At 42.9% G+C, this 72,089-nt stretch overlaps 1 long non-coding RNA gene and 1 other non-coding gene across 2 annotated transcripts; one reads left to right on the top strand and one right to left on the bottom strand.

The window, feature by feature from the left end:
* Window positions 1-29,405: 29,405 nt before the first annotated feature.
* On the top strand, window positions 29,406-66,079 carry LOC121818537 (uncharacterized). Its single transcript, XR_006058505.2, has 4 exons — window positions 29,406-29,600; window positions 30,220-30,399; window positions 60,321-60,511; window positions 60,999-66,079. It is a non-coding gene; the product is annotated as an uncharacterized LOC121818537 (long non-coding RNA).
* On the bottom strand, window positions 61,568-61,640 carry TRNAN-GUU (transfer RNA asparagine (anticodon GUU)). The gene has a single exon. It is a non-coding gene; the product is annotated as a tRNA-Asn (tRNA).
* Window positions 66,080-72,089: the final 6,010 nt, after the last annotated feature.

Genomic DNA, 72,089 nt, shown 5'->3' with positions numbered 1-72,089 from the left:
CAAAAACAAAGCCAGTGAAGGTGATGGAATTCCAGTTGAGCTATTTCAAACTTTAAAAGATGATGCTGTGAAAGTGCTGCACTCAATATGACAGCAAATTTGGAAAACTCAGCAGTGGCCACAAGACTGGAAAAGGTCAGTTTTCATTCCAAAGAAAGGCAATGCCAAAGAATGCTCAAACTACCGCACAATTGCACTCTTCTCATGTGGTAGCAAAGTAATGCTCTAAATTCTCCAAACCAGGCTTCAAAAGTATGTGAACTGTGAGCTTCCAGATGTTCAAGCTGGATTTAGAAAAGGCAGATGAACCAGAGATCAAATTGCCAACATGTGTTGGATCAATGAAAAAGCAAGAGAGTTCTAGAAAAACACCTACTTCTGCTTTATTGACTACATCAAAGCATTCGACTGTGTGAATCACAACAAGCTGTGGAAGATTCTTCAAGAGATGGGAATACCATACTTGACCTGCCTCCTGAGAAATCTGTATGCAGGTCAAGAAGCAACAGTTAGAACTGGACATGGGACAACAGGCTGGTTCCAAACTGGGAAAGGAGTATGTCAAGGCTGTATATTGTCACCTTGCTTATTTAACTTATATGCAGAGTACATCATGTGAAATGCTGGGCGGGAGGAAGCACAAGCTGGAATCAAGATTTCCTGGAGAAATATCAATAACCTCAGATACTCAGAGGGCACCACCCTTATGGCAGAAAGCCAAGAAGAACTAAAGAGCTTCTTGATGAAAGTGAAAGAGAAAAGTGAAAAAGTTGGCTTAAAACTCAACATTCAGAAAACTAAGATCATGGCATCTGGTCCCATCACTTCTTGGGAATTAGATGGGGAAACAGTGGAAATAGTGTCAGACTTTCTTTCTGGGGGCTCCAAAATCACTGCAGATGGCGATTGCAGCCATGAAATTAAAAGATGCTTGCTGCTTGGAAGAAAAGCTATGACCAACATAGATAGCATATTAAAAAGCAGAGACATTACTTTGCCAACAAAGGTCCGTCTAGTCAAGGCTATGAGTTTTCCGTTAGTCATGTATGGATATGAGAGTTGGACTGTGAAGAAAGCTGAGTGCTGAATAATTGATGCTTTTGAACTGTGGTGTTGGAGAAGACTCTTGAGAGTCCCTTGGACTGCAAGGAGATCTAACCAGTCAATCCTAAATGAAATTAGTCCTGAACATTCATTGGAAAGACTGATGCTAAAGCAGAAACACCATCACTTTGGCCACCTGTTGGGAAGAACTGACTCATTAGAAAAAACCTTGATACTGGGAAAGATTGAAGGCAGGAGGAGAAGGGGACAACAGAGGATGAGATGGTTGGATGGCATCACTGACGCAATGGACCTGAGTTTGCGTGGGCTCCGGGCATTGGTGATGGACAGGGAAGCCTGGCATGCAGCCGTCCACGGGGTCACAAACAATCAGACACAACTGAATGACTGAACTGAACTGATCTGATGAGCCACATGATGAAGGGTAGAGTCTTGAAGATTAAGCTGTAGTTTAGCTAACCTCATCTTCTGCAAGTCTCCCCAGGTAGCTCAGTGGTAAAGAATCTGCCTCCCAATGCAAGAGCTGCAGGAGATGTGGGCTTGATCCCTGGGTTGGTAAGACTGCCTGCAGGAGCAAATGGCAAAGAGCCTGGTGGGCTATAGTCCATGGCATCGTGAAGAGTCAGACACAGTTGAGCACAAGCACAATAACAATCTATTGCAAGAATTTGGCTGAGCCACACAATTTGAATTTCTGTTTCCTCACCTGAAAAATGGGCCTAGTAACCTGTATCATTGGGTTGAGAATCGTTGAGGGAAAAACCTCCACATGAATGTACTTTTTAAAAGAGGTAAGACACTGACCGCATATAAAGAATTGATATCTCATTCTTCAGAATGCCAGTGGCAAGCGTGCTCAGTTGTGCCTTTCTCTTTGTGACCCCATAGATTGTACCTGGCCTGGCTCCTCTGTCCATGGGATTTTCCAGGCAAGAATACTGGAGTGGGTAGCCATTTCCTTCTCCAGGGAATCTTCCCCACTCAGGGAATGAACCCGTATCTTCTTTGGATCCTGCACTGGCAGGCAAATTCTTTACCGCTGATGCCACCTGGGAAGCCTCTTTATTCTCACAGATTTGCACTAATTTCTCAAACAAGGTAGATTGATGTGGTTAAACACACAAATAAAATGGATATTAAGTAGATGTGCATGCATGCAACCATTTTATTCTAAAGCAAAAGCTATATACTCTTCTCTCTGAAAAGATTAAAGAATCATGGTTCATTTTTATAAATTACCAAGATTCTTAAGAAATAGCATAGAAAGAAAAAAAAACAGTTTGGAAGGGCAATGCTAGCTGTATCTCTAACAGCAACCTTCTGAAAGTGAAAGTTGCTCAGTTGTGTCTGACTCTTTGCAACCCCATTGACTATACAGTTCATGGAATTCTTCAGGCCAGAATACAGGAGTGGGTAGTCTTTCTCTTCTCCAGGGGATCTTCCCAACCCAGAGATTGAACCCAGTTTTCTCACATTGCAGGCAGAAGGGAAGCCCCACAGCAACCTTAGGGGAACATGTACACTGGGGATGCCCTCTCTGGATCCGGGCTTGGGGAGTCATTCTCAGTCAGACTGATTGTACTTTGTACTGGTGCTTTCTGAGCAACTCTACTGGCTCGTTTTTGGAAGTGATGGCCCTTCTCTTATTCAGTGGGTTTTCTCCTGTAGTAACATATAGCGCAGAACGAAAGACAAGCTTTATTTGAGCATTAGGTTGCAATGTTGTATACCAAGGTAGTTGGCAAGAACTTGGAAACTAATACTTAGTATTTTGTAATAACGTATGACAAAAAAGAATCTGAAAAAAGAAGTGTTAATGAATCACTGTGTTGTACAACTGAAACTAACACAACATTGTAAATCAACTATCCTTCAATTAGAAAAAGAACGAAGGTTTATCAGTTAAAAAAACGGAATTGGAAGGGGAGGCCTGGATTCTAGTCTTAATTTAGCTATTAGCTGTAGGTGTTAATTGGTGCTTATTACAGATGTCTTTTCCTGAAAATGGACATGTTGGTTTATTAACGGTTTTTTTTTTTTCATTTCTCTTAAGCAAGGGTTACCAAATACTGATCCTTTGGAGGTGATGTGTTTGACCTATATTTCTTCAAAAAAACCCCTAATTAATTAATTAATTTTTGGCTACGCTGGGTCTTCATTGCTACACATGGGCTTTCTCCAGTTGTGGCAAGCGGGACTACTCTTTAGTTGCGGTGCACAGGCTTCTCATTGCAGTAGCTTCTCTTATTGTGGACCATGGGCTCCAGGGTGCTCACGCTTCAGCAGTTATGACATGCAGACCCTAGAGTAAGACCCTAGAGGAAGACCCTAGAGTAAGGGCAGTAGTTGTGGGACATGGGTTTAGTTGCCCTGTGGCATGTGGAATCTTCCTGGACCAAGGATCATATTCCCTGCATTGCCAGGTGAATTCTTAACCACTGGACCACCCAGGAAGTCCTGATCCACACCTTTTGTTTGATAACTTTAGATCTATTAAAAACAGAACTTTTACATTCAGAAAAAAATTGAACAGAAAACATAGAGTTCCTGTATGAACTCCCCCAGTTCCCAACAGTATACTCTATTATTAACATCTTGCATCAGTGTGATACATTTCTTATAATTTATAAACCAGTATTGATACATTATTTTAAACTAAACTCTGTAGCTTAGGTTAGGTTTCACTCTTTGTGTTGAATATGCTATAGGTTTTGACAAATATATAATAACATGTACCCTTACAGTGTCATACAGAATAGTCTCACTGCCCTTAAACTGCCCCGTGCATTTGCCTATTCATGCTTCCTTTTCCCTGAGTCCCTGGGAACCACTCATCTGTTTACTGTCTCTGTAGCTGTTGCCTTCCATGGAATGTCATATAGCTGGAATCACACAGGATGTAGCCTTTTCATATTAGCTTCTTTCACAGTGATATGCATTTAAGTTTCTTTCATGTCTTTTTGTGACTTGATGGCTCATTTCTTTTTATTGCTGAATATTATTTTATTGTATGGATGCACGATGGTGTACTTATCCATTCAACTGTTGAAGTTCATTTTGGTTGCTTCTAGTTTTTGGCAATTCAGCAGTTCCACTTTGGGTATTTATCTGAAGAAAACAAAAACATTAACTTGGAAAGCTATGTACATCTCCAGGTTCACTGTAGCATTATTTAAAATTGCCAAGATGTGGGAGCAACCTAAGTGTTCATTGATGGATGAATGGATAAAGATATATATATATATAATATATATAAATAAAATTCATCAATATATTATATATATAATTCATCCACACACACAAAAAAAGAAGTCTTGCCATTTTCAATAACATAGATGGAACTTGAAGGCTTTTTACTAAGTAAAGTAAGTCAGGTAGAGAAAGATAAATACAGTATACTCTCTCTTATATGTGGAATCTTAAAAAAAAAAAAAATGAAAAATCCTCCAAATCCCAAAGCTCATATATACGGAGAATGGATCAATGGTTGATACACAGGGGGTGAGAGTTGGGAGAAGTGAGTGAACTTTTCCTTTTTCTTTTTTTACTTTATTTATATTGTTTCAATTAAAAAAAAAAAAACAGAAAAAAGAAAAATAAAAAGTCATTTCCTGGTCCACACTGTATTTTAAAATGTTTGAATTTGAACCAATATTTTAAAAAATGGAAACATTAAAAAACAACTCTGACACTGGACAAATATAAATTAAGTTGAAAGATATTTTATAAAATAACAGGTTTGTTCTGGTTACCTTGGTTGTATAACAAATAACCCCAACACTTATTGGTGTAAAATAGTCATTTATTATACTCTTGGCTTCTGTGGGCCAGGAATTCACAAAGAGCACACAAGGGATGGTTTGTCTCTACTCTGTGATGTCTGGGTCTCAGCTAGAAGACTCTGAAGGCTCATTCATTTTCCTGTTTGGCGGTTGATGCTGGCTGTCGGCTGGGACTTTGGCTGGAGCAGTTGGCAGAAACACCTGTATGTGGTCTTTCCACATGGCTTGCTTGGCTTCCTCATAGAGTGGTGGCTGGGTTCCTAGGGAAAGGAGAGAGAGAGAGGAAAAAGAGAGAATCAGACAAATGCCGTATTTTCTTCTTCTGATCTAGTCTCAAAATAGTATTATTTCAATCACACTCTACTGGTCAGAACAGAAACAATCCCACTCAGGCTCAAGTGGAGGGGAAACAGACTCCATTTCTTCTTCTCATCTTTTTTTTTTTTTCCTTTCTGACTGGGCTGGATCTTTGTTGCAGCCTGTGGCTGCTCTAGCTGCGGCAGGCAGACTTTAGTTGCCCCACAGCATGTGGGATCTTAATTCCCCAACCAGGGATCAAACCTGCGTTCCCTGCATTAGAAGGTAGATTCTTAACCACTGGACCACCAGGGAAGTTCCAAGACTCCACTCCTTAATGGAGAGTAGTAAGAAGGTTCTGGAAGAGCATGTGGGACTAGAAATATTGTGATCATTTTTGGAAAATGCATTGCACTGCAGACCCAGAATCTTTAAAATTGTTAAGGTCACAAGAGTCAAAAAAAGACTGAATACCTGTTCTAGAGTAAAGGAGGTTAAAGAGACGTGAAAATTGAATACAAAACATAAACTAGGATTTTCTTTTGTTATGAAGAAAGAGCATTATTGGAGAGTTAATAAAATCCAAGTAAGATACCAATGCTAATTTTCTGGTTTTGGTGATTTCACCATAGTTGTACCAAAGAAATGTATGTAGGAAATATACAGTCAAGATATTTAGGTAGAGAGGGGTATCATGTCTTCAGCTTCTCAGTTTAGAAAGAACATTTCTCATCTATCTATCTATTTATCTGTCTGTTTACACACACACACACACACACACACACACACACACACACACACACAAAAGAATCTTTGGGGAATATTGGTGAAGATTGGTGAAGGGTACATGGGAATTTTTGTGCTCTTTCTTGCAACTTTCTGTAACTTTAAATTATGTCACATTAAAACTTTCGAAAGATGAGACAAGAAACCCCAAATCTCAATTTTTTCACATTTTTTAAAAATTGGAAGAACTGCCAACATTCGAATTGCATTTCTCCATGATAAAAATGGAGTTGAAGAATGGCAAATTGACTTTACATGTCTACTAAAATTATTTTTTATTAAATTGAAAGTTTGAGCAATACATTCATGTGGCTCAAAAACTGAAAAAAAAATATATGAAGGTATACAGTGAAAAAGTTTGCTCCCATTCTCCACCTCTCATCTACCTGCTCCCATCACTTTGCTCAATATGTGGCTACTTTGTTGTTTTCTTGGGGGAACTCTTCCTAAGTTCTTGTATGTGAGCATAAGCAACTTTGACGATATGGTCTGATCCAGCCCCCTTTACCTAAAAAGAAGTATTTCTTATGTAAATCTATACCCTTTAGCAGGGCACTCATTCCCAAGTTTGCCCCACCCATCTCCTGCCTTTAGTTCATGCTCTACTTGCTTCACTCCTTACATCAGGAATCCCCAGCCCCTGGACCACAGACTGGTGCCAGGCTGCACAGCAGAAAGTGAGTGGCAGGTGAGCAAAAGAGTAAAGCTTCCTCTGAATTTACAGCCACTCCCCACTGCTTGCATTACTTCTTGAGCCCCACCTCCTGTTTGATCAACGGTGGCATTCTCATAGGAGCATGAATTCTACTGTGAACTGAGTATGCAAGAGATCTAGGTTGTGCTGTCCTTATGAGAATCATCCAGAAACCATCCCCAGCCCTTGTCCATGGAAAAATGGTCTCCCATGAAACTGATCCCTGGTGCCAAAAAGGTTGGGTACCGTTGCCTTATACAATCTCAGACTTCATATGAGCTGACTTCAGCTTTTACAAGCTATATCTTGAAAAAGCTTGTTGTAAAGGTTATTTGGGAAAATGTATGTGAAAATAAATCTCTACCAGTGTACACAAGATAGATCACATCCATATGTACTTGTTCTTTGAATGGATCATTGAGATAACATATTTGAAAAGCAAAATCTGATAAATGCTAGCAGCAGGGCATTGGTGACCCTTGATAGAAGGTAATGAGAAGCATTTTTCTCAAACTACAGTGATGTTACTTTTCCTTGATGCCTCTCCATGGGTCCCTATTGTCTTTTAGAACCAGCTTACCTCTGATCTGAGCTTCCCTGGTGGTTCAGTGGTAAAGAATCTGCCTGCAGTGCAGGAGACGCCGGTGTGATCCCTGGGTTGGGAAGATCCTCTGGAGAAGCAAATGGCAAGCCACTCCAGAATTTTTGCCTGGAAAATCCCAGGGACAGAGGAGCCTGGCAAGCTACAGTCCATGGAATTGAAGAGTTGGACAAGATAACGACTGAGCATGCAAGCAGCAAGATTTCTGTGAGTCAAGTCAGTGTACAGAAAACTCCCAATTACATTTCTATTTACCAGCAACAAAGATAAATTAAGTTAAAATAAACAGTGGATAATGGGATCAAGGAATGAAGAAGCCAGGAATAAATCTTTTAAAATGGGAAGGACGACCTCTACTGGTAAAAACTATAAATGGCAAAAAGTGTTAGAAAAGGCCAGAGCTTTTGGAGCACACAGCGTAAACTCTGCCTCTGTCTATGCAGGGCCTGGATTTCCTCCCACTTTTGAACTTGCTCAAGCTGCTGGTTCTTCTCTCTTTCCATGGGAAAGGGGTACCCACCGGCTGCCTCAGACCCGATTATCATGGACCCACCTAGGGCAGGAAGTTCTGTACTGGCTGTCCGGAGTGTCAACCCAGGGTCATACCCCAAAGTTTTCTTTGGGGTGTTCATGTAAGTCAATGAAGATCTTGCTTAATAAGAATGCCTTGGTCTAGACGGCTAACAGGTGTCAGGCCGAGCTGGCTGAGAGCTCTGTGGGAAGTCCATCAAATCGACTTTAAGGGTCAGAATGTCTGCTTTTTCCAGGACAAGAGAACCCAAGTCTAAGTAAGGACTATGGGAACTGTCCCCTGTATTGTTTCAAAATTCCAGAATCCTTAAATTTCCGTAAAGAGTCATTGTTTGCAACTCCACACCTTTTCAATATCCAGTATTTCATCTGAAAGGGCCTCAAGACTTTACATTTTAAAAATGAAGGGGTGTCACGGAGTTCCAGTGCTTCTGGAGACTGTGAGCTGGCTTGTAGGTGAGGTGCTTCAAGTCCGCAGAGTCCACAGACGGTCCCCTGAGAACAAACTGCATGAATACAAACTTCATGGTTAGGCTTGCCTAGAAAGAAGCTGAACATCTGGTCACAACTTCCACTATCTCAGAAAAACACCCATTTTACCAAGCACCAGGGCTTCCCTGGTGGCTCAGGTGGTAAAGAATCCGCTGCCAATGCTGGAGACCCTGGTTCGATCCCTGGATCAGGATGATCCCCTGGAGAAGGAAACAGCAATCTCTTCCAGTATTTTTGCCTGGAGAATCCCATGACAGAGGAGCCTGATAGGCTGCAGTCCATGGGGTCAGAAGAGTCAGACATGACTGAAAGACATCACTTTCACTTCACTTACCAAGCACCAAGATGGACTCTAAAATACATGCATTTTTAAAAAAGATTTTTTAATGTGGGCCATTTTAACATCTTTGATGAATTTGCTATAATATTGATTCTGTTGTTTTTATGTTCTGTTTTTTTTTGCCATGAGGCATGTGGAATCTTAGCAACCTGACCAGGGAATGAACCTGCATCGTTGGCTTTGGAAGGCAAAGTCTTAACCACTGAACTGCCAGGAAAGTCCAAAGACTTGAAATTTTTTCATAATTATTTTAAAGGAAAAATCAGTGGACTTGCTAAAAAAAATCTAACTCACATAGTGAAGCTTATCAGTTCAGTTCAATTGTTCAGTCGTGTCTGACTCTTTGCAACTCCATGAACTGCAGCACTCCAGGCCTCCCTGTCCATCACCAACTCCTGGAGTTCACTCAGACTCATGTCCATAGAGTCGGTGATGGCATCCAACCATGTCATCCTCTGTCGTCCCCTTCTCCTCCTGCCCTCAATCTTTCCCAGCATCCGGGTCTTTTCCAATGAGTCAGTTCTTCACATCAGGTGGCCAAAGTATTGGGAGTTTCAGCTTCAGCATCAGTCATTCCAATGAATATTCAGGACTGATTTCCTTTAGGATGGACTGGTTGGATCTCCTTGCAGTCCAAGGGACTCTCAAGAGTCTTCTCCAACACCACAGTTCAAAAGCATCAATTCTTTGTCACTCAGCTTTCTTTACAGTCCATCTTTCACATCCATACATGAGTATTCGAAAAATCATAGACTTGACTAGATGGACCTTTGTTGGCAAAGTAACGTCTCTGCTTTTTAATATGCTGTCTAGGTTGGTCATAGCGTTTCTTCCAAGCAGCAAGCCTCTTTTAATTTCATGGCTGCAATCACCATCTGCAGTGATTTTGGAGCCCCCAAAAAGAAAATCTGTCACTGTTTCCCCATCTATTTGCCTTGAAGTGATGGGACCAGATGCCATGATCTTAGTTTTATGAATGTTGAGTTTTAAGCCAACTTCTTCATTCTCCTCTTTCCCTTTCATCAAGAGGCTTTCTAGTTCCTCTTCACTTTCTGCCATAAGGATGGTGTCATCTGCATATGTGAGGTTATTGATATTTCTCTCGGCAATCTTGATTCCAGCTTGTGCTTCATCCAGTCCAGCATTTCACATAATGTACTCTGCATATAAGTTAAACAAGCAGGGTGACAATATACAGCCTTGACATACTCCTTTCCCAATTTGGAACCAGTCTGTTGTTCCATGTCCAGTTCTAACTGTTGCTTCTTGAACTGCATACGGATTTCTCAGGAGGCAGGTTAGATATGGTATTCCCCTCTCTTGAAAAAGTTTCCACAGCTTGTTGTGATTCACACAGTCAAATGCTTTGGTGTAGTCAATAAAGCAGAAGTAGATATTTTTCTGGAACTCTCTTGCTTTTCCGGTGATCCAGCAGACGTTGGCAGTTTGATTTCTGGTTCCCCTGCCTTTTCTAAGTGCAGCTTGAACATCTGGAAGTTCATGGTTCACATACTGCTGAAGCCTGGCCTGGAGAGTTTTGAGCATTACTTTGCTACCACGTGAGAAGAGTGCAATTGTGCGGTAGTGTGAGCATTCTTTGGCATTGCCTCCTTTGCGATTGGAATGAAAACTGATCTTTTCCAGTCCTGTGGCCACTGCTGAGTTTTCCAGATTTGCTGGCATATTGAGTGCAGCACTTTCACAGCATCATCTTTTAAGGTTTGAAATAGTTCAACTGGAATTCCATCACCTCCACTAGCTTTGTCTGTGACGATGCTTCCTAAGGCCTACTTGACTTCGCATTCCAGGATGTCTGGTGCTAGGTGAGTGATCACACCATTATGGTTATCTGGGTCATGAAGATCTTTTTTGTATAGTTCTGTGTATTCTTGCCACCTCTTCTTAATATTTTCTGCTTCTGTTAGGTCCATACCATTTCTGTCCTTTATTGTGCCCATCTTTGCATGAAATGTTCCCTTGATATCTCCAGTTTTCCTGAAGAGATTCTATTCCCATTCTATTGCATTCCTCTATTTCTTTGCATTGATCATGGAGGAAAACTTTCTTATCTCTCCTTGCTATTTTTCGGAACTCTGTATTAAAGTGGGTGTATCTTTCCTTTTCTCCTTTAGCTTCCCTTCTTTTCTCAGTTATTTGTAAGTCCTCCTCAGACCACCATTTGCCTTTCTGCATTTCTTTTTCTTGGGGATGGTCTTGATCACTGCCTCCTGTACAATGTCATGAACCTCTGTCCATAGTTCTTCAGGCGCTCCATCTATCCTTATTGCCAAATTCAGACTTAAATTGAAGAAAGTAGGGAAAACCACTAGACCATTCAGGTACAACCTAAATCAAATCCCTTACAGTGGAAGTGACAAATAGATTCAAAGGATTAGATCTGATAGAGTGCCTGAAGAATTATGGACGGAGGTTCATGAAACTTATGGTGGTGGGTAACAGTCATAGTGGGCTTCCCAGGTGGCTCAGTGGTAAAGCATTTGCCTGCAATGTAGGGGACACAGGTTTGACCCCTGGGTTGGGAAGATCCCCTGGAGGAGGAAATGGCAACTCACTCCAGTATTCTTGCCAGGGAAATCCCAGGGACAGAGGAGCTGGCGGGCTTTCGTCCTTGGGGTTGCCAAGAGCTGGACACTACTGAGCGGCTAAACAATAGTACTATATGTTTACTGTATGTAGTGGGTGAGTCACAAGCGCCCATATGCTCTGGGAAGGAGTTTTCTCCTGTCCCCCTCCTTCTCTCCCCTTCTCTCCAGACCTCTCCCTTCCCCTCCCTGCCCCCAACAACCATACAAATGGATCAGTTTTCACACTGATGTGTCTTCCCTTGTCCCTTTCAGGCCTCAACAGACCCCCAGCTGCTGTGTGGTGTGTCCTGGGGCTGTTGACATCTTGCGAGGGTATAGGAGCAGGATCCCTAGCCCCTCCAAGGGTGAAATTTACTAAGAATGGGCTTAAATCACCATTTCACCATCTGATACCTTAAAAATGTCTTTTTTTAATGAGGAGAGCCATGTGGAGTTCAGCAAGCATGTAGGTGTCTTGAAAAACTGAGTGGGAATTGGTCATTATACCCTCAGTTGAGTTCACTCTCAGTTCAGTTCGGTTCAGTCGCTCAGTTGTGTCTGATTCTTTGAGACCCCATGGACTGCAGCACACCAGGCTTCTCTGTCCATCACCAACTCCTGAATCATGAAAATTCAAGCATGGTGGCTTAATGCTCATAAAATACCTTCTATCAGCAGCATATCATCTATTCTGACACTTTTCCATCCAGTCAGGCCCCTTTCTTTGGAGCAGGAGTCTGTGGGGTCACTTAAAAATATCGTCAGTCCTGGTGGCCCAGTGGTTGAGACTTCGGCTTCCAATGTGGGGAGAGCATGTTGAGTGCTTGGTTGAGGAGCTAAGATCCCACAGGCTTTGAGGCCAAAACGTTAAAAAAAAAAAAAAAAAAAAAAACTGAAGCAATGTTATAACACATTCAATAAAGACTTACAGAAAAATGGTCCACATTAGAAAAAAAAAATGCTTAAAATATTGTCAGTCTAGTCAGTAGGGACCCTGGCTACCCCTGTAAGGTCTTCGGTTGTCTGGGAAAGATTGTGCTTCCTTGAGATTCAGTCAGTCAAGCCATACTGGTTTTTCCCTTCAGCCTAGTTTGAGCTTAATTTAGGCAGGTCAGGCAGCATAATTGTCGCTGAGACCCAGACTTCAGTAACCCTTCATCAGGCAGGGCAGTAATGCCAATGGGTTGAATCACCTTGGTCTCACCCCAGACAAACTGGTTTCCTGCCCCAGAGTGACCAGTTTAGCCCCTGCTTCCAATTGCTGCTTCAGCTTTTGAGTTTTGATTTTAATTCCATATTATTTTTTGTTATAGTTACATGTGTAACTAGAAGACCAGAAAGTCTTCCCAGGTGGCTCAGTGGTAAGGAATCTGCCTGCCAAAGCAGGAGAAGCAGAGTTTGATCTCTGGGTCTGGAAGATGCCCTGGAGGAGGAAATGGCAACCCACTTCAGTATCCTTGCCTGGAAAATCCCCTGGACAGAGGAGCCTGGCAGGCTACAGTCCATGGGGATTGCAAAGAGTCGGACAAGAAATGCACAGATAGTCTTATCTTTTAAAACTTTACATACGGATGGACCTAGAGGTGGTCACACTGAATGAAGTAAGTTAGACAGAGAAACACAAATATTATATGATAGCACTTATACTTGGAATCTAAGATAAGGCTACAAATGAACTTATCTACAAAACAGAGTCACAGATATAGGAAACAAGCTTATGGTTACCAGGGGTTAAGGGAGGGATAAATTGGGAGTTTGCAAGTGATATATATATTTACTACTATATATAACTGTATATAAAGTAGATAACTAATAAGGACCTACTGTGAAGTACAGGGAACTCTACTCAATACTCTGTAATGACCCACATGAGAAAAGAACCTGAAAAGAGTGGATATTATATGTGGATGTATAACGATTCACTTTGCTATATACCTGAAACCAACATAACATTGTAAAGTAATTATATTCCAAATAAAAATTTAAAAATATGTAAGAGAAATAGTTACAACTAACTTTCTATAGCAGATGATGGTAAAAGTGACTAAGTTATTATCTAAATTTTTTCTCACTTTTGGTGTCTTCCTCTTTGTATACTGTATTTTTATTTTTTCTTTTTAAAAATATTTATTTGACTTCACCAGTTGTGGCACGCGAGATCTTTAGTTGCAGCATATAGGATTGATTTCCCTGACCTGAGATCAAACCCCAGTCCCCTTGCATTAGGAGTCTTAGCCCCTGGACCACCAGGGAAGTCCTGTATGCTATATTTTATTCTTTTGTAATGAAATGACAAGGCAGAGCAGGAATTTGGATGAACTCTTTGTCTTAGAGTTTTTTCAAAATACGCGTATTTATTTGTCTGCACCAGGTCTTACTTGTGGCACGTGGAATCTTCTATCTTTATTGCAGCATGGGGGAATCTTTTAGTTATGGCAGGTGGGATCTATTAATAGTTCCCTGACCAGGGATCAAAGCTGGGCCCCTGCACTGGGAGCTTGGAGTCTTAGCTCCTGGACCACCAGAGAAGTCGCTGTCTTAGACTTTTTAACAGGAGTAATTCCCAGCACCACTGTGGGGGATAGGGTCTTTGAGTTAGTTTCCTGACTTTGTATGTAAGGAGTGTAAGTAACAGACAATGTTTATAATTTCAAAGCATCATTGGTAACACAGAAAGAAAGCAACACAGTACATTTTTAATAGTGAAATAGATGTGTAGTATATTACAGACAATATTCCTATGGACTTGTGGAATAGTTTAGTGACAATGAGAAAATTTGTGTCTCAAAAATACTCAGTAATTGGGAAAACAAACCCATTTTATAACAAAAAAATCATGTTAAATAAAAAAATGGCTTCTGGTCATTTGGTATAACTTTTTATGCTTAGCCTCATTGGAATATATTTTTAAACTATTCAGTACTTGATAAAAAATAAACCAAAGACAGGTATGAAAAGTAAAGAAAAATTTGACTTAACAATTTTACTTCTGTATTCTACAGAAGGGATACCATAATTATGCAAAAATTTATCCTCCAGTGTGGTAATTAGAATGGTATTTGTAATTGAAATACAGAAAAAGCTTAGATATTCATTTAAAGACATTTTAGTGATCATACAATGGGATAGAATGTAGTTACTTAAAACTTACTGGATTTGGAAGAAAGATGTGTGTGATATTTTTTAACTGAAAGTATGAGTTGTAGACAAAAAAAATAACAAGATTTCACATTTGGGAAAGTGTGTGTGTGTGTGTGTGTGTGTGTGTGTGTGTATGAATTCACAATGGATTTTTGGGCTTAAATATAGGAAGTAAAAAGTATACAAATGGAATGTTGACAGTTGCTAACTTTGAGACATGGACTGCATACATGGAGTGTCCTTTATACAATTCAAAAGTCAAATGATGGGATTATAGGCAATTTTTGGTGCCTTTTGAATTATATATATTAAAAAAAAATCCTAAAACAAGGTAAGATGAAAACTTGAAGGCCAAAAGGGGATACATGGGGAAACTTTGAGCCAACACTGCCCTCTGCTGGGAAAGTTGTATCATGCACCGGCTTGGTTTACTCCAGGACCAAGAATCCGAGGGTCAGATTCCTCTGCAAGAGCAGGGAAGGCTGCTGGGAGATCACCCACTCGACTGACCTTCAGACCCGGGCTCATGTCAGAGTTTCCAGGGCTGCACCCACGGAGAATCGACTGGAACAATTTACTACTGGAACCAGGTATCTGCTTTCATGAAGAAGCCCCACACTTGGTGCTGATCATGGGATGTAGGTTCTTATCTTTACCCTTCTGAGTAGCTTTCAAACTAAACTGGCCAATGAAGTTAGCTGTACTGGTTTATATTTGTTATTGTTCCGTTGCTTAGTTGTGTCCGACTCTTTGTGACCTCCTGGACTGCAGCGCACCAGGCCTCCCTGTCCTTTACCATCATCTCCTGGTTTACATAGGAGGTTTCTGTGGATCTGGAACTAGAAGCCAGACCCTGTGATTCCTAGCCCAGAAAGTTCTTTTAAATTCCACTCTCCCAATCCTCCCTTGATATTTGACAGTGATGAGGTCCTAGTTATTTTTGTGCCTTGAAACCACATTTTGCCAGCACCGGCCTTGCCTGTACCCTGTGGTCTTTCCTCTTAGTGCCACCTGGGCCTTACCTGGACTTTGTCCTCTGGCTCATCTCTGCTTCAGTCACAGGTGGGTCCTGCGAATCCTACACCAATAAGTTAGGAATTGAGCCCCTTTTACCTTGTTTTCATGGGAAGCCACCCGAACATAGACTTCAGAATTGGAAGGCTTGGCTGGAATCAGGCTCCACTATTTAACAGCAATGAGACCTTGGGCTGGAGAGAGCAAATATTTAAGCGTCAGTTTCCCCATCTTTAAAGTGGCAGCAAATAATATTACTGTTCCTCTTAGGTTCCTGGAGAAGGAATTGGCAACCCACTCTAGTATTCTTGCCTGGAAAATCCCATGGACAGAGAAAGCTGGTGGGCTACAGTCCCTGGGGTTGCAAAGAGTTGGACACGATGGAGAGACTGAGCCTGGCGGTTAAAGGATCAGATGAGATAATCTATGTACAGCATCTAACCACAGTGCCTGGCACTTGATATATTTACTCTTCTTTTTCTAATGCAATATGGCAACTCAGAGGGTGGTTAGAAAGTGTAATGACTCTTGGGATCTTGCTGAAGAAAGATGGCAATGGCATAAATGGACCCCTTTCATTTCATAGAAACTCTACCAAATGTCCATTTAATTCTGAAAAAAGCTCCCTGCAGAGAGGGGAAAATGTATAGAAATAAAGGCACTAAAACTTCAGAAAAAAAAATTATTTCCTATTTTCAAAGTTTAAAATTTTTTCTAAAAATTTAAGTCTTCCTGTTTTCCCAGCATCTTCACATGAGAAATTAGACACCCCGCAAATGAGCATTTTTTTTGAGAAAACTACTTTATGCACAATGTATTTCTAAGCTAACAAAGTGACTTTAGATCCTTAATGAAAATTAAAATATCGAAAGTATTCAAATATTTGAGAAAGAAAAACAAAGCTGGAGGCAGCACACTCCCTGATTTCAAACAATATTATAAGACCTTTGTCATCAAAACAGACACATAGATCAATGGAACACTATTGAGAACCTAGAAATAAACCCATGCATATATAGTCAGTTAACTTACAACAAAGGAGCCAAGAATACACAATGGCGAAAGGACAGTCTCTTCAATAAAGGGTATTAGAAAAACTGCATTCTCGCCACATGCAAAGAACAAAACAGGAACCATTATTTTACACCACACACAAAAGTTAACTCAAAATGGATTAAACACTTGGATATAAATCTGAAACCATAAAACTCTTAGAAGAAAACACAGACAGTAAGATTGACATCAGTATTGGCAATGATTTTTATTATTACTATTATTTTTAGATCTGACTCCAAAAGCAAAGGCAACAGAAGCAAAAATAGACAAGTGGGAGACTTCCCTGGCAGTCCAGTGGCTACGACTCCCAATGCAGGGGCCCCAGGTTCAATCCCTGGTCAGGAACTAGAGACCACATACCGCAACTAAGACCTGGTGCAGTCAAATAAATAAATAAATAAAAATAAACATTAAAAATATAGACAAGTAAGACTATATAAAACTAGAAAGCTTCTGCACAGCTAAAGGAACCTTCATAAAATGAAAAGGCAACCTACTTAATGGGAGAAGGTATTTGCACATCATATATCTGATATGAGTTAGCATCCAAAATATATAAAGAACTCATACAACTCAAAAGTCAAACAAACAAAAGCAAACTGATCAAGAAATGGAAAGAAGATCTGACCTTAAGCCAATGAGAAGTATTTCTGATTGATAGTCTTATTTTTCAGAGACCTTCTTTTCAGGGAGTTATTTAGTATTCTCCCATGTGAGTATGTCACATTAATTTATTTTGCAAATAAAAAAGTGTTCAAATACTTGTCCAAACTGCTTCTCTTTCTGACTTCATCATTACTGGATATTTTTGTATCTATAAGATGGGTATTTTTAGAAACACAATTATAGGAGTGGAGTTTATTCTGTTAGAGAAGCAGCAATGAGGTACTGAATATGGGACGCACAGTGTTTAGGGGAATCCAGAGTGAGGTGGTGAGGCATCTGGGGTGTACAGGGGGCCTGAAGACTCAGAGCACAGAGGGAGCTGGGAATGCAAGAGGTAAGAGTGAGCAGAGAGCAGGCGTATCGGGGCTAGGCCGGGGCTCCATACGTAAGTGGTTTCTCAACTCCATTGCGTTCTGGAACCACCGCAGTGGCTGAAAAATGTCCCCAGAGGTCCTAATCCCTGGAAATTTGTGAAAGTTACCTTATTGGAAAAAAAGGTCTTTGCAGATATAATTAAATTAAGGATTTTAAAAAGATTTATTTATTTTTGACAGCGCTGGGTTTTTGTTGCTGTGTATGGGCTTTCTCTAGCTGCAATGAGCAGCGGTACTCTGTGGCGGTGTGTGGCGTCTCATCGCAGCGGCTCCTCTTACTGTGGAGGATGCGCTCTAGGCACACGGGCTCCGTAGTTGGGGGCACACGGGGCATGCTGGATTCAATTGCTTCAGTGTGAAACTGATCATTACCTAGACTTGAAATCTCCATTGATTAAGACTTTGAAACATGGATCTTAATTTTTTTGCTTTCCTAGAATCATAGATTCTCACACCTCATAGATCACAGGCACGTCTCAGTGGCACGGTTGTCCCATTTCTCCCTCTCCCCCATTACCCAAGCAGAAACCCCTTGCATATTGCCTTTCCTTTTCTCTCATTGTGTTAAGGACATTTAACATGAAATCTCCCCTCTTAAACTTTTTATTTTATTTTTTTAAACTTTAAATTTTATATTGAGGTATAGCTGATTAACAGTGTTGTGATAGCTTCAGATGCACAGCAAAGGGACTCAGTCATGCATATATATGTATCCATTCTCCCCTAAACTCCCCTCCCATCCAGGCTGCCACATAACACTGAGCAGAGTTCCCTGTGCTAGATAGTAGGTCCTTGTTGGTTATCCATTTTAAATATAGCAGTGGGTGATGGATAATAAACTTTTAAGTGAATAGTCCAATCTGATATGATGTTGTACAGCAGATGTCTAGAACTGATCCACCCTGCATACCTGAGATTTCATCTCATCTAATGACACTTCTTCATCCGCCTTCTCCTAGCCTCTGACAACCACCGTTCGACTCTTGGATTCTAGGAGTTTGATTATCTTAGATGCCTCAGTTCAGTTCAGTTCAGTCGCTCAGTCATGTCCGACTCTTTGTGACCCCATGAATCGCAGCATGCCAGGCCTCCCTGTCCATCACCAACTCCTGGAGTTCACTCACACTCACGTCCATCGAGTCGGTGATGCCATCCAGCCATCTCATCCTCTGTCATCCCCTTCTCCTCCTGCCCCCAATCCCTCCCAGCATCAGAGTCTTTTCCAATGAGTCAGCTCTTTGCATGAGGTGGCCAAAGTACTGGAGTTTCAGCCTCAGCATCATTCCTTCCAAAGAAATCCCAGGGCTGATCTCCTTCAGAATGGACTGGTTAGATGCCTCAGATACATGGAATTATGCAGGATTTGTCTTATTGATCCCTTGGAGAAGGAAATGGCAACTCCGTTCTTGCCTGGAGAATCCCACGGACAGAGGAGCCTGGAGGGCTCTAGTCCGCGGGGTTGCAGAGAGTTGGACATGACTGAGCACGCACTCATGCTGCTGTCTTAGAGGCAATTTTTTGGACTCTGGAGTTGCTCCAACTTGTCACATGGATATCTCAATCGGACACAGTACTTCAAGTGTAGCTGCCTGGCATGGGTCACCAAGGTTCATGCACATTTTAGGTCAGGCTTCTGCTGATATGGCCACCAAGAAAAGGACACTCCTAGCTCTGTATTTGCAGGAAGAGTAGTCTTACCCTGTAGGTCCCCTAGATGGTGCTGCTTGTCAAGTGTGAGTGTTTCTTTTCTTTTTTTTTTTTTCCTTTTTTCTTCTGAAGCTGCTGACATCTCCTTGTGACCCCCAGACTGATGTCAGTGTCCTTCATCCTAGTGGAAAGTTACTGGTGTCTGACTTGGTGAGTGATGTCAGCGATGCTTTCAATGGGAAATAATCCTTACCTCTGGGTATTTGAAAATGCTTTAGGGTAGGAGTGTGTTGTCTGACTTGTTTACGCGTGTGGCACGTGGCTTTTATTCTTGGTTGTATGATTATGTTCAGAAATACCTTGTGCAAGGAAGGGGGGGGGTTGATATTTACAGTGACCTGTGTGGGGAGGGAGAGAAGGGAGGAGAGAGATGTCAGAGTGAAGGTAGAGTCCATCCCTTTTCCTCATCCCTTTCTTTCCCTGATTCAACTTTTCTTGAGATAGGAAAAATGTCTGTGTTTCCCACATCTGCTCTCCATCCTTCCTGAAGTGCCACTGGGTCACATCCATTTCTTCCCATGATCCGGAATCTTCCTATCAAGTATACATTCATTCACACCTATAACTGGCTGAAATCACCCTGATCTGGGAATCAGAATTTTCATATTGGAGATAAAATGATACTTTAGGAATGTAAGGAAACTTTAAAAATAATTTAAAGAAATAATTTTTGGCTGTGCTGGGTCTTTCTTGTTGCTTGGGCTTTTCTCTAGTGGTGGCAAGTGGGCCACTCTCTAGTTGCTGTGTCCGGGCTTCCCGTTGTGGTGGCTTCTCTCGTTGCAGAACATGGGTTTTAGGGCAAGTGGGCTTCAGTAATTGAGACACGTGGACTTGGTACTTGGGGCTCCCAGGTTCCAGAGCACAGGCTCGATAGTTGCGGCGCATGGGCTTAGTTGTTCCACAGCATGTGGGATTTTCCAGGATCAGGTATTGAACCCATGTCTCCTGCATTAGCAGGTGGATTCTTTACCACTGTGCCATCAGGGAAACCTGAGGATGATGGGGACGGTTGAAAATTTCAATGGGGGAAGACCATGGATATCATGAGGCATGGGTGAAAATCTGGGGAGATGCCAGACAGCAGAAGGAAGGACTAAGATGGAATTGGGGGGAATGAAGACACTTTGCCAGGTGATGTTGAGAACTGCTAGCCTCTTATAAGAATGGGACTCTCCTGATGCAACATGGATGCCTTGGGTAATCTTTTAGCAGAGGAGAGGCCCACTATACTTTGCTAGGGTTCTTGATACATGTCTGTGTGTACTGTAACCAACTTATAGGCATTCTGTTTGTTCCCAGTAATTGCTTTATGTTGAGAAAGTCACTACGGAATAAACTCAAAGCTTTTGGAGAAGAAAAGTTTCGTTGCTCGTTGGTGAAAACAAGTGGGCTTCAGCTCTTGGTGTAGTTTGTTAGGTGCGATTGGCAACATCTTATGGCTTTGCTCTGTTGTTTTAGGCCATAGGTGGTCATCTGCTGGTGCAGCAGGTCACTGTGAGAATGCTGGGGCCAGAGCAGGCTCAGGCTTCCAGTTACCTTGAGCTTTAGAGGAGTGAAATGTGAAATGCAGAGAGAGATGGTCAGAGGAGCAATAGCAGTCACCCAAGTAATAAGTTCACTTGGATTGGTCATTTCCAGTTTTCTCCTTGTAGTTAATTTCCATGCGTGCTAAGTCACTTCAGTCGTGTCCGACTCTTTGTGACCCTAAGGACCATAGCCCGCCAGGCTCCTCTGTCCATGGGATTCTCCAGGCATTTCAGTCTAAAGTAAGACTTCTCTCCCGGCTGCCTTAGTTTTCCTTGATTTGACTCTGCAAATTTAAGCCCATTTTCGGTATTTTATAGCCCACTGATCTGGACGTGCACACAGTATGTTGAGGAAAGAAGGGAAGGGAAGCTAAAGAGGGAGAAAAGGCTGCCTAGGGAGCAGAGTCTCTTGGCGGTGTGTGTCTTGACCCTTGGGATGCAGGTTTACAAGCTGATGCAGGCATCTCCCACTCTTCTGTGATGTGGTCGTGCTTCCTGACTCAGGTGATGAGACACACAGTTCTTGCAATTTATCTGATTTCTTAAATAGGCCCAAGGTTCTAATCTGTCTTACTTGCACACACCATCAACTCCTTCTAAGATGCTGGCTGATAAAGGCTTAAAATATCACCTCACCTAGGGATTTTTGGACTTTAATTAAGAACTCTTGAAGGAAATCCAAACTCCTTAGCTTTGTATTCAGTGTCCTCTACGTTCTGTCCTCAGTCATATTCCTAGACATACCTCTCCTTTCAATGACTTTCAAGCCATCATGTCATTAAACAATGAGCTCTTCCAAGGCAGGTGTATGATTTATTCTTTGGTTCTTGTGGCATATGGAAATGGCAACCCACCCCAGTATTCTCGCTTGGAAAAATCCTATGGACAGAGGAGCCTGGTGGGTTATAGCCCACGGGGTCCCAACAGAGTTGGACATGGCTGACCATTTGTGGTAGACACCTAATGAATCATGCTTCCCTGAATTCAAACCCTGTGAGCTCCCCTCCCTCACTAAGTCAGGGCTGACCTCATGACTTGCTTATACAAATAAAACCTCGTGGAAGGGATGTTGTGAAAGTTCTGGGTCTAGGCTGCAGGAAGCCTTGCAGTTTTTGCTTGCTTGCTGTCTTGAGTGCTGTGTGAGAAAGCCTGAGTTGGCTTCCTTCTGGATGCAAGTTCCTGGTAAGAGGGAAGCCCTGGAGTAGGAAGGCCATGTGGAGAGGGAGAGGGCCATCTAGGTGCTAGCCAGTTGCAGTCATCTTGGTGGAGATGCCAGACTTTGTCTGAGGCCATTCTGGATTTTCCAGTCTTGGTGGAACCAGGAGATGATCGTAAAGGGGAGATAAACCGTGTTCTTGAGCCTTGTGTAAACTGTAGACTTTTGAACAACTAAGTGGTGGTTGTTGTCCTAAGCCACTAAGTGTTTGTTACACATAGTGCCATATTTGTTACACAGCCATAGATAGCTGATACAGTATTATAAGTCATCTTTGTATCTGCATGCCAGAGTTTCATTAGTTGACTCAAGATTTCTCAGGCATGTTTCATACTTTCTCATGCCCCCATGCCCATGCTCCTCCAACTTGAAAAATCACCTTGGAAAATTGATTTTTTCCTTTTATCAAAACACAACTGATCCCACCTTCTCTAGGATAGATCCTCCTCCTTTCAAACTCCTTTGATGCCTCCTGCTATTTGGCATATCCTGTCTTTGTCTTTATATCTTCCTTACTAGTTAAATTTTAAACTTTTAAAGGTCAGGTTCTATTGTTTTAAACATCTTTATTGAGACATGTTCTTCTCTGGTGGCTTAGATGGTAAAGAATCTGACTGAGATATAATTCACACACCAATGAATTCACTTATTTGAAGCACACAATTCAATGAGTTCTAGTATATTTGCAGAGTTGTACAACTATTACCACAATCCCAGTTTAGGATAATTTTATCACTCCAGAAAGAAATTCCATACACATTCCACCTAACCTCTAGCTTGAGACAACCACTAATCTACTTTTTAACACAAATTTTATTGAGATATAGTTAATGTACAACACTGTGTTCATTAATCCTGGACTTCCCAGGTGGCTTGGTGGGAAAGAATCCAAGTGCTAATGCAGGAAATGCTGGGTTCCATCCCTGTGTCAAGAAGATCCCCTGTAGGAGAAAATAGCAACCCACTCCAGTATTCTTGCTTGGGAAATCCCATGGACAGAGAAGCCTGGTGGGCTACAGTCCATGGGGTTGCAAACAGTCAGACATGACTGAGTGACTAAGTAAAGCACAGCAGCACAGAAATCTAACCATTTCTCGTTGACTAATTTAGAGAAACTTCTAAATCTTTTTAAGACCTTTAAGAATGACAACACATTAGATAAAAGGGAAACATCCAATTTCAGGTTCACTGACAGGAGCAGAGAGGAACTTTGCTGCAGAAGGTTTCCATAGCACTTCAGGCATCGCCCCACGTTCTGTTACTTTCTCCTCAGAGGTGAGTGTACTGGAGAAAGGACATGATGGGATTCTGAGTCAAAGCTTGCCTCTGCTGGTTGCTAGTTCTGAGGTTTAGCACTAGTTACTCACCTTCTCTGAGCTTCAGGTTCCTCAGTGATAATTCTTCATAAAGAGATGACACACATGGTAGAGTGCCCTGTGCTATAGAGTAGGTTCCTTTTAGTTATCTATTCTATATAGTTATAGCTTGTTGTTGATTAGTCAGTCACTCATGCCCGACTCTTCACAACCCCATGGACTATAGCGTGCAGGCCCCTCTGTCTGTGGGATTTCCCAGGCAAGAATACTGCAGGGAGTTATCATTTCCTTCTCCAACGGATCTTCCCAACCCAGGGATCGAACTCCTGTCTCCTGCATTGGCAGGTGGATTCTTTATCACAGAGCCATCAGGGAAGCCCATTTTATTTATAGTAGTGTGCATATGTCAATTCTAATCTCTCAATTTATTCCTGCCCCCTTAACCTTTGGTAGCCCCAATAAAAATTAAAACAAAGGAAAAAAGAAATGACACACAGGGGATACTCCTCACTATCAGTTCAGTTGCTCAGTTGTGTCCAACTCTTTGCGACCCCATGAACCACAACACACCAGGCCTCCCTGTCCATCATCAACTCCCAGAGTCCAGCCAAACCCATGTCCATTGAGTTGGTGATGCCAGCCAACCATCTTATCCTCCATCATCCCCTTCTCCTCCTGCCTTCAATCTTTCCCAGCATCAGGGTCTTTTCAAATGAGTCAGTTCTTCCCATCAGGTGGCCAAAGTACTGGAGTTTCAGCTTCAACATCAGTCCTTCCAATGAACACCTGGGACTGATCTCCTTTAGGATGGACTGGTTGGATCTCTTTGCAATCCAAGGGACTCTCGAGAGTCTTCTCCAACACCACAGTTCAAAAGCATCAATTCTTTGGCACTCAGCTTTCTTTATAGTCCAACTCTCACATCCATACATGACCCCTGGAAAAACCATAGCCTTGACTAGATGGGCCTTTGTTGGCAAAGTAATGTCTCTGCTATTTAATACGTTGTCTAGGTTGGTCATAACTTTACTTCCAAGGAGTAAGCGTCTTTTAACTTCATGGCTGCAGTCACCATCTGCAGTGACTTTGGAGCCCAGAAAAATAAAGTCAGCCACTGTTTCTGCTGTTTCCCCATCTATTTGCCTTGAAGTGATGGGACCAGATGCCATGATCTTAGTTTTCTGAATGTTGAGCTTTAAGCCAACTTTTTCACTCTCCTCTTTCACTTTCATCAAGAGGCTCTTTAGCTCTTCTTCACTTTCTGCCATAAGGGTGGTATCATCTGCCTATCTGAGGTTTTTGATATTTCTCCTGGCAATCTTGATTCCAGCTTGTGCTTCCTCCAGCCCAGCGTTTCTCATGATGTACTCTGCATATAAGTTGAATAAGCAGGTGATAATATACAGCCTTAATGCACTCCTTTTCCTATTTGGAACCAGTCTGCTGTTCCATGTCCACTTCTAACTGTTGCTTCCTGACATGCATACAGGTTTCTCAAGAGGCAGGTCAGGTGGTCTGGTATTCCCATCTCTTTCAGAATTGTCCACAGTTTATTGTGATCCACACAGTTAAAGGTTTTGACGTAGTCAATAAAGCAGAAATAGATGTTTTTTCTGGAACTCTCTTGCTTTTTCCATGATCCAGTGGATGTTGGCAATTTGATCTCTGGTTCCTCTGCCTTTTCTAAAACCAGCTTGAACATCTGGAAGTTCATGGTTCACATATTGCTGAAGCCTGGCTTGGAGAATTTTGAGCATTACTTAAGTAGTGTGTGAGATGAGTGCAATTGTGCTGTAGTTTAAACATTCTTTGGCATTGCCTCTCTTTGGGACTGGAATGAAAACTGACATTTTCCAGTCTTGTGGCCGCTGCTGAGTTTTCTGACTTTGCTGACATATCGAGTGCAGCACTTTCACAGCATCATCTTTCAGGATTTGAAACAGCTCAACTGGAATTGCATCACCTCCACTAGTTTTATTCATAATGATGCTTTCTAAAGCCCATTGGACTTCACATTCCAGGATGTCTGACTCTAGGTAAGTGATCACACCATCGTGATTACCTGGGTCGTGAAGATCTTTTTTGTACAGTTCTTCTGTGTATTGTTGCCACCTCTTCTTAATATCTTCTGCTTCTGTTAGGTCCCTACCATTTCTGTCCTTTATTGAGCCCATCTTTGCATGAAATCTTCCCTTGGTAGCTCTAATTTTCTTGAAGAGATCTCTAGTCTTTCCCATTCTATTGTTTTCCTATATTTCTTTGCATTGATTGCTGAGGAAGGCTTTCTTATCTCTCCTTGCTATTCTTTGAAACTCTGCATTCAAATGGGTATATCTTTCCTTTTCTCCTTTGCTTTTCGCTTCCCTTCTTTTCACAGCTATTTGTATGGCCTCCTCAGGTTGCTATTTTGCTTTTTTGCATTTCTTTTTCTTGGGGATGGTCTTGATTCCTGTCTCCTGTACAATGTCATAAACCTCCATCCATAGTTCATCAGGCACTCTGTCTATCAGACTCCTCACTATACCTACACAGTGATTTCTCTTCTCTTAGTGCTTGCCCTTGGGAGCTGGGGGAAAAGACTGGACAAGCAGAGCTGCTCTGTAGAGTCAGAGCATCCTTTTCTTTTGGCTGTGCTGTGTTTTCATTGCTGCTTGGACTTTTCTCTAGTTGCAGCCAGTAGGGTCTACTCTCTAGTTGTGGTGCACGGCCTTCTCATCGCAGTGGATTCTCTTGTTGCAGAGGACCAGCTCTAGGCTTGCAGGGTCAGTAGTTGTGACCCCTGGGCTCTAGAGCACAGGCTCAGTAGTTGTGGCACATGAACTTAGATGCTCTGTGGCATGTGGGATCTTCTCAGATCAGAGATTTGAATAGAGAAATTTCCTGCATTGGCAGGTGGATTTTTTTTTTTACCACTGAGCCACCAGTGGAGCCCAAGTTAGGGCATTCTTGGGACAGAGTTCTTCACTGTCACCTCAGAGGCAAGGTAGGATGGACCCTGGCAGACACTGCAAGGTGGGGTTGCTCTCTAGCTTGGCCTCATGGTGCAGAACTGGCACATCCACTGTGCTCGGGACTCTAGTTGTCATGCTCTGGGCAAGGAGGACTAAGAAGTGTCCTCAGTTTCCCCCTGGTGCTGTTGTTTCAATAGACCTAGCTTCAATGCCCAGTGCTCTCCCCTTCAAACCCACCAGATGCCCTGGTGAAGCTCTGAATGTTCTGCTGCTCATAACTGGGTCTCTCCATTTTCGCTCTGCGCCAGGCTGCTGGCTGCTCTGTGTAGCCCTCCCAGCCCTCCCAGGGATGGAGTCTGGCACAGAGGCTGGGGAGGAATTGGGAGGTTCAGATCATGGTTCTTTCCACTGACTGTTAAGAGAATTCCCATTGCCAGCATGGTAGTTTGTGTAAGATGGAGGGTCCCTACCTGTCAATCTAGCTATGTCCTTACTCAGAAGGGATCAACATGAGCTGTGTTAGTTTTCTTCCCAGACAAAGCATGAGGGTGAAACAGAGGAAGCTGTCATAGGTGTGTCCTAAGGAGTAGGAGCTGGGCGTGTGAGGATGTGAGCAGAGACACGCAGGAGACTCACTCTCGAATCCTTTTGATTGTCTGCTCTCTCATTCCCTTCTGCACTCTGGTACCCCCACACTCACAAAAACAGGAAGTGATGTCATCACACATGTGCATTCCTCCCCCTTTGTGTGATGCCTCCCTCTGGGTCACCACTTCCTGTCTCTGAGTCATCAGAAAGGTGATTCCCCTCTGATGCTCTATATCCTCAGGGACAATGTTCACCAGCATCTACCCAGCTTCCTCTTCTATCTTTTCTTAAAAAAAAAAAAAAAAAAGCTCACCCCACCCCCTCTAAAAAAAACCCGAAAAACTAAACACAGTACAGCTGTTGGTCTGAGCTGCTGCAAGCTCACAAAATGCACAGTGGATTACAGCCCTCAGCCCCTGTTTGGAAGGATGGCTGAGTGCCTGAATTTAATTGGATAATTACAAGCAAAGATGATTGTGAAGCGCTACTCTTTCTGCAAGATGATCTGTCCTAGATCTTGCCGACTAAGGGAGGGGAGGGAGGTATTTGACTGCTCCCCCACCCCCAGATATAAATCACTCTGCCAGAATAAGCTACCCCAGGAGGCACAAGATGGCACTGGAAGGATTTGCTAGAGTCGACTGAAGCAGCTCTCTTCAGGGAGCCAGTTCTGTAGACAGCTCTGCTGCTTTCCCCTCCTTTCTCCTTTTTTCTTCTCCTCCTCCTCCCTTTTCTGTCCTTTGTCCCCTCTCCTTCCCTTCCTTCTTTTCAAGTTTTTTTTTTTTAATGGACCATTTAAAATGTCTTTATTGAATTCGTTACACTATTATTTCTAGTTTTTTTTTTTGGCTATGAGGCATGTAGGATTTTAGCTCCCTGGCCACAAATCAGACCCACACCCCTTGCACTGGATGGCGAAGTCTTAACCACTGGACCACCAGGGAAGGTCCTCTTCCCTTCATTCTTTCTTCTTCTTTCCTTCTTTTTCCCTACTTCCTTGCTCTTTCCCTTCTTTCCTTTCTTCCTTTTCTTCTCTCTCTCCTCTTCTCCTTCTCTCATTTATTTCTTCCTTCATTCCCTCTTTCTTCCTTAAATCTTGCACCCCACTTGTACTTGCTTCCTGCCTATTTTTTGCTTTCTCTCTGATTTTCACAAGAGGAAAGTGACTAGTAGGATCAGGGCTATAAAGCCAGTGCTTAGGGATCAGCAACTCATTTCCTATCTACTTACTGAGTACCCAAGGTGCTAAGTGCTTTGTTGGGTACCCACCTCAGAGAGGTGTACAGTAAGTACCCACCTGGCTTTCAACAATCAGTGGGAATGTTTTGTCTATCCATTCATTTGTGGTTGGATGCTGGGGTTGGTAAATGATGTTTTAAATGAAACACATGCAAGATTAGACTCTGGGAGGGTCAGGCAGATTTCGAAACTAGAGAAGTGAGGGACTTCCCTGATGGTTCAGTGGCTGACTCCAAGTTTCCAATGCAGAGCACCCAGGTTTGATCCTTGCTCAGGGAACAAGATCCTACATGCCATAACCAAGACCCAGTATAGCCAAATAAATAAATAATAATAAAAAGAAAACAAACCACACACACCCAAAAAACTAGAGAAGAGAAAGGAAGCAGGAATCACAAGTGCATTTTTGGTGGATTTGCCTGGATTAGGGAAAGGGCAAACATTTTGCACAGGAATGGTGGCAAGAAAGTCAGCAGTGGAGTTGGGAAGATGTAAGTAAATGCAGGCTTAGTAAGGGTGGAGGCTCCCCAAGAGAGTTCCTACCAATTACCCCCGAATCTCTTGGCAGAAGTTGGGAAGGAGACAGGGGCCTGGTGGAGGTGTAGGAGCTGGGGTGAGAAGTGGGGAGAATGAAACCACCCCTCCAAGCTTTGCAAGGGGAACAGTGACCCTTGGATTGGAGACCTGTCTGCAACCCACCAGTCCCCACTCCCCAGGGGGCTCCCACTCTGTTCATAGCTTCTTCTTTGTTTTCCTTGCTATCCCAGCTGTTAAATTATGACTGGACTAGAATTGAGGGACTTTAAAATCAGTGCTATGGACATTTTGCAACAGAAGGATCTAACAAACCTCTCCAGCTGAGCCAGTCTCTCAGATTGAAGCCCGGCCTCCCCTAAGAGAGTGGCTCTGGCCTCTGATTTCAGGAAGGGCCAGTGGGGGCTGGTGGACCGAAGCCTGGGCTTGGAGAAAGAGGACAGTCCAGGTTCCTGCGCTATGTGGCCACATACCGGCTGGAGAACAACTCTGAGCCCTGATGCCTTCAGCTGGACGAGATGAGCCGAGACTCATGAGAACCTCAAAGACAGTGATGTGGGCGCAGTGATGGGTCACGAGAGTGGCCTCCCCAAGTGTGTGGGCTGTCAGCTGCTCCACAGGGCTCCTCTCCTTCCTGCCCAGTCACAACCTTGCCTCGTGCACTGGAGTTGCCCCTTGTCCACTTAATCCTAATCCTTTTCTAATCCTGTCTTGGTGAGAAGATATCAAATGTCAGCCGCCTAGGCTGCCGGCGGCCCTCCCATCCGGGTGAGTCTTCTGGGCTCCGTGGGACGATACCATTTCATGTATTATTTGGGCTCGCTCACTGGGGTTATTTTGGAAGCATGGCTTTGTGAGGCTTCTGGGAGCCGGTTTGAGAATTACGCAACGGCATTAGTCTGGTGCACTGAAGCCGCTGCTTCCTGGAGCCAAGGGCTCGCAGCCAGAGACGATGTGCTGGGAAAGGAGGTGAAATTGACCTTCTGAGGTTCCCAAGGGACAGAGGGCGTGGCGACTGTCTTCTCCCCTGAGGCTCCTACGTGATGGACCTTGGTTGTGAGCCAACTGATGAGGAGAGGGGTGTGCAGGAGACGCAGAGGTGGGTCCTCTTAGCCCTGATTCCCCGCAGCTGGGTGACAGGCTGGTCCCTGGGACTAGGAGAGAGAAGGATGAAGAGCAGAAGCAGGAGAGAGTCCGGGAGCAAACAGAATGGAAAGGAAGCAGAATGAGGGGGCGGAGAGGGCGGATGGAGAGAAAACGCTGCCAAATGTACCGGAAATGGTTTATTTGCTGTAGACGCCCCTGCCTCCCAAAGCCACAAGCTTTTCCTCCTCTAAGTCATTCTGTCCCTCTCTCCTCAAGTGCTCTTTCTGGGGGCAGAATCTGGTTTACTATAGGATATGGAAGTGGAAGTTATTAGAGTGGCATTTCCCAAGCTAAGGAGCTGGGGGAGGGGAGGGGTGATAAGAAAAGGTGCTCCTGAGCTAATGGGGTGGCTCAGCCTAGGCTCCTGTTTCATCCACCAAGGCAGATGTTGGCTGCCCTCCAATCCCCTCCCTGACTGGCTGCTGGACTGTCTATAGGAGTATGCTTGCATACTCAGTCTCTCAGTCATGTCTGACTCTTTGGGACTCTATGGACTGTAGCCCACCAGGTTCCTCTGTCCATGGGATTTCCCAGGCAAGAATACTGGAGTGATTTGCCCTTTCCTTCTCCAGGCGATCTTCCAATCCAGGAATTGAACCCACATCTCCTGCATAGTCAGGTGGATGCTTTATCACCGAGCCACCTGGGAAACCCTATATAGGAGTACATCCTCCATCAATTGATTGATTGTCCAACATGTGCCAGAAACTTCCAACACATCACCTTTCTTAAGATTATTCTCATCTATTGAGGTAGGTATTATCACTTCCGCTTCACAGATGAGTGATCTGAGGCTCCGAGAGGTTAAGCAGTGCCTCGGGTCACACAGTGGTTAAGAGGCAAACCCAGATTTTCAGTTCCACTTCTGCCTGGCTCCAAAGCCATTCTTTATGGCGCTTGATGCAATTCAAGTGTTCTTTGATTTTGTCTCTAAAATGTGTCCTGATTCTGTCTAATTCTCTTCATATACATGAATACATCCAGGCTGGGCCAGCATCATCTTTTAACTGGCAATCTGCAATAGCTTCTTAATTAATTACCCGGTTTCTGCTTTTGTCTCCAGTGTGCTCTCCAGAGGGCTCTAGAGAAATGATCTTAAAAGGTAAATTGGTTTAGGACACAACCTCCCCATAAACCTCAAGTGCTTCCTGGTGCACTTGAGCACAAATCTGGAACCCAAGATTTGAGCTGGCTCAGCGGTCTCTGAGGGTCTAAAACTCATGACACAGTTTATTAGTAACACGGTCTTCTTCACTTAGCATGATCCAGCCTCACTGGACATTCAGTTCTTTTCTATTGCAGAACCTTAGCGCAGGCTGCGGTTTCCGGATTGAGGATGTTCCCTCCAATCTGCATCTGGCTAATTCTTATTCATTAGCTTGGGTTGCAGCTGAAAGGTCTTTTCCTTCTAGAGAGGAGACCTTTCCTTAAGTCCTCAACTGAAAGAAATCAAATTTGTGCTTGGAGCTTCTCCGTCAGCAAAGAGGGAAACGGGATGAGTTACAAAGATCTCATTGTCAGAAGGGAGAGAACACGCTAGCTCTTTATGGGTGAGAATTTCCTTTGGCACCGAATCCCTTCCCTCAGATTCATAAACTAACGTAAATGGCAGATTATCCTCAACATAAATCATGTGATGGAGAATGGCCTGGATGGACGGACCACTCTGTATGGGAGGACTTGCTCAGGAAGGCTTCACAGAGGAGACATGTAAGACCTCTCCCTTGTGGATGGAAAGATCTGGATTAGCTGTAAGGGAAGAGAGCCCGGCCACGGCTTGGTGAAGCAAGGGAATGAAAACACTGAAAGACTAGTGTGTAGTAGGCACCTGGTATGAATACACTTAGCTTGGGTTTTTCTAGTCCTCAAAGATTACTTAGTAATGCAGGCCTCTGCTGTGGTATCCAGTGTGGTTTTTAGGTTAATCCACAAAGGGGCTAATCCCTGCCCACCTCCTGTGTCCACTTCCTCTTTACCCACCCAACTGTCTCACCAACTCTGTCCAGAAGGTCCAGAACTAGGGTGTGGCAAGGGAGGTGCTAAGGGTACTTACTGGGTGAGCCAAGCTTAAGGATCTGCTCAAATGGTTCACCCTGGGACACTAACTCCCGTGGGCCTGACCTCAGCCAATCAGGCCACTGAAAAAAAAGCAACAGAAACCTCGATTCAAGTGTGTGGGGAGGAAGTGGAGAGGGCCACTAGAAAAAGGCCAGGAGTTGGACACATTCATTCAAAAGTGCTTTCCAAAAACATCTGACTTAGTTTCTTTACATTGTCAGGAAGGCTTTTAAAGACCAGCTGCCTCTTATTAATCCTGTTTGGGCTGATCCCCTTCCCGCCAACCTTGCTTTCGGGCTGTGCCAGCATAAACGGCCCGGTGGAAGTGGAGAGCACACCGAGTGACGTCAGTGGCTGGGTCTGGGCTTCAGATCTCAGCTCAAGCAGCTGAGAACACAGCACCTTGGTCCCCTTCCAGGGAGGCTAGAAAAGGCTCTACCCATTGCCCTCAAAGGCCTGTAAGGCTTGGGGGGACCAGAGGATGGATCGAGAGCCTGCAAAGTGCCTACACTAGGTGACTTAAGAGGTAGCCTGTTGACTCCAGGGTCATAAGTTGTTCTTAGCATGAGGTAGGGAAAGGAGCGTGGGTCTGGGGGGTCACAGAGCCCTGAGTCTGAATGTAGGCAATTTTCTAATTGTGTGACCTTGGGCAAGTTAACCAATATCTCTGAACAGTGTTTCCTCAATGGCATGATGTGAATAATGACACCAGTACCCACCTAAGGGCTTCCCAGGTGGCTCAATAGATAAAAGAATCTGCCTTCAATGCAGGAGACACAAGAGATGTGGTTTTGATCCCTGGGTCTGGAAGATTCCCTGGAGAAGGGATGGCAACCCACTCCAGTATTCTTGTCTGGAGAAATCCATGGACAAAGGAGCCTGGTGGGTTACAGTCCATGGGGTCACAAAGAGTTGAACATGACTGAAGTGACTGAGCACAGCACACTCACCTAAGAGGACTGTTGTTGGGATTAAAATGTTTCTTTTTGTAAAGGGCTCAGCACAGAGAAGGTCTGGTGCATAATAGATGCTCAATAAATGCTACCTCCCTCTTTCCCTCTCCCCTCCCTGCTCCTGTTCATCTTTCGTCCCTCCCTCCTTCCTTTCCTTCTTCTCTTCCTTCCTTTCTTCCTCCTCCCTTCTCTTCTCCCCTCCTGCCCATTTCCCTCTTTCCCTCTTCCCCTTCCCCCTTTCCTTCTCTGTCAGAGAAAGCTAACACCTAACAGTCTGTGGAAGTGAGGTGGACCACAATAATCAAGGAACGCAAACCCTGGAAGCCTTAGGAATCAGAAGCATTGGAATTTCAATACCTCATGTATGGATGTGAGAGTTGGACTGTGAAGAAAGCTGAGTGCCAAAGAATTGATGCTTTTGAACTGTGGTGTTGGAGAAGACTCTTGAGAGTCCCTTGGACTGCAAGGAGATCCAACCAGTCCATTCTAAAGGAGATCAGTCCTGGGTGTTCTTTGGAAGGAATGATGCTAAAGCTGCAACTCCAGTACTTTGGCCCCCTCATGAGAAGAGCTGACTCATTGGAAAAGACTCTGATGCTGGGAGGGATTGGGGGCAGGAGGAGAAGGGGACGACAGAGGATGAGATGGCTGGATGGCATCACCTACTCGATGCACATGAGTTTGGGTGAACTTGGGAGTTGGTGATGGACAGGGAGGCCTGGCGTGCTGCAGTTCATGGGATTGCAAAAAGTCAGACACGACTGAGCGACTGAACTGAACTGAACTGAACTGAAAGCAGAGAGACTAGGAAGGGGCAAAAAGTAGGAGGGTCAGTGGAAAGTCTGCCCAAAGAACACTTAGGGGGACTTCCCTGGTGGTCCAGTGGTTAAGAATCCAACTTGCAATGCAGAGGATGTGGGTTTGATCCCTGGTCAAAGAACTAAGATCCCATATGTGTGTGCACATGTGCTAAGTTGCTTCAGTCATGTTCAGTAGCCCTCCAGGCTCTTCTGTCCATGGGATTCTCCAGGCAAGAATACTGGAGTGGGTTGCCGTGCCCTCCCCCAGGGAATCTTCCTGACCCAGGAATCTTCCTGACCCAGGGATCTGAACCAGCATCTCTTACATCTTCTGCATTGGCAGGCAGATTCTTTACCACTTGTACCACCTGGGAAGCCGTAAGATCCCAGATGCCTCAGGGCAACTAAGCCCACGCACTGAGCCCACTGAAATTGCGCGCCAGAGAGCCTGTGTGCAGCAAAAAAGACCTGAGGCAGCCAAAAATAAATAAAAAGTATTTTTGTTTTCGAAAAGAATGCTTGGATACTCATATTCTCTCTTCAGGTATCCAGGCAAGTGCTTCTCACCAGCAATGCTCCCATCAGGACTATAGACTTGGTCTGACATTCATGTAATGTGCTAAAAACACAAGGGAAGATTTGCAGCCTGAACACTGAGATTCCCTTATCGCCTTCTGCCGCTGTATCCACTCGATGCCGGTGGCCAGGTGAGGAGAGTGGAGGCTGTATTCTGGGAAAACTGTCCTGTTTCAGACAGACTGAACAGAACAGATGGACCCTCCCTGAAGCTCTGGTGAAGCTCACCAGGCAATTAGTCCTGCCCACACATGAGAAACCTCTAATAAATGCTTCATTTCTCACCATTAGGTATGAAAAGAAGCCAAGAATCACCAAAATTTGAGGCAAGTCCAGAAGGTCAAACATTTGATGATTAGGAGCTCAAGAGGGAGAAAGAAAAAAAAAAAAAGAAAATCGAGGGGTTAATTATCAAAGAAATGAGAACAAAATTTTCAAAGCATTTAAAGACTTGGATTTCCAGTCCAAAAAGACTCAGTGAGTGTTTAGCATAATAGGATGAAAGAAAGGTCTCATGCAGAGCACATTATTTCGAAATATAAGGACCCTGCCAGAGAGGAACAAAGCAGATTGTATACAAAGGACCAGAAATCAGAATGGTGAAAAAATTCTTAACTGTTTGATGATGATACAGCAGTGCCTTCATTGTTCTGAGGGAATCATGATTTTCCGCCTATAATCCTGGTTCTAACAAAACGATCAGTCAAGACTTGAAGGCAGATCTCAAAAAATGTGCCTTCCTTGCACCCTGTTTTGAGAAAGCAGCTGTGGGAAGTGCTCTACCAAATGAGGATGTAAACCAAAAAAACAGGAAGACTTGAAATCTAGGATCGCAGACAGTAAAACCGATGAAAGTAAAGGAAATTTAAAAGCTGACTGTAAAGCGAAGCTCAAGGCAATAGTGGAGAACAGCCTAGAGTAATCCTTCGGTATGAAAGTGATGATGGGAGGCTGTAGGAGAGAAATGTAATAAGTGGTAGATTTCTTGGTGTGTTTCACTGTGTTGAGAGTTTTACTATTCTTTTGGAAAATGTGGGCTGAATTAAAGATAGATACTAGAAAGGTAGATTGGAAAAAGAAGCATTTATGCAAAATAAAACATGTAAAAGGGAAAACCTTATCATAGTTCATGGACTGTAGCCTGCCAGGCTCCTCTGTCCATGGGATTTTCCAGGCAAAAATAGTGGAGTGGGTTGCCATTTCCTACTCCAGGGGATCTTCCCAACCCAGGAATTGAACCCTCAACTCTTACGTCTCTTGCATTGGCAGGTGGACTCTTTACCACTGTACCATCTGGGAAGCCCAAATATATAGATACGTTAATACAGCTGCGATTCATGGGGTCGCAAAGAGTCGGACACGACTGAGCGACTGAACTGAACTGAACTGAACTGAATGTAACTGTTGAATAATAATTTCATCACTAAGCATGATATAACTATATGAGGAGGATAGAGGGAGGGAAAAGGGATGTTATATGTCTGGTGGGAGATGGTGAGGGGTTGGAGCAAGAAATGAATCCTTACTGACTGTCATAGGAAGAGAAAAGATAATGTCAAAATATAAAAAGTTAAAATAGAATGTAAATGGGCTATTTAGGAAAGTGAGGATTATAGAAAAATTGTGACGACATAGCACTATTTGACTTCAAAAGCTATGCTTGTATATAACTTTAAGATTTCAAAATGGAAAGTGAGGAGTGTTTATTGCACAGTTGGGCTGTGAAGACCATCAATTAGAAGAGGGCTCTTGATTCATAGTGACTTTTTTTTAAGGAGGAAAAAGCTCAGGTGCATTTATAACCTAAAATCTGAGAGGAATGAGAGAGAAGATCCTGAAAAAAATAGAATTAATGTTTCGGGATAGGCTCTAAAGCAGAGAAAGGTGGAGGAATTCACCTCAGAAGAAAGGTCTAGAGAAGGAAGGGTCGGTATAGACACGGACTCATTTGGGATGCTGCGAGAGCTCTCACGCCTATTTTCTTTGTGAAATAAGAGGCAAAACACATAGCTAGAGTGAAGATACTATTAGAGAGTTTAAGGACAGTGTTGGACACATTACTATAGTGACTAGGGACAGAGAGCTGATCTGGGCAAGTAACAGGGTATCTGAGCAGACTTGAGGGTTCATCTGAGAACTGAAACCATGCCTTTGGAATGACAAAACTTCCCAGCCATGAATTTTTTCCAGTCACCTCTGCAATCCTGGGGAACATGGGTTTTGGAATACTGGAGATTTGCTAGATGAGCAGAGCAGCAGGACAGGACCAAGGTGCTGCAGGCAATGGGGAGAAGTGATTGATAACCTGTTGTGTAGGGTCTGGTCTAGAGGAAGGAGGAGATGAAGCAGAGAACAGACTGGGGGAGAAGACTGCAAAGGCTTGGAGCACTCTATGAAGATGGAGAGTAAAGTTGGAGGAAAGAGAGCAGGGGAGCTCAAGGAGAGGTGTTGTCATTGGATGTGGACCCCTAGAGTCTAAGAGGCTAACATTTTGGCAGGGAGGCAGTTCCAGCATGCACTGTTGACTTAAAGATGATGAAGCCGGGGTGCTGGATGGGTGGTCTGAGGGAAGTGTTAGGGTGAGGAGAAACTAGTGAGCCAGTTGTCAATGGGATGAGAGGAGGTAGATTTATGAGAAAGTCAGACACGATTACTACGAAGCCAGGCAGAGAGTGGTAGAGCCAGATAGCGAGTTGGTCAAAGAGAAGAACTTTCAAAAATGAAAATGACAAGTTGGGAGTGTATCCTGCCTCTAGAATATGGGACTTGGGAATGTGTACACTCCACATCCTAGAAGGTTGTAAGGGAAGTGATATCCTTGGGGAAGGGTCAACGTCAGCTATGACAGGTTGGTGGTGGGAGCACCTTTCAAAAGTGTGCCTGGGGTTTCTAGACTTTGAAAATATTGGGAGGGAGGTTAGCAGAGAGCAGATGAGTCAGCTGAGAGGCAGAGGGGGATGTGTCGTAAATGAGGTCAAGGAGATGAGAGGTATGGAACTAAATGATTTTAAGGGTTTGATTTTTAAAACTCTGATGCAGAAAATTTTGCTTTATTGGAAGAGAAATAGACCTACAGATGTGGTGGGGAGAAGGGCAAAGTCTAATGCCCTTAGTGGCACCCAAAATGGAAAACAAGCAAACAAATGAAATAAACAAATGCTACTCATGCCAGAGAAGAAGGGGGTTCCTGCACTGTTGAGTTGGCTGGAATCCTGCTAGTTATTTCAGTTTAATTTTTTAAAAAAGGATAACACAAAGCTAGCAGCTTCTGATTAGCATGATTGCTGCTGCTGCTGCTGCTGCTAAGTCGCTTCAGTCGTGTCCGACTCTGTGCGACCCCATAGACGGCAGCCCACCAGGCTCCCCTGTCCCTGGGATTCTCCAGGCAAGAACACTGGAGTGGGTTGCCATTTCCTTCTCCAATGCATGAAAGTGAAAGTGAAGTCACTGAGTCATGTTCAACTCTCAGCGACCCCGTGGACTGCAGCCTACCAGGCTCCTCCGTCCATGGGAGTTTCCAGGCAAGAGTACTGGAGTGGGGTGCCATTGCCTTCTCCAGATTAGCATGTTTAAGGTCAGCTTATTCAGTGACAAGGGTAGGTCTAAGAATCTTGTTTATCTCTAGGACTAAAATCAGGTTAGGAATCTTAGGATGGTATTTTCTTTGAGGTAGAGTTCTAGTAAAATGAATTCTGTTATCTCCTGGAAATGCCCACATGGGGCTTCCTAAACTTACTCTTTGATTCCCATCATTTAGTATTTTCTGGGCCTCCCAGGTGGCGCTAGTGGGAAAGAACCTGCCTGCCAATGCAGGGGACATAAGAGACGGGGGTTCAAGCCTAGGGTTGATAAGAGCCCCTGGAGGAGCCCATGGCAACCCAGTAGTATTCTTGCTTGAAGAATCCCATGGACAGAGGATCTCGCAGCCTGCAGCCCATAGGGTCAAGAAGAGTCAGACGGGACTGAAGTGACCTAGCATGCACAAGTGCATTTAGTATTTTCTAGAGTTTCTTCCAGCTTTCCTTGACAGATTCCACCCTCCTCCATGCCATTCCCTGCCTCCTGGGACTGCTGAAGTGAATCACACACCTGGGGGGATTAATATCTCCACAAATTCATGAAAACTTGCTTCTTACTTCATCAAGAAAAACTGAGGCCAAAAGGATGACCTTCCTAAATATTGTTTTAAAATTAATTTTATTGGAGTATAGTTGATTTACAATATCATATTAGTTTCTGCTGTACAGCAAAGTGAATCAGATACACATTTCCATAGATCCACTATTTTTTATATTCTTTTCCCATATAGGTCATTACAGAGTATTGTGTCAAGTTCTCTCTGCTACACAGTAGGTCCTTATTAGCTATCTACTTTATATATAATAGTGTTGTTATTGTTCAGTTGCTCAGTCATGTCTGAGTCTTTGCAATTGAGTGGACTGAAGCATGCCAGGCTTCCTGTCCTTCACTGTCTCCCAAAGTTTGCTCAAACTCGTGTCCATTTAGTCTATGATGCTGTCCAACCATCTTCTGTTGCCACCTTCTCCTGCCCTCAGTCTTTCCCAGTATAATGTGTGTATGTTAGTCCCAATCTCCCAATTTATTCCTCTCCCCTCCTTTCCCCTTTGGTAACCATATGGCTGTTTTCTACATCTGTAACTCTATTTCTGCTTTGTAAATAAGTTCATTTGTATCTTTTTTTTAGATTCTACAAATAAGTGATATCCTATGATATTTGTCTCTGTCTGACTTATTTCACTCAGTATGACAATCTCTAGGTCCATCCATGTTGCTGCAAATGACATTATTTCAGAAGAGCTACCATATGATCAATATCCTTTAAACTTTCTTAAAACCTTTTATAATTTATCTGAAGCTTTACTTTCCTTGCTGTTTTCTTTTCTTTTTTCCTTGCTGTTTTCTGCTGGTTCAAAGCTTACTTGTGCTTCACATTCAGATCAAGGGCTTTACCAATGTTTTAGGTCCAACCTCCTTTCTAATCAGGCACTTGTGGTTATAGCTCGCCAGGCTCCTCTGTCCATTGGATTCTCCACACAAGAGTATTGGAGTGGGTTGCCATTTCCTCCTCTAGGGGATCTTCCTGACTCAGGGATTGAACCTGGGTCTCCTGCATTGCAGGCAGATTTTTTTATCGTCTGAGCCACCGGCAAGTCTATCGCATCAGGTACTGCTGTGTTAATCAACCCCTCTACCTCCTCCCTGTCTTGGCTAATATCCTCAGTCTTTCTTAACAGTTCCTTCCTTTCAGTCTATAAACATAGTCAATTCTTCCCCATTCTAACAACACTAAGGTTTCCCAAACCCTCCTTTGGTCTCCGACCTCCTTAGTCACTTTCCTCTTTCAGTCTGCTATCGAGTGGCACTTCTGGAAACCAATGTCTCCTGAGTGGCTCTATACAGGGGATTTGTTATTATTATTATTTGTTCTGGTTTTTCTCTAGCTTCCTTCTGAATCTGGCACTATGGATGACTCTCATTTTCTTAAAGTGTTATCTTTCAGCTTCCAGAACTCGACAGTCTCCTGATTTTTCTGTTACTTTTTCAATTATTATTATTTTCTGAAATGAATTTTTATTGGAGTATAGTTGCTTTGCAAGATTGTGTTAGTTTCTGCTGTACCACAACATGAATCAGCTATATGTATACATATATCCCCCTTTTCTAGAGCCTTCCTCCCACAGCCTCCCCCCAACCCCACCTCCAGCCATCCTAGCCCTTTAGGTCATCACCGAGCACTGAGCTGAGTTCCCTGTGCTATACAGCAGCTTCCCACTAGCGATCTATTTAACACATGGTAAAATCTGTGCAAAATAGTGTATATGCTTTTGAACTGTGGTGTTGGAGAAGACTCTTGAGAGTGCCTTGGACTGCAAGGAGATCCAACCAGTCCATCCTAAAGGAGATCTGTCTTGGGTGTTCTTTGGAAGGAATGATGCTAAAGTTGAAACTCCAGTACTTTGGCCACCTCATTGAGTTGGACTCATTGGAAAAGACTCTGATGCTGGGAGAGATTGGGGGCAGGAGGAAAAGGGGATGACAGAGGACGAGATGGCTGGATGGCATCACCGACTTGATGGACATGAGTTTGAGTGAACTCGGGAGTTGGTGATGGACAGGGAGGCCTGGCGTGCTGCAATTCATGGGGTTGGAAAGAGTTGGACATGACTGAGCGACTGAACTGAACTGAACTGAACTGAGTGTATACAAGTCAATGCTATTCTCTTAATTTATCCCACCCTCTCCTTCCTTTCCCACCACTTTCTAATTACCAATGTCTCCCTCAGGAGCTCTTCTTCAGTGCCACTTTCCAGGGTCTGGGTTCACCCTTGGGGCCCATCCTTGGCTCACTGCCCTTCTTCCTCGAAGAAATCATCCATACTTATGACTTCAGTTACCACCTGGATGTAGGTAACATCCACGTCTCTCCAGGGAGTACTGGATATGTATATTCCATTGCATCTCTACTTGAGGTCTCATGAAGTGACGTGAAAGTGAAAGTGAAAGTTGCTCCGTCATGTCCGACTCTGCAACTGTATAGTCCATGGAATTCTCTAGGCCAGAATACTGGAGTGGGTAGCCTTTGCCTTCTCCAGGGAAATGTTCCCGACCCAGGAATCAAACTGGGGTCTCCTGCATTGCAGGCGTGTTCTTTACCAACTGAGCTATCAGGATCATAGACACCTCAATTCAGCATCTTCAATACTTGACTCATCATTTCAAACCAACTCTATTCTTAGGGACTTGCTCCTTCTCACATGAATCTAATCGATCACCGAGTCCTGGCACTTGTTCTTTCCAATTAATTTTTGGATTTGGCCTCTCACCTCCATTCGTATTATGAACACCCTAATCTGTACCTTTGTTAATGATCGACTTAATACTGTAAGTTTCCTGTTTTATCTCTGCCTCTAATCTTGTCTCTGTTAAATCCACACTAAGCTCATCTGCCACTGTGATCTGTTTAAAATGCTGCTCTGGCCATGTCACTCCAGGTTTAAAACCTCTCAATGGCTCCACATTGTCAATGGGATAAAGTTCACACTTCTTAACATGGCATGTGGGACCCTGCACCAACTAGCCTCTCCAGATCTTTTTGCCTCCTCCGGCCTTCCTTTCTGCCCACCTGCCTCATGTTTGTTTCCTAACAATACTGGCTGGCTCAGCAGTCTCAGCCCATGCCCCGCTCCTGCTTGCCTCATGGTTTTGCCTAGATGGTCCCCTTGGTGAAGATGATCTCTTTCCTCCTGCCCCTTCTTGTATTAGTCATGTAAGATCCTGTCCATATGAAACTTGCTCCGGGAAAGCTTCCTTGAGCCTTCAAACTTGCTACTGCTCAGAGTCCTCCAACGTCTGTATGTATCTCATCATGTGGATAATAAAAAGAACAAGGGCTTTAGAGGAAGACTGACCTGGATATAAATAACTCCAATGAGATGTGAGAACAGGCTCTGTATGATTTCAGTACCTTTAGACCAAGAGATTTTTGCACCTTGTTTCATGTCCTTGGATATATTCCAGGGCCTCCTAGTTTATAGTCTGTGGGAACTAGAACAGAATTTTTATTCTACTGTCGTGTGAAAATTGTATAAATTTTAATTATGTTGAATTGGTTCATGGTGCTTTTCCAGTCTACTATACCCTTACTTTTCTATATATTCATTCTGTTAATTTTTGAGAGTTTGATATTGAAAGTCCAACTAAAAATCTTAATTTATCTACTTAAAAAATAATTATATTGTGGAGCTCCATGTAACTTTTTTCTGTATTTTTCAAGTCTCCTATAAATGTGTCATCATACTTTAATTATTTTTAAAAAAATAATTCTTGTTTAATTTATTATTTATTTGTCTGCACTGAGTCTTAGTTGCAGCATGCAGGGTCTTTTAGTCATGGCACGTGAGATCTTGTTTCCTGACCAGGGATTGAACCTGGATCCCCTGCATTGGGCACCCTGAGTCTTAGCCACTGGACCACCGTGGAAGTCCCATACTTTCATAGTTTAAAAACTAAAATGCAAAAAAAAGAAAAAGAAAAAAAATAGCACCATTGATACCTTGGGAAAGGTACTTCTGATTTTGGGCCTCAGTCAGTTTTGTCTTCGGTTGATTAAGGATATGAAAAGGATTATCATTTTTAGTTTTGTAATTAATTATTTATTTTTTAATTAAAAATTTTTATTTATTTAAAAAATATTTGTTTATTTGGCCACATCAAGTCTTAGTTGCAGCACGTGAGAGCTTCATTGCATCGTGCGGGATCTTTTTGTGGTGCACGGGCTCTCTAGTCATACTGCAAAGGCACAGCTGCTCCAAAGCATGTGGGGTCCTAGTTCCCCCAGTGGAGATGGAACCCAAATCCCCTGCAGATTCTTAATCATTGGACCACCACGGAAGTCCCTGGGAAGGATTATCTTAAATAATGTATATGTGTGTAGTGCCAGACATTAGTAGGCACTCAAATGGTAATTAGAAGGCCATGGCAACCCACTCCAGTATTTTTGCCTGGAGAACTCCATGGACTGAGGAGCCTGGTGGGCTGCCCATAGGGTTGCACAGGGTAGGACACGACTGAAGCGAATGAGCACACACACATTATTTTATTTGCATCTTCATCATTGTATCTATTAGATTTTATATAACTCAAATGTAGGAAGGATCCTTTTTTCATCACTTTTTTTTTTAACTTGGATTAATTGATGAAAGATTTCCTGGGAAGTTAGTCTTACTGCCTCTTGGACACAGGGCTCTTATTGGCACCTGTTTCGAATAAGTGGTGACTCTGCTCTCTGGAAAGGTGGCGCTTGTGGGGTGGGTGAGAAATAGATGCCCCCCCACCCTGAGCTGTGGCTGTGCAACTTTTTTTTTTTTGGAGGGGGATCAATTCCTATGACTTACTAGAGGTTTTCTAATTTTCTTCAGGCCGTACACTGTATCACAGTGGAAGAGTAAGAAGTTTTTATTGAGGGGTTGTGTAGCTATCAGAAAAACACGACAGAGCACATTGAATGGAAAAAATCATTTAATAATTTGCTTGTTCCTTTGTCTATCCCAGGGAAGTTTCTTAAACATGGAGGCCTTTGAAAGGAGAATGTCCAATATGTCCACCCCCATAGTTTCTCCTCCTTTGCATCTTAACGTCTCCTAAACTGGGGCTTCCATTCCCTTTCGCAGTTTCACCCCTCCCCACAAGGAGTGTAGGCCTTTACAAATCTTGAGCTTTACAAATCTGAGTGTTTCTTGCTTTACCTGAATGCTAATGACGTTTTCTCAGCTTTTCATTGCTGCCTCTGGTTGGAGTGGAGATGGACTCAGAGTTTTAAAATAGGGATGGAAGTGGGTGATCAAGTTTTAGTATGGTCTCTCCAACAGTTTAAACTAAAACCAAGGTCACCTTGCTGAGGCAGGCAGCACAATTGAGTCTTATTTGAGCAAAGTCCATTCCTTCTCTTGTCTGATGTGAAATAGTAACACCTACCACTAATGTAAGTGGTAGTCTACTATGCCATCTACAAATGCCCTTAAGTCCTGGCTAGTTGGCAACAGATTTTATTAGATTTTCCTTAGTTTCAAAATACTCTCAATGGGATGGGGATGGGGGTGTTCCACTTTCTTTTGACATGTCATTTGATGATGATCTATTAAGGCATTTATATGGCAGAGTAGAATGTGGCTTGAGAGTAGAGGCCACATTTTATTCAACCTGGGCTTCCCTGGTGGCTCAGAGGGTAAAGCGTCTGCCTGCAATGCAGGAGACCTGGGTTTGATCCCTGGGTCAGGAAGATCTGCTGGAGAAGGAAATGGCAACCCACTCCAGTACTCTTGTCTGCAAAATTCCATGGATGGAGAAGGCTGATAGGCTACAGCCCATGGTGTTACAAAGAGTCGGACACAACTGAGCAACTTCATTTTCACTTTATTCAACCTAGGACTCTCAGTCTTGCTCACAGTGCTGGCTTTATACAAGTCTTTTGATTCATGCATATGTGAATGAATCCCAAAGTTTAATGAGAATATTCCAGCCTTTTCTGTCTTTTGTCAGTGGTGGAATTCAAGTGTGGAGCATAGTGGGTCTTCTTCTAGCTCAGATCTCTTCTTCTTGGGAGGTTCAGTATCAAGAAGCAAGAGAGTTTTGGAATTCCACCTCAGGCCTGTGGAACATTCCAAAGGATTGTTGGCTAATTGAAGTTCACTAATTTGTTCAGCAGGTATTTACTGAGGTCTCACTATGTGCTTGGCAATGAGTTAGGTGCTGGGACTACAGGAGGGGAATTAGAGATAGTCCTCCTAGAATTTGCAACTTTGCTCTAAATTCTTGATCTTTATGCAGTTTGTTGGAGTAAGTTTCAATGAAAGGAAAAACATGGTGTGATTTAGAAGAATTCTCTCTTGTTCCAGCCTGATACTACTCAAAATGGACTTAAGAGTTATACTACTGATCACTGTAACCACTTTTATATACAACTAGGTAAGCATATAACATTCAGAAAACTAAGATCATGGCATCTGGTCCCATCACTTCATGGCAAATAGATGGGGAAACAGTGGAAATAGTGTCAGAGTTTATTTTTTTGGGCTCCAAAATCACTGCAAATGGTGATTGCAGCCATGAAATTAAAAGATGCTTACTCCTTGGAAGGAAAGTTATGACGAACCTAGATAGCATATTCAAAAGTAGAGACATTTCTTTGCCAACAAAGGTCCGCCTAGTCAAGGCTATGGTTTTTTCCATGGTCATGTATGGATGTGAGAGTTGGACTGTGAAGAAAGCTGAGTGCCAAAGTATTGATGCTTTTGAACTGTGGTGTTGGAGAAGACTCTTGAGGGTCCCTTGGACTGCAAAGAGATCCAATCAGTCCATTCTAAAGGAGATCAGTCCTGGGTGTTCTTTGGAAGGAATGATACTAAAGCTGAAACTCCAGTACTTTGGCTACCTCATGCGAAGAGTTGACTCATTGGAGAAGACTCTGATGCTGGGAGGGATTTGGGGCAGGAGGAGAAGGGGATGACAGAGGATGAGATGGCTGGATGGCATCACTGATTCTATGGACGTGAGTTTGAGTGAACTCCAGGAGTTGGTAATGGACAGGGAGGCCTGGTGTGCTGCAATTCATGGGGTTGCAAAGAGTCGGACACTACTGAGAGACTGAACTGAAGCATATAATATCTAATTGTTTAACTTTTTAAGTTTTTCTTTTTTTTGATGTGGACCATATTTTTTGAAGTCTTTATTGGCTTTGTCACAATATTCTTCTGTTTTATGTTTTGGTTTTTTGACCATGAGGCATGTGGGATCTTAGCTCCCTGATCCAGTTTTGAACCCGAGTTCCCTGCATTGGAAGGCAAAGTCTTAATAACTGGACTGCCAGGAAAGTCCCAAGTGTTTAACCCTCTTGAAGAGGAATTGAGAGCAAGCTTTGATTTGGGAGGAGGGAAGACAATGAAGATTCCTTGGCTACTCTGGAGAAAGGGAGTGCTACTAATGGTGAGAGGGAGAGAATGAAGGATCTGGGGGCTGGGGCTCCAGTGACTGACCTTGATGGGCAGGACAGTGGAGCGTACAGTTGACCCTCATTGGGACTTCACTCAGCTACTCATGCCTGGGTTGATCTCTGGCAACATCTCCAGCATTCTGATAGTCCAACTTTTAAAATCTATAATATAAAGATGATAATGCTCAACTTTTGTAGAGTTTTTTTTTTCACCTCCACAGTTTGCCTTGATCTGTGTGATTTGTGAGTAAAGGTATATTCTTTGTTAAAATGCAAATAGTCGTGGATTAAGGTATAAAAAACTATTATTGCCCATTGGTATACCAGTAGGAACTAGGGTTTATTATCATTATTATTTTTATTGGAATTTAGTTGCTTTACACTGTGTGTAGTTTCTGCTGTACAACAAAGTGAATCAGCTATACCTGTACATATATCCCCCTTTGTCACCACAGAGCATTGAGTAGAGTTCCCTGTACTATGCAGTAGGTTCTCACTAGTTATCTATTTCATATATAGCAGTGTACACACATCAATTAGAACTGGAGTTTATTAACTAAAAGCTGTCACCTTGAGAAATAGAACCAAACTCCAGGAAAGACATTCCTTGCTAAACATGCTTATTGAGAAGAGTGGGTAAGGTTTTCACATACATGAACCTGAGCTTGTTCTGCAGTGAAGAGGACGCAAGGAGGGCAGGGGATTTTGCACACAGGAGTATGGTCCTAGAATTTGGGATGGAAAAATGAAGCTTACTCTCATGCATTTTTCACAGTAGACTCAGAACCTTTTCTATATATCTTATTTCTTTGTATATATCTTTAATCGATCCCTGATCTGGGAAGATCCCACATGCCATGGAGCATCTAAGCTTGTGCACCATACTACGGAGCGTTTGCTCTAGAGCCTGGGAACTCCAACTACTGAAGCCTGTGCACCCTAGGAGCCATGCTCTACAACAAAGGAAGCCACCGCAATGAGAAGCCCATGCACTGCAACTGGAGAGTAGCTGTGCTGCAGCTAGAGGCTTGCAGCAACAGAGAAAAAGCCTGCAGAGCAGTGAAGACCCAGCACAGCCAAAAATAAATAAAAAGATGTATGTCATACGTATGTTTTTTATAGCTTAACTCTATTATCGATTATCTATCTTGTTTTTATCCTTTACATTATTTGAGATTTTCATAAGACAGAAGTTGCTTTTATGAGAATGTGTACTTCCCCAGTGGCTCAGTGGTAAAGAATCCTCCTGCAATGCAGCAGACCTGGGTTCAGTCTCTGGGTTGGGAAGATCCCCTGAAGGAGGGCATGGTAACCCACTCCAGTATTCTTGCCTGGGAAGTTTCATAGACAGAGGAGGCTGGCAGGCGATATAGTCCTTGGGGTCACAAAGAGTTGGACATGACTGAAATGACGGAGCATGCACTCATGCACTTCCTTCAAAGACAGTATTTTGCTCTGCACCTCGAGATAGAGGAGGAAGACAGAAAAGGAGATGGGGAGGGAAGGGATAGGGGAAGGAGAAGCAAAGCAAAAGATATATTTGATAGTCAGTGTAAGATTGAGAGCAATATACTTTATCCTGGTTTGATGACAACTTGAATATTCCATTCAACTTGAATGTTCCATTCATGGGTGTCACATTTGAGAAAGGACATTAGTTAATGTGACAGTCACTAAGGATGTGAGAAGACATTTAAGAAATTGCTAAAGGAAACAAGGATGTTTAAGTTGGAGAAAAAATCTCAGAATCCAAATGAAAGCTGTTTTCAAACATCTGAGGCATAGTCTTGGGGAGAAGAAGCAAGGGCTTGTCCTCTGTGTTTCAGGGAACTCAGGGTAAAGAAGAGCCCAGGGTCCTGAAGGTCTGGCCTTAGGGATGCGCCTGCCTGTGGGGACAACATGGGTGTTGTGTCCGACTCTTTGCAACCCATGGATTGTAGCCCGCCAGGCTCCTCTGTCCATGGGATTTCTCAGGCAAGAATACTGAAGTGAGTTGCCATGTCCTCCTCCAGGGATTTTTCTGATCCAAGGATCGAACCTGCATCTGTGGGGAGTTAGGCAAAATGACTCTCAGGCTCTCTTCTGAGTCTAAATAGTTAACAACCAATTGCTTTGAGTGCAATGAAACTTAGACCAGTTTATTAGTAATACTACTTAAATATCTTGTTAAAAAGTACTATTTGTGTATTATAAATATTTCAAAAATGAAGAAAAATATAAGGGTGATGATAACAACCACTAATATTTTGACGTACTGATTTTTCAATTTCCTCCACATTTTGAGCCAAACTGAGAACAGAGGAAACCTCTGATTGGTTCCCCTATCTTCTCTTTTGATTCCTGTCTGTCATTCCTTCCTGTTTTTTCATTTGCTTCATTCATTCTCCACGCAGCCCCATCTTGAAACCTGCTCTAGAGAAGGGGTCACATTTGTTTTAAAACAGATCTTGTGAGATTTTGTCAGCTGTCATTTCTACAAAAAAGTCTACCTTCTAATTCTTATCCTTCACTGTAGAAATGAAGGCTTTATTCTCATTTGAGGGCATTGCTCAAGCACCAGTAGCAGGTAGGTGAGGGTTGTTATTGTGAGGGACACAAGACTCCTTCCCTGTACCCCTGAATTTATAATAATCATCATTCATGGAGGCCATGTTCTATACCTCCTAGCTCTAGCCTTTACTTTACAATACTGTATTGGTTTTGCCATACATTGACATGAATCCACCACGAGTGTATACAAGCTCCCAATCCTGAATCCCCTTCCCACCTCCCACCCCATATCATCTCTCTGGATCATTCCCATGCACCAGCCCCAAGCATCCTGTATCCTGTATCGAACATAGACTGGCACTTCGTTTCTTACATGATAGTATACATGTTTCAATGCCATTCTCCCGAATCATCCCACCCTCTCCCTCTCCCACAGAGTCCAAAAGTCCGTTATACACATCTGTGTCTTTTTTCCTGTCTTGCATACAGGGTTGTCATTGCCATCTTCCTAAATTCCATATATATGTGTTAGTATACTGTATTGGTGTTTTTCTTTCTGGCTTACTTCACTCTGTATAATCAGCTCCAGTTTCATCCATCTCATCAGAACTGATTCAAATGAATTCTTTTTTACGGCTGAGTAATACTCCATTGTGTATATGTACCACAGCTTTCTTATCCATTCATCTGCTGATGGACATCTAGGTTGTTTCCATGTCCTGGCTATTATAAACAGTGCTGCGATGAACATTGGGGTACATGTGTCTCTTTCAATTCTGGTTTCCTTGGTGTGTATGCCCAGCAGTGGGATTGCTGTCATAAGGCAGCTCTATTTGCAACTTTTTAAGGAATCTCCACACTGTTTTCCATAGTGGCTGTACTAGTTTGCATCCCCACCAACAGTGTAAGAGGGTTCCCTTTTCTCCACATCCTCTCCAGCATTTATTGCTTGTAGACTTTTGGATCGCAGCCATTCTGACTGGTGTGAAATGGTACCTCATTGTAGTCTTGATTTGCATTTCTCTGATAATGAGTGATGTTGAGCATCTTTTCATGTGTTTGTTAGCCATCCGTATGTCTTCTTTGGAGAAATGCCTATTTAGTTCTTTGGCCCATTTTTTGATTGGGTCATTTATTTTTCTGGAGTTGAGCTGCATAAGTTGCTTGTATATTTTTGAGATTAGTTGTTTGTCAGTTGCTTCATTTGCTATTGTTTTCTCCCATTAAGGGTGTTACATACCTCACAAAAATCCCTGGGAGGCCCAGATAACCGGATTGGATGCCACACAACTAAGAACAGCACATCCAGAGACTATGAGCTAGGGGCTACACCTGGAGCTATTCTAACAAAAATACCACTGCTAAAAAACAAAACAAAACAAAACACCACAGCTGCCACCACCCTGCCCCTGGACGTATTGGGTCCTGGATCAATCCAGAAGCTCCGCCATAGCTGTCTCCAAGCCAGACACCTCCACCACCACCTTTGTCCCCAAATTCACCTGCCTGCACTCAGCCTCTGCACTCGCGACTCCTCCTCCATTCACGGTTGTGTAGATTTGAGTGGTCAGGGGCCTGTAACTGTGCTGCAAGGCAGTCTGGGGAAATGTACTATTTCTGCTTCTGCTTTGGGAATTTGTATCGGTTAGGGTTTTCCAGAGAAGCAGAGTCAATGGGGTATATTAGGTTGGCCAAAAAGTTTGTTCAGGTGTTTTGGTGCCATCTTAGGGAAACATCCAAATGAACTTTTTGCCAGTCCATTGTATCTATATATTTTTCTAGCTAAATCTCTCTTGCTACACACACACATGCACACGCACGCACACACACACACACACACACACACACACACACACACGTATACAGGGAAAGACAGAAAGAGTTTGAGAGGTTCTTCTTGTCCTGTGCTGGGTCTTCGTCGCAGCACATGGGCTTTTCTCTAGTTGTGGTGTGCAGGGTCTTCTCTAGCTATGGACAGGCTCTAGATCGGACGGACTCAGTAGTTATGGCGCAAAGTCTCTCTAGTTGTAGCACACAGGCTTAGTTGCCCCTTGGCATGTGGGGTCTTAGTTCCCCAACAAAGGATTGAACCTGCATCCCCTGCAATGGAGGGGCTTCCCGGGTGGTACTAGTGGTAAAGAACATGCCTGTCAGTGCAGGAGATGCAAGAGATGCAGTTCTATCCCTGGGTCAGAAAGATCCCTGGAGAAGAAAATGACAGCCCCCCTCCAGTATTCTCACCTGGAGAATTCCATGTACAGAGGAGCCTGGTGGGTTACAGTCCAAGAGTTGGACACAACTGAACACACACACACACATCCCCACATTGGAAAGTGAATTCTCAACTACTGGACTGCCAGGGAAGTCCCAAGAGTTTTTATATGAGGAATTAACTCACACAATTCCAGAGGCTTTGGACTTTTTCAATCCATTGTCTGCAATCTGGAGACCCAGGAGAACCAGTGGTTTAGTTCAGTTCCAGGCCAAAGGCCTGAGAACTAGAGGAATTGAGGGTGTGAGCTCTAGACCAAGTCCAGAGACGTAAGAACTGGTTTGGTGGGGGTCGCTGATGATATAAGTCCTAGTCTTGGGGGAGAAGGCTGATGTCCCAGCGCAGACAGGAAGGTAGAACCAGCGAATTCTCCCTTTTGACTATTTGTTTATGTAGGTCCTCAATGGATTGAATAAAGCCCAGTCATGTTGGAGGGAGCATCTGCTTCACTCAGTCCACTGATTCAAGGGCTAGTCTCTTCTGGAAACACCTTCACAGTCATCCCAGTTCAGTTCAGTTCAGTCACTCAGTCGTGTCCGACTCTTTGAAACCCCATGGACTGCAGTACACCAGGCCTCCCTGTCCATCACCAACTCCTGGAACCTACTCAGACTCATGTCCATTAAGTCGGTGATTCCATCTAACCATCTCATCCTCTGTCATCCCCTTCTCCTCCTGCTCTCAATCCCTCCCAGCATCAGGGTCTTTTCCAATGAGTCAGTTCTTCGAATCAGGTGGCTCAAGTGTTGAAGTTTTAGCTTCGGCATTAGTCCTTCCAATGCATGTTCAAGACTGATTTCCTTTAGGATGGACTGGTTGGATCTCCTTGCAGTCTCTTAAGAGAATTCTCCAACACCACAGTTCAAAAACATCAATTCTTCGGCACTCAGCTTTCTTTACAGTCCAACTCTCACATCCATACATGACTACTGGAAAAACCATAGCCTTGACTACATGGACCTTTAGCAAAATAATGGCAAAATAATGTTGGCAAAATAATGTCTATGCTTTTTAATATGTTGTCTAGGTTGGTCATAACTTTTCTTCCAAGGAGCAAGTGTGTTTTAATTTCATGGCTGCAGTCACCATCTGCAGTGATTTTGGAACCCCAAAGAATAAAGTCTGTCACTGTTTCTACTGTTTCCCCATCTATTTCCCATGAAGTGATGGGACCAGATGCCATGATCTTCATTTTCTGAATGTTGAGTTTTAAGCCAACTTTTTCACTCTTCTCTTTCACTTTCATCAAGAGGCTCTTTAGTTCCTCTTCACTTTCTGCCATAAGGGTGGTGTCATCTGCATATCTGAGGTTATTGATATTTCTCTTGGCAATCTTGATTCCAGCTTGTGCTTTATCCATCCCAGTGTTTCTCATGATGTACTCTGCATATAAGTTAAATAAGCAGGGTGACAGTATACACCCTTGGCATACTCCTTTTCCTATTTGGAACCAGTCTGTTGTTCCATGTCCAGTTCTAACTGTTGCTTCCTGGTCTGCATACAGGAAGAGGCAGATCAGGTGGTCTGGTATTCCCATCTCTTTCAGAATTTTCCACAGTTTATTGTGATCCACACAGCCAAAGGCTTTGGCATAGTAGATAAAGCAGAAGTAGATGTGTTTCTGGAGCTCACTTGCTTTTCAGATGATCCAACAGATCTTGGCAGTTTGATCTCTGGTTCCTCTGCCTTTTCTAAATCCAGCTTGAACATCTGGAAGTTCACGGGTCACATACTGTTGAAGCCTGGCTTGGAGAATTTGAGCATTACTTTACTAGCATGTACTACTTTACTACAGTCATCCCAATAAATAATATTGACTGGCTATATAGGCATCCATGGCTTAGTCAAGTTGCATAAAATTAAGCATCAGAGAAGGTGAGACTCATAATGCTGGTAGTAGTAAAATGTGGGGAGGTTATTCTCTGGTTTATAGAGGTCATGCTTGTGAATTTTAGGGATCAAGTACCAGGGTACAAAACCAGAAGTTAACCCTGATGTCAGAGCTTTGCTCATGCCTTTGCACCTCCTGTGTACCCCTGGACTTGTGGTAGGATGGCTTTTCCTGTTGCGGTGCTAACTGCGCCTTGGTGCTAGTGGTAAAGAACCTGTCTGCCGATGCAGGAGATATAAAAGAGGTGGGTTCAGTCCCCTGGAGAAGGAAGTGGCAACCCATTCCAGTATTCTTGCCTGGACAGTCCCATGGACAGAGGAGCCTGGTGGGCCACAGTCCATGGGATCACAAAGAATCAGACATGACTGAAGTAAATGAGCATGCACACACTCACATTACTCCATAACATGGAGCTCCAAGTAGCTGCTTTAGGTTGGATAATGCCATATTTTTCAGTTGAACTTTGCCCCTATCTTATATTTATTATGATGCCTTCAGAAGAAACTTAGATAATCTTTTATTTGAAATGACTTTTATTGGACACTGTAAAGGCAAATGAATTGGGGTATTAGATTTGACACAATGTGTATATTACCATGTGTAAAATAGATAGCTAGTGGGAAGCTGCTGTATAGCATAGGGAGCCCAGTTCAGTGCTCTGTGACGACCTAGAGGAGTGGGATGGTGGGGCAGGAGGGAGGTCCAGGAGGAAGGGTGTATATGTATATATACCGATGATTCACTTTGCAATACAGTAGAAACTAACACAACACTGAAAAGCAATTATACTTTAAAAAAAAAAGAAAATAAACAAAAGGCAAATGGGCAATTTTATAGCTCTCTAATTATATGATTTTTTCTTTCATGATAAAACCATCTTTTCCCTCAGAGCCCTCAAATATATTTTAATGCCCCTCTTCATTCAAGAAGTGATTTCTTTAAAAAATAAATGATTTTTGGTTCATTATTAAAATACAGGTTTCAACTCAGAGTTTATTTGAGATGGGATTAGAATGCTACCTGCAGAATTTTACAGTGAAGAATTCCACTGTTTGGTGGATATTTAGCCAAGAAAGGAATAAATATCTCATTTTTCCTTCACAGTTAATTTAATTAGTAGAAGTGTCTTGTTTTCCCATTGCTCTTTGAACATATCTCCTTAGACTTATTTAAAGTTTAGTGGCAAAATTAAAAACAATTATTTTTATTTAAAAATTTCAGGTTTAAGAGATATAATTGACAAATGTAATTGTATTATATTTTCTTTTTTCTTGGTGGGAACATTTCATTCTACTCTCTTAGCAAATTTGAATTATACATGCTATGCATATCTATGTATAATGATTTATAACCATGTTTTACATTGTGTTAGTCTCTCAGTCATGTCTGACTCTTTGTGATCCTATGGACTTGTAGCCCACCAGTCTCCTCTGTCCATGGAATTATCCAGGCAAGAATACTAGAGTGGGTTGCCATTTCCTCCTCCAGGGGAACTTCCTAACCCAGGGATCCAACCCGGGTCTCCTGCACTGCAGGCAGATTCTTTACCATCTGAGCCACCAGGGTTTTAGAATTAGATGGGCTTATTCATCTTATTATGGATTTCCCTGATGGCTCAGTGGTAAAGAATCTGCCTGCCAGTGCAGGAGATGCAGGAGACGTGGGTTCAATCCCTGGAAGGTCTCCAGAGTTGGAAGATCCCCTGGAGATGGAAATGGCAATCCAGTATTCGTACCTGCAAAATCCCATGGATACAGGAGCTTGGCAGGCTACACTGTATGAGGTCAGAAAGAGTCAGACACAACTCAGAGGCCAAACGACTACAAGGACAGCAACAACAACAACAATTCATGTTATTGCTGAAAGTTTGTACTCTTTATAAACCTTTTCCTGTTTCCCCTATTCCCCATATACTTTTATATTCTGTTTCTGTGAGCTTGACTTTTCTTTCTTTAACATTCCACCAAGTGGTGTTTGTCTTTTTTTTACTTTGCATAATGTCCTCAAGGTACATCTATGTCGTTGCAAATGGCAGGATTTCCTTCTTTCTCATGGCTGAATAATATTCCATTGTATGTGTATTCCATGTCTTCTTTACCTGTTCAACCACTGATGGACTCTCAGGTTATTTCCATACCTTGGTCATTGTGAATAATGCTGTAGACGACATGGGCGTGCAGACATCTCCTCCATATCCGCTGTCCATTTTCTTTGGCTACATATCCAGAAGTGGGATTGCAGGATCATATGGAAGTCCTATTTTTAATTTTTTGAGAGATCTTTATACTGTTTTCCATATCATCTGAACCAATTTGTACCCACACCAACAGTGCTCAGGAGTTTCCTTTTCTCTACATCTTCAGCAATACTTGTTATTTCTTGTCTTTTTGATAATAGCTATTCTGATAGGGGCTTCCCTGGTGGTGCAGAGGTTAAAGCATCTGCCTGCAATGTGGGAGACCTGGGTTTGATCCCTGGGTTGGGAAGATCCCCTGGAGAAGGAAATGGCAACCCACTCCAGTATTCTTGCCTGGAGAATCCTGTGGACGGAGGAGCTTGGTGGGCTATAGTCCATGGGTCGCAGAGAGTCAGACACGACTGAGCGACTTCACTTTCACATTCTCTTTCATTCTGATATGGGGTGATATCCCATTGTGGTTTTGATTTGCATTTCCCTGATGATTAATGATGTTGAGCACCTTTTCATATACCTGTTGACCATCTGTGTGTCTTCTTTGGAAAAATGTTCAGATCTGTTAATTTTCTAACTGTATTTTTTTTGTTGTTTTTGCTATCAAATTTTATGAAGAATCACTTTTCAAAATGCAGAGTGAGGCCAAAATTGACACCTCATTTAATCATAATCACGGACACAGATTGACCCCTGCCTGGGTACAAGTTAGTTTACAAGTTAGTTCCTGCTTATCTTAAGGCACAAACTGTTCATGTTTATATTTCTGGGCTCCATCAAGGCTTTCCCCTATTTCCTCTGTTCGCCCCTCTCTCTCTTCCCATCTGTGAAAAAACCTCAAAGCAAGAAAAAAAAATTGAAAATCCTATAGATACAGAAAGCATACCCCTCCCCCCATAATAGAAGAAACCCCTACTTACAAATATTCATGTTCTTTCTATAGTGATTTTTACACTGAAGAGTCTGATGCTAGGGACTTTGAAAGTTTGTATAAAAGATGAAAAGAATGAGGTTAAAACAGGGAGTATTCCCTTCCCTACCCCCATGTGTCACTTTGGGTGAGTCCACACTCCCCTGGAATGATATGGGAGGGTTGATGAGCTGCTAGAAAATTATACTGGACTGGACTGACTGCTTCCTGCAGCATTGGCTGGGAGTTGGAACATCAGTCCTTTGAGGAGGATTGCAATGGGGGCAAGAGCAGGGAGAATGTCGGGTGGCCAGGAGTTGTCAGGACATTTGCAGGCGCCCTGGCCAGCATGCTATGTTAGGTTTAATAACAGCAATAGAGTTCCGGAGTCCACTGTCCCTGAGAGAGGTCAGGCCAGTGGAAGGTGAAGTGTAAGAAGATTGTTTCCCCAGAATTTTCTGGTGTAACTCTGGGCAAGCTTTCACTGGAGGTCAGTTTCTCTAGGATTATTTCGCTCACTAAAGAATGCCCAAAGGTTGATTGATGAATGGCCAGAAGACCTAGGTGAGTCCTTGTGAAATCGGCTCCTTCTTCAGGTTGGTATTTTGTCTGAGTGTCCATTCTCCCCTGTGTGGCTGTTGTGGAGTAGAAAGAACAGCAGATGAGGGCTGTGAAACCTGCCTTTCTTGCTAGTTATGTGACCCTAAGTAAATTTGCCCATCCATAAAAAGACAAACTTAGATTAGAAACTGGCATTTAGCACGAGCTCTGAGATGCTTAGGGATTCATGAGATCATTCCAGTATTTATAAAATGACTCCTGGGAATCATAATTTACTTGTGATATGGCCATACAAACTAAAAAAAAGATCAAGAGTTTTTGCTTTTGGTTGCATTAGCTTACATCCATGCAGCAGTGGTGTTGAATGCTGCTCAGAGGCTGTGATGGATTGTCAAAGATTGCCTTTCTTTTTTGTTTGTTTGTTTGTTTTTTGAACTTTTTATTTTGTATTGGAGTATAGCTGATTAACAGTATGTCAGGTGAACAGCAAAGGGACTCAGCTGTCCATTTGTGTGTATCCATTCTCCCCCAATCTCCCCTCCCATCCAGGCTGCCACATAACGTTGAGCAGAGTCCCATATGCTATACAGTAGGTCCTTGTTGGGTATCCATTTTAAATATAGCAGTGTGTACATAAGGGCATCATTTCTGAAACACACCTGGTGGGTCCAACCAAAGTCTTTTGTTAGATTATCCCACTATCTGAATTAAATTACTAAGACTAGAACTGTGACTCTACTGATAATGGTGTCTTTGGTGCTGAATTTCTGAGATGCAGCTCTGATGTTCTGTGAAGTTCTCTGCTGGAGAGAAGACAATGAGGCTTCAAGGAGAATGTTCTTCAGTAATAATGACCATCAGGGTGTCTATTTATGAGGTAGATAATCTTGCTTTCTGCAGCACAGTATTTCCATCCTGTTTGCTGCCTTCACCAAGAAAGCCTCCTTGCTGAAGCAGTGAAAGTGTCAGTCACTCAGTCATGTCTGACTCTTTGTGACCCCATGGACTATGGGCTCCGCTGTCCATGGAATTCTCCAGGCAGGAATACTGGAGCGGGTTGCCATTTCCTTCTCCAGGGGATCTTCCCGACTCACGGACCAAACCTGGGTCTCCTGCATTGCAGGCAGAATCTTTACTGTCTGAGCCACTGGGGTAGCCCTTGTTCAAGCAGGGTTGTCATAAATTGACATGTTCCATGTTCTGAGAGTGCCTATTTCTTTCTCCCCTCACTCCATCCTACGGATAGTTACTCTTTTATCTGCCAAGTAATAGTGAACTCTTTAAATTATTTGTCTGACTATACTCTGTATAGACTAGCTAAAGGGACCTATATATCAGGAGGACCAACGATTCATAAATCTTCCCTGGGGTCAGCTTGTCTGCATCCATAACTCAAGTGCTCAATAAAAAAATGTTGACATAAATGATGTGAAGACCATGCGTGCTGTCAATCAAAGCTAATTAATTCTGCTTGAATCATTGGGAACATTTGCTACGTAAAGGGGGCCAGTCTGCCACACTTGTTTCTTAGATCTATTGTGCATGGAGAATCTGGATCAATAGTAGGAAAGAGACTAAAAAAAGAAATGCTTAGGATATCTGAGCAAAAGAAATTGCTTGCCAGGCCACTCAGGCACCTTGGAAACTTGCTTTTACTTTGGTACTCCTGGATGTCATTTTCAATCTTGAAAGAAGTTTGGTGTTTTTCACCATGTGAACAAAAAACACAAGGAAAGAAAGAAGGGGCTTGTATTTAAACTGATCTTGTATTTAAACATCATGTTGTTGTTCAGTTGCTAAGTTGTATCCGACTCTGTGACCCTATGGACTGTAGCATGCCAGGCTTCCCTGTTCTTCACTATCTCCTGGAGCTTGCTCAAACTCCTGTCCATTGAATTGATGATGCCATCCAACCATCTCATCCTCTGTTATCCCTTTCTCCTCTTGCCTTCAATCTTTCTCAGCATCAGAGTCTTTTCCAATGAGTCTGCTCTTTGCATTAGGTGGCCAAGGTATTGGAGATTCAGCTTCAGCATCAGTCCTTCCAATGAATATTCAGGGTTGATTTCCTTTAGGTTTGACTGGTTTGATTTCCTTGCTGTCCAAGAGACTCTCAAGAGTCTTCTCCAGCACCACAATTCGAAATCATCAATTTTTCGGTGCTCAGCCTTCTTTATGGTCCAACTCTCACAACTGTACATGACTACTGGAAAAACCACAGCTTTGACTATACAGGCCTTTTGTATTTAAACATTATGTTAGGGAGCAACTTTTTAAAAAGATATGGAATAGCAACTAATTTATGTTAAACACTATGTTCCAGGCACTATGCTAAGCATTTTATATCCATTATAACCGTCCCAGTCTGTCAGTATGGCAGGTAGTGTTACTTTTACAGATCAGAGGCTCAGGGCGGTTTACCATCTTGCCTAAAGTTAGGTCTCTAGGTAGAAGTAGAGTCAGAATCTGAATCTAGGTCTCTGGCTCAAAGGCTTGTGTTTCTAACCTACAATTGCTATTGTTCATTGTGCATGATTTGGCATTTTCTCACCAAAGCTCTTCTCTGATAGATTTTTGAGTAATCTCTGTGCAAACTCTGCAGCTGCATCCGATTATCTTATCTTGGAAGCAAAAACATTCACCTTTTAGGAAGGGATGGTAGAATTCAAGATTCGAGAGGGTGAAATGAATTTGAGAGACTGCAGAGAATCTGAGGGAGAGAGCAGATTGAGAATTATAAAAAGAATTGCCCATTGGTTAGAAGAAGAATAGTGCTGGGAATGTGATGGACAGCACGGTGACTATAGTTAACAGTACTGGATAGTGTGTTTTAAAGTTGTCATGATGGTAGATCTTAAGAGTTCTCATCACACACACACACACACACACACACACACAAATTAACTTTGTGTGTTGATGGCTATTAACTGAACTTATTGTGGGGATTATTTCATAATGTACACTTCTAGCAAATCATTTTGCTATACACTTAAAACTAATACAGTCGTATATGTCAGTCATATGTATGTATGTGTGTGCTCAATCATGTCCGACTCTTTGCAACTCTTTGGACTGCAGCCTGCCAGGCTCCTCTGTCCATGGGACTTTCAGGCAGTGAAACTGAAGTGGGTTGCCTTTTCCTCCTCCAGGGGATCTTCCCTACTCAGGGATCAAACCTTTGTCTCCTGCATTGCAGGCTGGTTTTTTAACCTGCTGAGCCATCTGGGAAAACCATGTCAATTATATTTCAATTAAAAAAATTTAAAAAAAGTTGCCAAGGAGCTTTGAAGGTCCAATACTCTTCCTGAGTTAGAAAGGTAAGGGTATACTGTTCAGTGGTAGAATGCTTTCAAGTTACTTCTTTCTGACTAGCTAGCCACATGACCTTGTTACAACCTTTGTGATATCTCTGGTCATCGGCTTTTTGAACAGTCTGCTCCTAGAATAAGTAGCCAATCATTGTAGTTTTTTCCCTTTCAAATGACCTCTGTCTTTCTCTTTCTCCCTTTTCTTGTACATAGCACAGAAGAGGAGGAAGAGGATGGTGGTTAGAACAATCACAAGAAGAGTGCACTTTATGTCATTTTATTCTTTTGACATGTAGATTTCTTGGTGACTTTGAAAAAGAACAATAAAACATTTCTGAATTCCTTTTCAGGTTAGGAATTGATGAGAATATTTTGGCCCTTATTTTTAACCAGTTAAATAGCTTTCACATTCCTTAGCAACCAAAAAGTTTTATAGTCATCTCAGTTAGGAAGCTTTTTGGAAGATGCTTCCTTTTATGTGTGACACAGAGCAAAATTTTGAGCTGAATTTAAGTAAGAATGCTTTAAAATTGAGATTCAAACTAGCATCATGACATGTGGTTCGCATATAAACAAGTGATAAAATATTTTTAAAGCATTCCACTCTATTTTGTTAAAGCAGGTGGTCTGAAAGCATCTGTTTTCGTTTGAATTTTTAAAATCATAAATTAAAAAAAAACTCAATAAACCAAACTTGGAAGTACAAAAGCACATAAAGGGTCAGAAATGAAAGAACTTAAAATCCTTCCTCAGAGAGGTCATCACTATTAACATTTCCTTCCAATCTTTTTTCTATTTACAATTATGTTGTATCAGTCACAATAAGATTGGCTGCTCATGCGTGCCAAGTCACTCAGTTATGTCTGACTCTTTGTGAAGTCCTGGACTGTAACCCACTAGGCTCCTCTGTCTATGGGATTTCCCAGGCAATAATATTGCAGTGGCTTGCCATTTTCTCCTCCAGGGGATCTTCCCAACCCAGGTCTCAAACCCAAGTCTCCTGTGCCTCCTACATCACAGGCAGATTCTTTGTCCAGGAGCCACCAGGGAAGCTCCTAGGATTTGTTATGATGTGGTGATAAGCACCTCCAAATTTTGATGGAATATTGGTGCAGATACATTTGTTTCCAGCTCACGGCATGTGTCCATTGCAGCTTGTCCTCCCTCAGAGCAATCAGGATCTGGAACATCTCTGATAACCATGGCAGGGGAGACGAGTGCTGTGAGCGTCCGCACCTGGGAGGTTGCATGCTTGGCCAGAAACTAGTGCGCACGACTCCTGCCCACAAATTATGACAGGACCCGATCACGTGGCCTTACCAACCACAGGCCACCACCGTATCATGTAAGCTTTGCTCAACAACACGATGATGATGATGAGTTTTAAAATATTTGCTTGTTTATTTTTGGCTGTTCTGGGTCTTTGCTGCTATGCACAGACTTTCTCTAGCCTTGGTGAGTGGGGGCTGCTCTCTAGTTCCAGTTCATGGGTTTCGCACTGTGGTGGTGTCTCTTGTATGGTACGAGGGCTCTAGGGACACAGGCTTAGTTGTTCCACAACATGCAGGATCTTCCTGGACCAGGGATCGAAGGTGGGTGTCCCCAGGGTGGATTTTTTAACCGCTGGACCACCAGGGAAGCCCCAATATGATTATTATTAAAGAATAGTTTTAAAGCTTAGTTCAAGTGGGTGAAATTCACAAAATTATATTTCTTTTCAAATTAGTCTATGGTTAGACTTTCAACCCAATCGTGTTGCATTGCTGAGAGTTCATTTGTTGGTCAAATCTATTACATTTTGTTGGAAAGTAATGTTTTCTTTCCCTCTCCAGATGTTTCTTTCCATGTGCTGAGAGACCCGCCAGTTTAACACTTTGGCCCTCCAGTGACTTAATTTGATTGGTACGTTTAGAAGAAGAAATTGTGCAGCAGAGCCCAGGCCTTCTGTTCTTCCTTGAAGTGGGAGCTGGCCACGCGAGGTGTGGTCTGCCCTGCCCTCAGGCTGCTGGGGGCAGTCTGCCCTGGCCCAGCTGGGATGAGTCTGTCAGGGTGAGGATTTCCTGGAATCTGAGACTTTTGGTGCTAAAACCAGTCTATGACTGGTTGGTCAAATCCGGACAATTTTGGGATCCAGGACTAGGAAGCCCATTTGTTCTATATGTAAGTCACATACTCTTTTATCATATTTATCAGTAATCAGGGTGATAATTTAGTGTCTCATCAAAGACACTTTATAATTAAAATTTTTTTGTCTTTAGTTTTTAAAGGAATATTTATTTATTTTTATTTTTTGGTTGAGTTGGATCTTAGTTGCAGCACACGGGATGTTCATTGAGGCTCGTGGGCTTCTTTCTAGTTGTGGTACACAGGCTTAGTTGCCCCGATATATCTGGGATCTTAGTTCCCTGACCAGGGATCAAACCTGGGTCCCCTGCATTAACAATGCAGATTCTTAACCACTGGACCACCAGGGAAGTCTCCAAAGACAGGTTTTGACTCATTTCTCAACTGGACCAGAGCTCAGGTGGGTGAGGGAGATGCTGTTCACGGGACCTGTTCAACCTGAGCCCTGGTTCCATAGTCGCCACTTACTCTTACCATGGACTGATTTGGCAGCCTTCTCAAATAATGAACCCAGATCTGAAGTTGCGCTTCTCCAAGATAAACATCCCCATGGGACTCATAAGTTTGATCTAGCTGAGGTCTGAGGTCAGAGTTTATTTATCTGTTTGGCTTCTGTAGTGTAAGTTCTCCAAAGCACAGAGATGTTTAGATAACCAGGCCTGTAGTGATGAAAGGAGGGTCAGATCAAAGTGGGGGGAGGACAGCTGGGTGAGAGGGGGTGTAAGTAAATGAGGGAGAGAGGGGGATGGGCACCCAGACAGCTCCATCACCCTAGGAGGGCCCAGGTTGTCAGGCAATTATTGTTAGACATTCGGAGACTATCAGTTTCAGCTTAGTCTGGTCAGTCATCCTTTTCATTGTCTTGGATGTGGTCAGACTTGCTGAGAATCAGCACAAACCTTTTCCAAAAGGAAGTCACATGAACAACCTTTGGTCTCAGTTGTCTACAGAGGAGGCTTCTTGTTTTGAGGCTCTATGGAAAGAAAGAAAGAGAGAGAGAAAGAAAGAGAGAGAGAGGAAGAGAGAAATTCAGCACTCGTCCCTCTGCTTTCAGTGGGCAGGTGGGAATGAAGTACTGAGTATTTTGTCAGGAAGAGAAAAGGCAGGTCTGTGTTTTTCTCCTCTAGGCTGATTTCAGAGTCCACAAACTTATTCTACTCTAAGCCAGGACCATCCACAGAGCTGGTGGTTTCTGTAACCACTGGCTTTTTAAAAGTAAGGTTTTAGGATCTTCTAGCAGTTTGTGATGTTGGAATGGCTTTAGCAACATGGTTGAGTACACTCTCAGATGTAGAATGCATTTTCCAAAATGGGCCTTACAGAGGCCTATAGAAGCTTTCCAGCCAGGTCCTCTGCAGAGTGATGAAATTAGAAGTTTGTTTCAGTGAACAAGCTGTGACTGTACCATTTGGATGTTGTTAGCTTTATACCAACTTTCTGGGGTTCTAAGAGACAGCTAAGGATTCATTCTTGTCCTTTTGATGTAACTGAGAAGAAATCAACATGCATGAGATGAGAGAAAAATGATACAAAGCTGTGAAAGTTAATATTGTGTTGGCTGAAAAATTCCTTTGGATTTTTCCATAAGATGTTCTGGAAAAACCCAAACGAACTTTTCAGCCAACCCAATATTATTTGAACTGTAGATACTGTGGGAACTCAAAGAAGAGAGCATCCAGGGAGCATGGGAGTGGCAGGACAAAACTTTTTGCAGAAGATGGACAGGAACTTCACCTTGAAGGATTTGGGAGGACACGGCAGACCCAAGAAGAACGTGCGTGTGTGTGCTAAGTTGCTTCAGTCATGTCTGACTGCTTGTGACCCCATGGACTGTAGCCCCCAGGCTCCTCTGTCCATGGGGATTGTCCAGGCAAGAATACTGGAGTGGGTTGCCTCATGCTTTTCCAGGGGATCTTCCCAACTTAGGGACTGAACCCGTGTCTTTTATGTCTCCTGCACTGGCAGGTGGGTTCTTTATCACTCTAGCCACCTGGGAAGCCCGGAAGCACATGAGGAAGGCTCAGAGATGGGAGCATGGGGCCCTTTGTGGGAATTAGACTAGCAACAGTGAGGGCTCAGTCTGGGACCTGCGGGGAACAGTCTGAGGAATGCCCTGAGCAGCAAACAGAGAAGCTAGAAACAAAACAAAACAAACAGGAAATCAGGGCTAGTCGAATGTTTCTGAATAGGGGAAGTGACATGTTTGAAGAAAAGCTTTTGTGGTTTTGTGGAAATGACTTCATGACCCAGGGTTTCATGACAGAACAAGGATTTAGCCACCACCTCGCTAGGCTCTGAGAAAGGAGCTATGATCTGGCTCTGGAGCTCCTGCTGCTTCTTCTTAGGTTTCATCTTTCTAATTTATAAAGTGATGATGATGATGGTGGTGGTGGTAGTGTGGTGATGATTTTTTGTTGCCCCTTCCATGTCCAGGCATTACCAATGAAAAAGAAAATGGCCTTGTGTTGGAGCAGGTTCCTGAGTCCACGCTTAGGTCCAGGTGCTAACCCTTTACTTGCTGGACCATGGGAAGTGTCGGTGACTCTAGGGGAAGATCAGAGAAGTGTTTTGTTTTTTTTTTTCTCCCATTGACTTTCTGTTTTTCAATAGGTAGTACAGCTATGCTAGAGAGGACTGAATTGGCTTCCCAAGAGATTTAGTTCGTGGTGATAAGTTTAACCTCATTTCATAGCTAAAAGTAGACAATATAAAGGCTAAATGGTATGGTATTATTTTTTAAATTATTTATTTGTTTGGCTGTGCCAGGTCCTAGTTGTGCCACTTGAGGCACGCAGAACCTTTAGTCGCAGCAGGCAAACTCTTATTTGCAGCATGTGGGATCTAGTTCCTTGACCAGGGATTGAACCGAGGTCCCCTGTTTTGGGAGCTTGGAGTCTTAGCCACTGGACCAGCAGGGAAGTCCCTAAAAGTATGTTCTATATCATATAGCAACAGGAAATAAAAGAAACAGTTCTGTATTAGATTTATCCCTTGGTCCATAGCTCCATTTTTTTTAAAAATTCAAGTGTTGTTGATTTACTATATTTACTATATTGTGTTAGTTTCAGATGCACAGCATGGTGATTCAGTATTTTTGGAGACTATATTCCATTGGAGGTTATGACAAGATGTTGAACATAGTTCCCTGTGTTGTACAGTAAATTCTTGTTGCTTATTTGCTGTATGTATAATAGTTTATATCTGTTTATCCCATACTCCTAATTTGTCCCACCCCCCCCTTAGTTAACCATAAGTTTGTTTTCAGCGTCTGTGAATCTGTTTCTGTTTTGTATATATGTTCATTTGTATTATTTTTTACATTTCACATATAAGTGATATCACATAGTATTTGTCCTTCTCTGCCTGACTTATCTCACAAGTATAATATTCTCTAAGTCTATTCATGTTGCTGCAAATGACAACATTTCATTCTCTTTTATGACTGAGTAATATTCTGTTGTATATAAAATATATATTAATATCACATCTTCTTAATCCAATTGCCTGTTGATGAGTACTTGGTTTAAATAATGCTGGTATGAACACTGGGTACATGTATCTTTTTGAGTTAGTGTCTTCATTTTTTCTGGACATATATATATCCAGAAGTGGGACTGTCGAATTATATGATAACTATTTTTAGTTTTTTGAGGAACCTCCATACCGTTCTCCGTAGTGACTGCACCAATTTACAGTCCCACCAACAGTGTAAAAGGGTTTCCTTTTTTCCACACCCTTCTCTAACATTTATTAATTGTAGACTTTTGGTAATAGCCATTCTGACAGGTGTGAGGTGATACCTCATTGTGGTTTTGATGTGCATTTTCTAATAATTAGCAATACTGAGCACATTTTCATGTGCTTGTTGGCCATCTGTATGTCTACTTTGGAAAAATATCTACTCAGGTCTTCTGCCCATTTTTGGATCTGTTTGTTTGTTTTTATTGATATTGAGTTGTATGAGCTGTTTGTTTATTTTGGACATTAACTCTTAGTTGGTCAGATCATTTGCAAATATTTTTTCCTAGTCTATAAGTTGTCTTTTTGTTTTGTTGCTCATTTCCTTCACTGTACAAATGCTTTTCTTCTTAGTTAGGTCTCATTTAAAAATTTTTGCTTTTATTTCTTTTTTGCCTTATAGCTTCTGCTTTTATCATGGTAAAAGATTTTCTGAATTTCAAATCTTTTTCAGAAAAAAAAGGTTGAATGAAACAGGGGAGGGGAACAGAGCTGGATAAAAGAAAAGACTATTCTAGAGCAGTAGAGTAACAGTATTCCCAATCCACAACTAATTGCAAAGTGGACAGCTTCAGTCTGCCTGAAAGCCATTCCCTTGGGAGATGCTTGTGCTAGTGAAGAACTCTTTGATGGGTCTTGAATCTAATCCTTGAGTGAATAGATGAATGATGAGTGAGTGAGAAAAGCACCAGGAGCCTGAAGGGAGAGTTATGAGACTCAAAAGTTACAGCTGTAGTTCTACCATGTGGACCCCAGAGAAAATCTGCCTTTTTGAAATTCATTTTCTTGCTTCTAAAATGAGGATAAGGAGAACCTCCCTGGCGGCCCAGTGGTTGGGACTCCATGCTGCCAGTGTAGGAGGTGTGGGTTTGATCCCTGGTTGGAGAACCAAGATCCCACATGCCGCATGGTGTGGCCAAAGAAAGTAAAACTCCCCCAAACAAAACTGCGTAAAATGGAGATAAGTATTCCTTTGCAGGAGGTTGTGAGATTTAATGAGAGGGTGCCTGTGTATGCATTTTTATGAGTATTAAAACTTTGCGCAAAAGAAGCTTCTTGAGTCTGTCCTCTCTAGCTTACTTTGTAACTTTCTCTGTGTTTTCTAGGTAACCAGTTAACTTTCAGTCAGTAGAGTTGCCTGCTTTTCCTCTATTGGGTCTTTCCCCCATGGCGAACAGTTGAAGTCAGTGTCTGTGTTCCTCTGCCAGCCCTGGGACTGTTTCCTAGTGGACCTATGTTGGGGAGGGGAGCTCAGTGCCTGTGGGGGCTTTTGGGACAGTTGTCAACAGTCAAATCCTGGTATCTGATGTTCCCTGGGGCCTCAGTGGCATGGACACCTGAGAAAACAGACTCGATGATGATAATCCTGTCACATCTGACCACTGACAAAGAGCCCGAGTTTCTCCTGGTTAAATGGTCCCCCAAACCTGGATGATCCAGGAGGTGAGCTGGGAATTAGCTGGACCTCCCTCCCACCAGCTTTGAGTCATGAGCAACCAGAACATCCTCCTGTCCCAGGGCTAGATGTGACCTGGGGTCAGGATTATTCTTACTTCAGTTTCCTTTCCTCTCTTAATCATTTCCAGGCAGCCCTTTCCCTGACATGAGGAATATGGCCTCTGTTTATGGAACTTGTGGACAGGCTTAGATTTCGGGATCTGAGGCCACTCGTCATTAGGTTGATGACACCCAATCAAGGATCTACGTAAATGCCAAACAAATTGCAGAGGAACTTGCATTTGCAACCAGAATGTTGCTGTTCACCTTGTTGCTCTCACAGTACCTGTGAGCTCCTGTGGACACAGGGCAAGCCTGGCTGGCTACTCAGAACTTTGTGAACTGCATGTTCTGGTCTTAGAATGAGGACAACAATCTTTGTCCACCTCCGCCCAGGGTTTGTCGTAAAGTCAAATGAGATACTGGATGGTGTGAGGAAGCACTTTTAAAATGTCAAGAGTGACACAGAGCATGAGCTGAGTGCTCTGTGCTGTACAGCAATTTCCCACTAGCTATATATTTTACATATGGTAGTATATTTATAGGGCTTCCCAGGTAGCAGGAGTGTTAAAGAACCTGCCTGCCAATGCAGGAGATATAAGAGATGTGGGTTCAGTCCCTGGGTCAGGAAGATCCCCTGGAGAAGGAAATGGCTACCCACTCCAGTATTCTTGCTTGGAGAATCCCATGGACAGAGGAGCCTAGAGCACTATAGTCCACAGGGTTGCAAACAGTCAGACATGACTGAAGCAACTTAGCAGTGTACAAATGTCAATCCCAATCTTCCAATTCATTTGACCCTTCTCTTCCCGTCTGTGTCCACATGTCTGTTACATCTGTATCTGTTTCTGCCCTGCAAATAGGTTCATCTGTACCATTTTTCTAGATTTCACACACATTCAATAATATATGATATTTGTTTTTCTCTTCCTGACTTACATATAGCTGACTCACTTTGTTGTACAGCAAAAACTAACACGATATTGTAAAGCAATTATATTCCAATAGAAACATACTCAAACGCTTAGAAAAACATCTTATGGTTAACAAGGGAAAAAGCTGGGGGCCTGGGAAGAAAGCATAAATTAGGATATTGGGATGAACGTCTATACACTAATAAATATGAAACAGATTATCAACAGAGGAGTACTATATGGCGTAGAGAACACTACTCAGCACACTGTAAGAATTGGCATGGGAAAATAATCCAATAAAGAATAAATACATGTATCTATATGTATTAATGTTGCTATATACCTAAAACAAGCACAACATTGTAAATAAACTATGTCAACAACAGCTTTGTGCTCAGTCATGTCTGACTCTTTGCGACCCTTTAGACTGTAGCCAGCCAGGCTCCTCTGTCCATGAAATTTTCCAGGCAAGAATACTAGAGTGGGTAGCCCTCCCTTCTCTAGGGGATCTTCCCTATCCAGGGATTGAACCCATGTCTTCTGCTTCTCCTGCATTGACAGGCAGATTCTTTACCATTGAGCCACCAGGGAAGCCCCATAACTATACTCCAATATAAAATAAAAGTTTAATTAAAAAAAAAGAGTGGTACAATGTAAAGGTCTTTTCGTTCCTGCACCATACGAGGGATACTTGGGGCTAGAGAAGCACTGACTCCCCTCAGATTCTACTATTGTGGAATTTGGTGGATATTTTCAGGTTCCTAGGGTATGGCTGGGTCACCTTGGCTGTCCCCTAAACCTCTGGGAGCTATACTCAACTTGATGGCAAGCAGTTAGTTGGGGAGACATAGAAGGAAGTGGCTTAAGCAACTTGGCTTTTAAACACACCTGGAAGTTATTCCTGTTGCTGGGCCAGGGGTGGGATTCCTGCTGCTTTTTTCTTTTCCTTTCCGGGCTGGTCTTTGGGTATACAAATGTTTCTTTAGGGGCCTGGAGGATGGGGTGGTAAGAATCCAGCATGGAGGCAGCCCAGTGTCTGAGTTATTCATGTCCTAGTCTAGAGAGAACTGATAGCTTTTAAGGAAGGGGAGCTGGTTTGTGTGTTACTGGCCACTCCACATACCTGCCCTTAATCCTGTTTCCAGAAAAGGGACAATTTCTCTGCTCCCAGAAAGTGCCAGAGAGGCACCATCCCTGGGTTGGCTCAGGGGTGTGTCTCAAAATAATGTCTTGGCATTATTTTATGTGCTGGATTGGGCCAAAATCTACCAAGTTGCCTTTCCTTCATGTGTTCAAAAGGATATGAAATCCATGTTTGAGGTTTATTAACACTCATTCATCATGGACCATTTGGCAAGAGTTTTTAATCCAAGAATGATTTCCTGCCTGGGGATGAGGCCCATTCAAGGCAGTGGATTTCACCCTTGTTCTGCTCATCTTGCTGGGCGACCTGAGCTAAACTACTTATTCTTTTTGTTACCCATAGCTTCAGCCTTGAAAGAGGATGTCCTTTTAATTTTAAAAACAAAAATGAAACAAACTCCCAAACTCTCTAATCTTCCAAAACAGAAAAAAAAAATGTGCCTTTTGAAAAGAGGAAATTACTTTTTATTAGGTGTAAAAACCAACAAAAAAGCTCCCAACATCCCCAAAGTTCTGGGAGTTGCCATGAACCGCTGACCCCATTCTGTTAGGTTGGCAAACAGTCTCCCCCCAGCCCGCCATCCAAGCAAAACGTTGAGCTTGTGCCATGAAACAGCCTCGCCTCCCGTCATATCCAGAGATGTTTCTATATCCTCCCCAGGGTGCCGGCCTAGTCTTGTATAAGGGACACCGTAGCCTTGTGTAAGGGACATTCACTGGCACATTGATAAAATATGCTGGAGTGGACTTGAGGGACAATCGTGTAATCACATCATTTGAGAAACAAGGAAAGCGCAGTTCAGAAAGGGAGTCATTTGCCAGTTCTGTGTGGGTTTGTTGGGAGACCTAAGGCTGGTACCTCATCCTTCAGAGCAGTATGGACTCTTCCCATGAAGTCCTAGAGACTTAAGGATATTCCCAGTGGCAGCCATAGCCATTGCTTACCTAATATGGGTGTTTTTCCCTATCTCCCCCAGTAGTCAGCTTGGGGATTCGTGAATAGATCTGGCCAATGGGCTCTTGGCAGACCTCCACAAAATTTGACAAGAAGCAAACTTTTGTTGTGTTAAGCCACTGAGATTTCTGAGTCATCTTTGTTATAGTGGCATAATCTAACTTATCCTGACCTATGCACTTATCAACTTGGGAAAGTTGTCCCAGGAAAACTGACTCTTTGAAGGCGGTATAAGGTCTCATCCAAAGGGCGATGTCTTTTGTCACCTGGGAGGTGGTAGAGTAGGCCAGTTTTGAGACAAACATTGCTTTTACAGGCTTGGGAATCTGGCTGCTAGAGTGTGTCCCTCAGATCCATCACTTGTTAGCTGTTTGACTTTTGAGTCATTTACCTAATCGCTGTTCCTCAGGTCCTCCTCTGTAAAGTGGAAATATTAACAATGACTCTATCATTGACTTGTTGGGAAGGTTAGATGAGGTAGCGTATGGGAAGCCCTTATCATAGCGCCTACCGCAGAGTGAGCTTTCAATATGTTAGCTCCTGTTATTTACTGAACATATGTACTCTGTAAAAATCACTGTACTGGACTTTTCCTGTTATAGGAGTGAATCGACTGTCTTCAAGGTACTTGTCATGTGTCACAAGACAGTCAGTAAACAGCAGCTAGATGCATATCTACATAAGACAAATCTTAGTTGAAAAGCATGGAAAATATGGGTTCTCTGGGTCCCATTATTCTTTTAAAAAGATAAATTTGAATGGACTAATTGCTGTTTTAAGAATAATTTATTTATTTTTGGCTGTGCTGGGTCTCATTGCTCCCGGGGATTTTCTCTAGTTGCAGCGAGTGGGGGCTACTCTAGTTGCACTTCGGGGTTTCTCTTGTTGTGGAGCACGAGGTCTAGGGTGCACGGTTTTCGGTGGTTATGGCTCCCCGGCTCAGTGGTTGCAGTTCCCGGGCTCGAGAGCAAGCACAGGCCCAGTAGTTGTGGTGCCTGGGCTTAGTTGCTCCGTGGCATGTGGGATCTTCCAATATCAGGGATCCAACCTGTGTCTCTTGCATTGGCAGACAGTTTCTTCACCATTGAGTCACCAGGGAAGCCCTGGGTCCCATCTTTGGAAGATCTGCACTAGGGGGTCCAAATAACAACCTCTTTCGGTGACACTGTCACTTAGTATCTGAGGTCTCCAGGATGGTGCTGGAGGATTTGTCACAGAGAAACCAATTCCATGTCAGTATTCACCAACCTTTGCTTTTACCAAAAGAGTGGTATCTGAACTTGGGTTATGTGACAGCCAATATGAGAAGAAGATTTCAAAATACCTAAGGGCTATGGTTGAAATTAATGAGTACTCTTCTCTGGGGGAAAAAAATTCTTATAAGGGAAAAATAATAAAACACTACATAAAACTTTGGTTCCAAATAAATGGATCACATACCCTGGCTCTACTAAATGCCTCCAGAAATATTTATTTATTAAAAAACATTAACTACTCTACTGCTGTGACGCAGGGGTTGGTCTGGGAGCCAGGGCAGGAATGCAGGGGTTAGGACCGCCAGTTCAGTGTACCTTGCATGGTTTTTGGGACAGCCTGTGCTCTATTTTCTAGCACTTCCCCTGGCCAACACGCCCATCAGAATGACTCCCAGGAATCCTTACTCTTGGTTTTAGTTATTTTCTAAGAATGAAAAGGAAGGAAAAAACAAAACAACATCAGAAATACCCTGGGTCTTAATTTCTGGAGTGGAGATTAGTGACCTGCAGAAGATTTTCCTTTGTTTCTATCATGTTCTATCACAAACTTGAAATCACTCCAAAAGGAGAAATGGGTTTTCAATTCCTCTTGTATGTAGGGTAATTTTTTTTTTTAATAGGAAAAGCCCAGTTGTGACTAATGACTCAAGTGGGGATCTTCCTCCCTGCACTCCCCAGCAATATCCTCTGTCTTGTGAGCCAACTTGTCAGAAATAGTCACAACCTGGGCATTTTCATCAGACTAAAAACAATCTGTTTATGAGATGGGCTTTGCATGTGTCTTCCTGCCTCAGTTTCTTTCTGAGAGGTTATTTTCTAACTACATATGAAAAATGGCCACCCTTTGGGGGAGGTTGTTAGAAGATATATCTGAAATGGGAAAAGTGTCATAAAAATGAGAAAATAGTGCTTTCCACATTCTAGAACATTTTCAATTTCATGGTATCATTTGATTTTGATAGCATCTCTGTGAGTTGAGGGGAATAGACATTTTATTTATTAATTTTTTTGAAATAGACATTTTAATTCCAATCTTCTGGACAAGAAAATGTGAAGCAGGGAGTACCTCAGGAACTTAGGAAATCAATTGCAAAGTCAGGACCAAAACCTAATGCAGTGTTCCCAAGTGATAATAGGGAACACATAGCTCTTTCTAGACTCTCGGAGACTTGTGCTTAGTTCCTGATCTGCCACAAAATGGGAGTGTGACTTTTAACAGATCACTTAAAATTCTTGACCTGCCATTCTTTTCGTTCATGCAATGATAGGGTAGATGAATGCCTTGTAAAGTCCCAA

This window comes from Ovis aries, chromosome 2 (assembly GCF_016772045.2).
Source record: "Ovis aries strain OAR_USU_Benz2616 breed Rambouillet chromosome 2, ARS-UI_Ramb_v3.0, whole genome shotgun sequence".
Classification (NCBI taxonomy): Eukaryota; Metazoa; Chordata; class Mammalia; order Artiodactyla; family Bovidae; genus Ovis; species Ovis aries.
The sequence above is the reverse complement of the archived record's forward strand: the minus strand, read 5'-3'. Positions and strand labels throughout refer to the sequence as shown.